At 30.3% G+C, this 72,089-nt stretch overlaps 1 protein-coding gene across 1 annotated transcript; it reads left to right on the plus strand.

Annotated features, from left to right (window-relative positions):
* Window positions 1–10,676: 10,676 nt before the first annotated feature.
* On the plus strand, window positions 10,677–52,099 carry LOC143242687 (uncharacterized). Its single transcript, XM_076486158.1, has 2 exons — window positions 10,677–11,444; window positions 48,149–52,099. The coding sequence occupies exons 1-2, from the start codon at window positions 11,087–11,089 to the stop codon at window positions 49,603–49,605; spliced, it is 1,815 nt and encodes a 604-aa protein (XP_076342273.1). The 5' UTR covers window positions 10,677–11,086; the 3' UTR covers window positions 49,606–52,099.
* The last annotated feature ends 19,990 nt before the right edge of the window (window positions 52,100–72,089 follow it).

Here is a 72,089-nt window from a genome sequence, read left to right on the forward strand (position 1 = left end):
GACCACAATTACTGGTATTAACCAATAGTGTAGTGTGTCTGTTAGTGGTACTGGGACGACAATTACTGGTATTAACCAATAGTGTAGTGTGTCTGTTAGTGGTACTGGGACCACAATTACTGGTATTAACCAATAGTGTAGTGTGTATGTTAGTGGTACTGGGACGACAATTACTGGTATTAACCAATAGTGTAGTGTGTCTGTTAGTGGTACTGGGACCACAATTACTGGTATTAACCAATAGTGTAGTGTGTCTGTTAGTGGTACTGGGACGACAATTACTGGTATTAACCAATAGTGTAGTGTGTCTGTTAGTGGTACTGGGACGACAATTACTGGTATTAACCAATAGCGTAGTGTGTCTGTTAGTGGTACTGGGACCACAATTACTGGTATTAACCAATAGTGTAGTGTGTCTGTTAGTGGTACTGGGACGACAATTACTGGTATTAACCAATAGTGTAGTGTGTCTGTTAGTGGTACTGGGACCACAATTACTGGTATTAACCAATAGTGTAGTGTGTCTGTTAATGGTACTGGGACGACAATTACTGGTATTAACCAATAGTGTAGTGTGTCTGTTAGTGGTACTGGGACGACATTTACTGGTATTAACCAATAGTGTAGTGTGTCTGTTAGTGGTACTGGGACCACAATTACTGGTATTAACCAATAGTGTAGTGTGTCTGTTAGTGGTACTGGGACGACAATTACTGGTATTAACCAATAGTGTAGTGTGTCTGTTAGTGGTACTGGGACCACAATTACTGGTATTAACCAACAGTGTAGTGTGTCTGTTAATGGTACTGGGACGACAATTACTGGTATTAACCAATAGTGTAGTGTGTCTGTTAGAGGTACTGGGACCACAATTACTGGTATTAACCAATAGTGTAGTGTGTCTGTTAGTGGTACTGGGACGACAATTACTGGTATTAACCAATAGTGTAGTGTGTCTGTTAGTGGTACTGGGACCACAATTACTGGTATTAACCAATAGTGTAGTGTGTCTGTTAGTGGTACTGGGACGACAATTACTGGTATTAACCAATAGTGTAGTGTGTCTGTTAGTGGTACTGGGACCACAATTACTGGTATTAACCAATAGTGTAGTGTGTCTGTTAATGGTACTGGGACCACAATTACTGGTATTAACCAATAGTGTAGTGTGTCTGTTAGTGGTACTGGGACGACAATTACTGGTATTAACCAATAGTGTAGTGTGTCTGTTAGTGGTACTGGGACCACAATTACTGGTATTAACCAATAGTGTAGTGTGTCTGTTAATGGTACTGGGACGACAATTACTGGTATTAACCAATAGTGTAGTGTGTCTGTTAGTGGTACTGGGATGACAACATGTACTCAAGTTTATGAAACAAGCGGGAATCTTATTGATTCTACGTGTGGTCTATTTAACGAGTTAACAAGATAGGTAATTGTCTTGTAACACTTCGCTAATTTTTTTTCTACGTGTGGCCTATTTAACGAGTTAACAAGATAGGTAATTGTCTTGTAACACTTCGCTAAGTGTTGATTCTACGTGTGGTCTATTTAACGAGTTAACAAAATAGGTAATTGTCTTATAACACTTCGCTAAGTGTTGATTCTACGTGTGGCCTATTTAACGAGTTAACAAGATAGGTAATTGTCTTGTAACACTTCGCTAATTGTTGATTCTACGTGTGGCCTATTTAATGAGTTAACAAGATAGGTAATTGTCTTGTAACACTTCGCTAAGTGTTGATTCTACGTGTGACCTATTTAACGAGTTAACAAGATAGGTAATTGTCTTGTAACACTTCGCTAATTGTTGATTCTACGTGTGGCCTATTTAACGAGTTAACAAGATAGGTAATTGTCTTGTAACACTTCGCTAATTGTTGATTCTACGTGTGGCCTATTTAACGAGTTAACAAGATAGGTAATTGTCTTGTAACACTTCGCTAAGTGTTGATTCTACGTGTGGCCTATTTAACAAGTGAACAAGATAGGTAATTGGGCTGCTCTTTTACCAATAGAAAGTAGGATTGGCCTACACGTTATAACGCTCCCACGGTTAAAAGGGCGATAATATTTGGTGTGACGGAGATTCAAATCCGAGACTCTCAAATTACGAGTCGAGTGCCTTAACTACCCGGCCATGACGGATTCCTCAAAATAGGTAGGACCGTAGTCAATGTCTGAACGAATACTTGTCGTAAGCTCTTCCAACAGTTTTACATTGAAGTTATTAGAAATAAGTTAATTGGTAGGAACAAGACAGGAGAGAAAACTTCTTTCGTGTGTTTGATTGAAAAAGATTCTAACATTTTATGTTTTTTTTTAGATGTGAAGGAACTGAGAGACATCTTTACCCTAACTTCTCAACAGTTTGTTTGTTTTTGTTTTTTTGAAATTTCGCACAAAGCTACTCGAGGGCTATCTGTGCTAGCCGTCCCTAATTTAGCAGTGTAAGATTATAGGGAAGGCAGCTAGTCATCACCACCCACCGCCAACTCTTGGGCTACTCTTTTACCAACGAATAGTTGGATTAACCGCACCTAATACCGCCCCCACGGCTGAAAGGGCGAGCATGTTTGGCGCGACTCGGGCGCGAACCCGCGACCCTCAGATTACGAAGCGCACGCCTCAACGCGCTAGGCCATGCCAGGCCCACAACAGTTTCTACATCACATGCTTAGCCTAATGATAAACAATTAAATTAAGGTATTACACAGCTATAAAAACTCTGATACAACATTAAAATGTGATCTAATATGACAATCTTTACTCATCTTACGGCGGAAATGTGTCTTCTTTAAAAAACGTTCATAAGACAGTTCGACCTGTTCATGAAGTGGTGTGCGTTACAATACTGCGTACTCTACATATCTGTTATAATACCACACTGTATGTGTGTTATAAAACCACATTCTGTGTATCTCTTATAATATCATACTCTACATATCTGTTATAATACCACACTGTATATGTGTTATAAAACCACATTCTGTGTATCTCTTATAATATCATACTCTACATATCTGTTATAATACCACACTGTATATGTGTTATAAAACCACATTGTGTGTATCTCTTATAATATCATACTCTACATATCTGTTATAATACCACACTGTATATGTGTTATAAAACCACATTCTGTGTATCTCTTATAATATCATACTTTACATATCTGTTATAATACCACACTGTATATGTGTTATAAAACCACTTTCTGTGTATCTCTTATAATATCATACTCTACATATCTGTTATAATACCACACTGTATATGTGTTATAAACCCACATTCTGTGTATCTCTTATAATATCATACTCTACATATCTGTTATAATACCACACTGTATATGTGTTGTAAAACCACATTCTTTGTATCTCTCATAATATCATACTCTACATATCTGTTATAATACCACACTGTATATGTGTTATAAAACCACATTCTGTGTATCTCTTATAATATCACACTCTACATATCTGTTATAATACCACACTGTATATGTGTTATAAAACCACATTCTGTGTATCTCTTATAATATCATACTCTACATATCTGTTATAATACCACACTGTATATGTGTTATAAAACCACATTCTGTATGGTATTATATACTCTACATATCTGTTATAATACCACACTGTATAAGTGTTATAAAACCACATTCTGTGTATCTCTTATAATATCACACTCTACATATCTGTTATAATACCACACTGTATATGTGTTATAATACCACATTATGTGTATCTCTTATAATATAATACTTTACATATCTGTTATAATATCATACTTTACATATCTGTTATAATATCATACTGTATATGTGTTATAAAACCACATTCTGTGTATCTCTTATAATATCACACTCTACATATCTGTTATAATACCACACTGGAAATGTGTTATAAAACCACATTCTGTGTATCTCTTATAATATCATACTCTACACATCTGTTATAATACCACACTGTATATGTGTTATAAAACCACATTCTGTGTATCTCTTATAATATCATACTCTACATATCTGTTATAATACCACACTGTATATGTGTTATAAAACCACATTCTGTGTATCTCTTATAATATCATACTCTACATATCTGTTATAATACCACACTGGAAATGTGTTATAAAACCACATTCTGTGTATCTCTTATAATATCATACTCTACATATCTGTTATAATACCACACTGGAAATGTGTTATAAAACCACATTCTGTGTATCTCTTATAATATCATACTCTACATATCTGTTATAATACCACACTGTATATGTGTTATAAAACCACATTGTGTGTATCTCTTATAATATCATACTCTACATATCTGTTATAATACCACACTGGAAATGTGTTATAAAACCATATTCTGTGTATCTGTTATAATATCACACTCTACATATCTGTTATAATACCACACTGTATATGTGTTATAAAACCACTTTCTGTGTATCTCTTATAATATCATACTCTACATATCTGTTATAATACCACACTGTATATGTGTTATAAAACCACATTCTGTGTATCTCTTATAATATCATACTCTACATATCTGTTATAATACCACACTGTATATGTGTTGTAAAACCACATTCTTTGTATCTCTCATAATATCATACTCTACATATCTGTTATAATACCACACTGTATATGTGTTATAAAACCACATTCTGTGTATCTCTTATAATATCACACTCTACATATCTGTTATAATACCCCACTGTATATGTGTTATAAAACCACATTCTGTGTATCTCTTATAATATCATACTCTACATATCTGTTATAATACCACACTGTATATGTGTTATAAAACCACATTCTGTGTATCTCTTATAATATCATACTCTACATATCTTTATAATACCACACTGTATATGTGTTATAAAACCACATTCTGTGTATCTCTTATAATATCATACTCTACATATCTGTTATAATACCACACTATATATGTGTTATAAAACCACATTCTGTGTATCTCTTATAATATCATACTCTACATATCTGTTATAATACCACACTGTATATGTGTTATAAAACCACATTGTGTGTATCTCTTATAATATCATACTCTACATATCTGTTATAATACCACACTGTATATGTGTTATAAAACCACATTCTGTGTATCTCTTATAATATCATACTTTACATATCTGTTATAATACCACACTGTATATGTGTTATAAAACCACTTTCTGTGTATCTCTTATAATATCATACTCTACATATCTGTTATAATACCACACTGTATATGTGTTATAAAACCACATTCTGTGTATCTCTTATAATATCATACTCTACATATCTGTTATAATACCACACTGTATATGTGTTGTAAAACCACATTCTTTGTATCTCTCATAATATCATACTCTACATATCTGTTATAATACCACACTGTATATGTGTTATAAAACCACATTCTGTGTATCTCTTATAATATCACACTCTACATATCTGTTATAATACCACACTGTATATGTGTTATAAAACCACATTCTGTATGGTATTATTTACTCTACATATCTGTTATAATACCACACTGTATATGTGTTATAAAACCACATTCTGTGTATCTCTTATAATATGACACTCTACATATCTGTTATAATACCACACTGTATATGTGTTATAATACCACATTATGTGTATCTCTTATAATATCATACTTTACATATCTGTTATAATATCATACTTTACATATCTGTTATAATATCATACTGTATATGTGTTATAAAACCACATTCTGTGTATCTCTTATAATATCATACTCTACATATCTGTTATAATACCACACTGGAAATGTGTTATAAAACCACATTCTGTGTATCTCTTATAATATCATACTCTACATATCTGTTACAATACCACACTGTATATGTGTTATAAAACCACATTCTGTGTATCTCTTATAATATCATACTCTACACATCTGTTATAATACCACACTGTATATGTGTTATAAAACCACATTCTGTGTATCTCTTATAATATCATACTCTACATATCTGTTATAATACCACACTGTATATGTGTTATAAAACCACATTCTGTGTATCTCTTATAATATCATACTCTACATATCTGTTATAATACCACACTGTATATGTGTTATAAAACCACATTCTGTGTATCTCTTATAATATCTTACTCTACATATATGTTATAATACCACACTGTATATGTGTTATAAAACCACATTCTGTGTATCTCTTATAATATCATACTCTACATATCTGTTATAATACCACACTGTATATGTGTTATAAAACCACATTCTGTGTATCTCTTATAATATCATACTCTACATATCTGTTATAATACCACACTGTATATGTGTTATAAAACCACATTCTGTGTATCTCTTATAATATCATACTTTACATATCTGTTATAATACCACACTGTATATGTGTTATAAAACCACATTCTGTGTATCTCTTATAATATCACACTCTACATATCTGTTATAATACCACACTGTATATGTGTTATAAAACCACATTCTGTGTATCTCTTATAATATCATACTCTACATATCTGTTATAATACCACACTGGAAATGTGTTATAAAACCATATTCTGTGTATCTGTTATAATATCACACTCTACATATCTGTTATAATACCACACTGTATATGTGTTATAAAACCACATTCTGTGTATCTCTTATAATATCATACTCTACATATCTGTTATAATACCACACTGGAAATGTGTTATAAAACCACATTCTGTGTATCTCTTATAATATCATACTCTACATATCTGTTATAATACCACACTGTATATGTGTTATAAAACCACATTCTGTGTATCTCTTATAATATCATACTCTACATACGTATTACGATATCATACTCTACATACCTGTTATAATATTACACTCTATGTTTCAGTATAGATATAAATCACCATGTGGTTACCACGGTATGTTTCAGTATAGATATAAATCACCACGTGGTTACCACTGTATATTCCAGTATAAATCACCACAGTTTTCTCTATAGACTGATAATAATACTCTGAAGGTCACCTCCTCATATAACTTAATATCAGTTTTTGAATAAAAGCAAATGTCTCCGTGGTATACATGTGAAACTATGAACCTAAATGTGTGGAACTGGTAAAATATTATAGGAAGAAAGTCTAAGTGTTAATATACGAATGAAACGTTTAATAATGGGTTGAGTACAAATGGTTTCTGCTTCTTTAGATCTAAACTACGATAAAAAGTTCAGAAAATGACCCCAAGTGACATAATGAAAAATTCACATTTCATAAAGTTATAGGAGGAAGAAATTAACCTGAAAAATGAAGACAGCTAGCTACGAAGTAGTGAATAGAGAAAGTTTGATTACAAAAGAAAGCCTTTATCAAATAGATACATTAGACAATACAAGAAATATAAACCTGACACAGAGATACTGCACTAATAATAAACATGTTTTATTTAGAGGATGAACACAGTAAAACAAACATGTTTTATTTACAGGATCAACACAGTAACAAACATGTTTAATTTACAGGATTAACACAGTAACAAACATGTTTACTTTACAGGATTAACACAGTAACAAACATGTTTTATTTACAGGATCAACACAGTAACAAACATGTTTAATTTAAAGGATGAACACAGTAACACAAAACATGTTTTATTTACAGGATGAACACAGTAAAACATAACATTTTTTATTTACAGGATGAACACAGTAAAACAAAACATGTTTTATTTACAGGATCAACACAGTAAAACAAAACATGTTTAATTTACAGGATCAACACAGTAAAACAAAACATGTTTTATTTGCAGGATGAACACAGTAAAACAAAACATGTTTAATTTACAGAATGAACCCAGTAAAACAAAACATGTTTTATTTGCAGGATGAACACAGTAAAATAAAACATGTTTTATTTACAGGATGAACACAGTAAAACATAACATGTTTTATTTACAGGATTAACACAGTAAAACATAACATGTTTTATTTACAGGATCAACACAGTAAAACAAAACATGTTTTATTTACAGGATGAACACAGTAAAACAAGACAAGTTTAATTTACAGGATCAATATAGTAACAAACATGTTTAATTTACAGGATGAACACAGTAAAACAAGACATGTTTAATTTACAGGATGAACACAGTAAAACAAGACAAGTTTAATTTACAGGATCAATATAGTAACAAACATGTTTAATTTACAGGATGAACACAGTAAAACAAGACATGTTTTATTTACAGGATGAACACAGTAACACAAAACATGTTTTATTTACAGGATCAATATAGTAAAACAAAACATGTTTTATTTACAGAATGAACACAGTAAAACAAAACATGTTTAATTTACAGGATCAACACAGTAAAACATAACATGTTTTATTTACAGGATGAACACAGTAAAACAAAACATGTTTTATTTACAGGATGAACACAGTAAAACAAGACATGTTTTATTTGCAGGATGAACACAGTAAAACATAACATGTTTAATTTACAGGATGAACACAGTAAAACAAGACATGTTTTATTTACAGGATCAACACAGTAAAACAAAACATGTTTAATTTACAGGATCAACATAGTAAAACACAACATGTTTTATTTACAGGATGAACACAGTAAAACAAGACATGTTTTATTTACAGGATCAACACAGTAAAACAAAACATGTTTAATTTACAGGATGAACACAGTAAAACAAGACATGTTTAATTTACAGGATCAACTTAGTAAAACATTAAATGTTTTATTTACAGGATGAACACAGTAAAACAAAACATATTTTATTTACAGGATGAACACAGTAAAACAAAACATGTTTTATTTACAGGATGAACACAGTAAAACAAGACATGTTTTATTTGCAGGATGAACACAGTAAAACATAACATGTTTTATTTACAGGATGAACACAGTAAAACAAGACATGTTTTATTTACAGGATCAACACAGTAAAACAAAACATGTTTAATTTACAGGATGAACACAGTAAAACAAAACATGTTTAATTTACAGGATGAACACAGTAAAATAAAACATGTCTTATTTACAGGATGAACACAGTAAAACAAAACATGTTTTATTTACAGGATGAACACAGTAAACCAAAACATGTTTAATTTACAGGATGAACACAGTAAAACAAAACATGTTTAATTTACAGGATGAACACAGTAAAACAAAACATGTTTTATTTACAGGATGAACACAGTAAAACAAAACATGTTTTATTTACAGGATGAACACAGTAAAACTAAACATATTTAGTTTATACGATTTTAAGTTTAATAAATGCATGGTTAAAAGAAACAAGAGTAGGTAAAATGTTGCTGTTCAGCGAGCACATTTATTTTCGGAGTTGGGGTCTTTTCCTAAGGTTATAATGCGATCAGAAATGGAAAGATAACCCACAACCTCTACACACGCACACGACTCCCACATTAAGTTTCCATGATGAACCTGAACAGTTTTGCCCGTAATGAACGTACCAAGTAGCTGACTTGAAGGAAAGCCGAAATAATATAAGGCAATGGTTTACGTTTGCATCTACTTGGTTTAATCTCTAAGATAATTAGAAATAGTCGATACGACACCTATGGACATGGAGGCCATTGTCTTCACATTTTCCGTAAATATTTCTTGTTAGTATGTCTCTGGTAAAGAAGCAGTTTTCAACCGTTTTAGTACCACAGGCTTGGAAACAGACAAACGTCTGTGCCAGCTGTGCCTTACTCTGAAGTACACGCCCTGGTGGTGTTTGGTTTGAGTTAGAAAACACCATGTGATGACCCAGCGATGTGGATGTTATATAGAAGTCGCAAAACCCGATTTAGAGTTAATTCCTAAAATAAACCCAGGCCATATATATGGCCTCTGTTTACTTATGTCTCAGTCAATTTTGTGGTTCCTTGTGTTACGTCTCAGTGTAAAACACGCGCTCACCTGAAACGCGTAATCAGTGACTACACACGAGTGTCGCCCAAGCCATGGCATAGTTAAAAGTGTTGCCCAAGATATGACACAGTCAGTGGCCGGCATGGCCAAGCGTGTTAAGGCGTGCGACTCGTAATCTGAGGGTCGCGGGTTCGCATCCCCGTCTCACTAAACATGCTCGCCCTTTGAGCCGTGGGAGCGTTATTATGTGACGGCCAATTCCACTATTCGTTTGTAAAAGAGTAGCCCAAGAGTTGGCGGTGGGCGGTGGTGACTAGCTGCCTTCCATCTAGTCTTACACTGCTAAATTAGGAACGGCTAGCACAGATAGCCCTCGAGTAGCTTTGTGCGAAATTCAAAAAACAAACAAACAAACAGTACATCCAGGTGTGGATACAAGAAGTTGTAATACACCAGGGTAATACTGTTGCAAGAGTTTCTAGAGGTTAAATAAACAGTGTAATCCAATTTAAAATTAACACTAACTCTTGTGTTTTTCCACAGGAGTTTGTGAGCTCTTCAAGTGGATACAGACTTACCAGAAAAAACAACAGCTCTTTTTCAGTAAGGAAATTTTAGTTTCGAACCCTACCGAACAGCTCTCTATATGTTGGTCACACTTCCTGGAAATCATGTGACACCAGATTTATTGTTCTATTGGTTTGTTGAAAGAGCAACTTCCACCTGGAAACGTTCTTCAACTGGTAGGTTAGCGACACCTGGTCGAAAAGGAATGTATTAGTAAGAGGAATACCTACAAGATGGTGCGTCAAGTGGTTGGGCCGACTGTAAGCATGTTTACGAACGCGTCACTGACAGATATCAGAGTACAACATCAAAACATTCATTTAACAAGTTCAAACCAAAGATCACTTTAAAAAGTCATAATTTGTACATTTCTCACAAACATGAAGACAAGTTGACGTTTTGAACTTTTCAGTTCTCTTTACGAACGGGAGGAGCCACCCGTGGGTCGAGCACGCGCATGACGGAAGGATCAAAGTCACGGTAAGCGTCTCTTTTATTCAAGAAGCTGGTGACGTTTGCCATTGGTTCAAATTTTCACGTGATGCAGCAGAAATGGAGAGATTACAGAAATGCGACTCAATGCTGGCTGAATGCAACTGGTGCGAGGGCGCGCGCGGCGGAGATTGACAAAGGAAAGTTTAATTCCGAATGCGGGACTTTCAGCGAGAATTTTGATGGAGAGCGGATTTATCAACAGCCAGCCGTCCATGGCAGAATTTATGACGGCGTCGCCACACAGAGGATCGTCGATGAACAACACGGTCGTGCCACCTCTCTGCCACATGGAGAATGCGAATCAGCCAAACCTCGTTCCTGCCGTGTATTCAGCGATGTCCCAGTCTCCATCGCCGCCAACCAAACAACCCAGCCAGGGAGACGGTCTCAACGTTTCGGTACCGGAATACCCTTGGATGAAAGAAAAGAAAGTCGTGCGAAAACAGCGTCAAGGTAAGACTTAGGCCTCCTTATTTTACCCTGAATGATTTATTGTCTTTATAAGGAAGAGGGGTGGGGGTCAGTTAATCTGTTGTCAATACTGAACTTTACTCACAGAGGGGATAATTAATTAGGTGTTCTGTAGTTAGGATAGCATATAATATCATGATACCACATGATATTAGGGCTACATATAAAATCATGATACTATATGATATTAGGACACTATATAATATCATGATACCACATGATATTAGGGCTACATATAAAATCATCATACTATATGATATTAGGACACTATATAATATCATGATACCACATGATATTAGGGCTACATATAAAATCATGATACTATATGATATTAGGACACTATATAATATCATGATACCACATGATATTAGGGCTACATATAAAATCATGATACTATATGATATTAGGATACTACATGATATCATGATACTACATGAAATTAGGATACTACATAATATTAAGAGACTGTATAATATCATGATACTACATGATATCAGGATACTATATAATATCTGGATACTACTACATCGTATTAGTATAGTATATATTATCTGGATACTACTTAATGATATTAGGACATTATATAACATCATTATATTAGGCCACTATATAATATGATAATCCATGATATTAGGACACTATAATATCATAATACTACATGATATTAGGACACTATATAATATCATGATAATACATGATATTAGGATACTACATAATATCATGATACTACATGATATCAGGCCACTATATAATATGATAATCCATGATATTAGGACACTATAATATCATAATACTACATGATATTAGGACACTATATAATATCATGATAATACATGATATTAGGATACTACATAATATCATGATACTACATGATATTAGGCCACTATATAATATGATAATCCATGATATTAGAACACTATAATATCATGATACTATATGATATTAGGACACTATAACATCATGATACTATATGATATTAGGACACTATAACATCATGATACTACATGATATTAGGATACTACATAATATCATGATACTACATGATATTAGGACACTTTATGATATCAGGACACTTTATAATATCAGAATACAACATCATATTAGGATAGTATATATTATCTGGATATTACTATATGACATTTGGACACTATATAACATCATGATATTAATAAATATATAATATCATGATACTACGTAATATTAAGACACTATAATATCATGATAATACTTGATATTAGGACGCTATAATATCATATAGTATATAATATCCCTTTATATCTATCTGCAGTATATAGGTCGTTTGTTTTTTTAACTTTTATCAAAATGTGTAAATCCCTCCAATATGCACTACAATTGTTCAAATACATAAAAATTTGTAGATTACGTTAAATACCGACTTCGTTCTGTTTACAAGTATATCTGTTTAAAAGTGCCGACAACTCATACAGTATTAATAATTAGTCTCTGTAATAGCTGTTAAACCATCCAAGCAGATTTAGTTGAAAAGTAAGGTGAGGTCGCTTTAGTCCTGCCTCGATTTTTTTACTCAAGTTCTTATCCCACATATTCAGTTGTGTACTTTTGTTCTGTTTGATTACAAAAGTTGTTAAACAAAAATGAAATTCACTCGAATATTCCAGGATGTACAACATTTTACTTCTCAGTAAAAACGGAACAACAATATAATATTACATGTACAGCTAACGACGAGCATAACCATATACATTGTGGTAAATATCGGTAAAAGCGAAACTGTTTGTGTTACGAGGGACAATTTGTAGTTCTATATAAATTAATATATAGGTGTATTACCATAAACATCCGAAGTATACTTCATTGTAAAACAATACAACATTTATCAAGCTGAGAAATTCGTTAGAATTTCAAGTTTAATTATTATGAGATAACCATTTTATTTGACTGTTTTATTATGGAATAACCATGTTATTTGACAGTTTTATTATGGGACAACCATGTTATTTGACAGTTTTATTATGATATAACTATGTTATTTGACTGTCTTATTATGGTATAACCATGTTATTTGACACTCTTGTTTTGGTATAATCATGTTATTTGACTTTTTTTTATGATATAACCATGTTATTTGACAGTTTTGTTATGGGATATCCATGTTATTTGACTTTTTTATTATGATATAACCATGTTATTTGACAGTTTTGTTATGGGATATCCATGTTATTTGACTTTTTTATTATGATATAACCATGTTATTTGACAGTTTTGTTATGGGATATCCATGTTATTTGACTGTCTTATTATGGGATAACCATGTCAGACAGCTAATAATTCTGTGTCTACGTGATAACATGAATATTTGTGTTTTTTAGCACAATAATTGGCCTAAAATTGTTTGGTGTATAATCCGATTTGTAATTAAAAAGACAGAAGTAACTTACATTTCATGATCTATTGAACCAACTATTCCAACATAGGTCGTTCATTTATCAGAGTCTTATCCAATTATTCCAAATGTGTAGGCAAATTAATTTAAAAGTAGGCTCAACAAATAAGTTAATAAGTTATTGGTTTGTATTTTGTTTATTTTTCTATTGGATATATAATATATACTATCACCTTGTTCTTCCACTGATAAAGTTTGTAGTGTTTTACATGAATACAACGCTATCACCAGATATTTCATGTTATCTTATCTGTAGAAAACTTAACTATGTTTGTATATAGTATATAATAACACAGAACACACGTTAGAAAGACATGCTGAATTATGTGATGGCACAAATAAAAACGAACTCTGATATTCTTACTGCATTGGGTATTTTAACCTTTGACCAGGAGCTCACAAACAATTAGTAGCGACGGCTCACACCGATAGAGATCGGTGAAGACTTGTGTGCTTGATTACGTCTCAGGTTTATTTACAATTGTACGGTGTTTGGTGTCATACGTCTGCACACAACTCTCTTAATTGTTATTTGAATACTATATGAATACTATTTATTTGTTATTTTTAAATTATCTGCTAAATAACAGAGAACTTCAATAAATAATCAAGAGAATCTTGATCGATTTGAGACCCAATCTTCATAGTTAAAAATGACCATGTGCACATGATAAAAACACGTATCAAGATGACGTGTTCTCAAAAAAGCAAGTTTAAATAGAGCATGAGTGGAACAGTTAAATAAACTTATTTTAAACGGTTTTCACTGTAACTTGTACTGGATTAGTCATAGTAACATCTTTTACACGAGGTAGCACTATACAGGATGTTGAGATTCACTTACTAAAGAAATTTATATAGTTAAGTAGAAAGCATTAGACAGTTCAAAGTTAAGTAGAAAGCATTAGACAGTTCAAAGTTAAGTAGAAAGCTTTAGACAGTTTAAAGTTAAGTAGAGAGCTTTACACAGTTTAAAGTTAAGTAGAGAGCTTTAGACAGTTTAAAGTTAAATAAAGAGCTTCAGACAGTTTACAGTTAAGTAGAGAGCTTTAGATAGTTTAAAGTTAAATAAAGAGCTTCAGACAGTTTACAGTTAAGTAGAGAGGATTAGAGAGTTTAAAGTTAAGTAGAGAGCTTCAGACAGTTTACAGTTAAGTAGAGAGCTTTAGATAGTTTAAAGTTAAATAAAGAGCTTCAGACAGTTTACAGTTAAGTAGAGAGCTTTAGACAGTTTAAAGTTAAGTAAAGAGCTTCAGACATTTTACAGTTAACAAGAGAGCTTTAGACAGCTTAAAGTTAAGTAAAGAGCTTCAGACAGTTTACAGTTAAGTAGAGAGGTTTAGATAGTAGAAAGTTAAATAAAGAGCTTCAGACAGTTTACAGTTAAATAGAGAGCTTTAGACAGTTTAAAGTTAAGTAAAGAGCTTCAGACATTTTACAGTTAACTAGAGAGCTTTAGACAGTTTAAAGTTAAGTAAAGAGCTTCAGACAGTTTACACTTAAGTAGAGAGCTTTAGATAGTTTAAAGTTAAATAAAGAGCTTCAGACAGTTTACAGTTAAGTAGAGAGCTTTAGACAGTTTAAAGTTAAGTAGAGAGCTTCAGACAGTTTACAGTTAAGTAGAGAGCTTTAGATAGTTTAAAGTTAAATAAAGAGCTTCAGGCAGTTTACAGTTAAGTAGAGAGCTTTAGACAGTTTAAAGTTAAATAAAGAGCTTCAGACAGTTTACAATTAAGTAGAGAGCTTTAGATAGTTTAAAGTTAAGTAAAGAGGTTTCCATTGTACAAATTTAAGTAGAGAGCTTTAGATAGTTTAAAGTTAAGTAAAGAGGTTTAGATTATACAAATTTAAGTAGAGAGCTTTAGATAGTTTCGGTTAGTTAGATAATCATTTTAATCACACTTTATGATAATAATACTTTATATTCCAATTAGGAGTAGTCTCGTTACTACAACAACTTTCTTGTTAATTGATGATCATTTCACGGTACTGGTTAAATGGTTGAGAAACATTTTAATTATAGGTAATGGGATATTCATTCTTACTTTAATTACACGTATTGTTTAGGACGATTAAAGACGTAGTTTTAACACTTTCAATTTGTTTTATTTTTGAGTTGTTACTTTCCACTGTTATCCTAATATTTTACTCTAACTCTCACAATGTGGACAAATCTCGTGAAATATTATTAGGTTTACGGTCGAAAATGTCGATAACTGTGCTGGAACCCCACTGAGGAAACAATGTAAAAAAAACAATATTTAGCTGGCTATACTCCTTTCTGGATGGACTTTTAGTTGTGTTTTTAGTAGGTAACTAGATCTGATTGTAATGTTATTATTCATGGACAACACGGTGGACCAGTCCTGTTCTTCAGAGACGATGTTTATCAGCTCGACTTGTAGATTCATACTTGAAACATTTACAAAGTTTCAGAATGATGCCCGAAGACAAAAGGACTTTTTGTACCAAATATATCGTTACTTCAAACGTTTCGTTTATACACGTAAAAGTATTAGCTTCAGTCAACTCTACCAATTTCTAAGGAGTACAATAAGGTGTTATACAAGTATTCAGAAGTTAACAGATAAAAACATGAGTTTCTTACACTACGCACATTATTCTGCACATTCTAATAAAAACATGTTTATCTATCAAAACATACAGCTTTGTTCATTATTTCATATCAGTAAAACAAAACCAAAACAAAACTAGATATTGTTCAACAAAACTAGATATTGTTGAACAAAACTAGATATTGTTCATCGTGTCTTCATTCGTCTTTCTAACCTTTAAAACACCTTTTCTTCTTTGGGTGAGATCTAAAATTATTAATTTCATGTGTCTGGTTATTAAAGTTAGAAAATTAAAGTAACACAAAACTTGTTATTTTCTTACCTTATTTCTAAACACAGTAACAATTAAAGTTAAAATTTACTGAGACTGTTGTTTAACAGATCATAACGACTTTGTTACCACTTCTAAACACAGTAATGATTAAAGTTAAAATTTACTGAGATTGTTGTTTAACAGATCATAACGACTTTGTTACCACTTCTAAACACAGTAATGATTAAAGTTAAAATTTACTGAGATTGTTGTTTAACAGATCATTACAACTTTGTTACCACTTCTAAACACAGTAATAATTAAAGTTAAAATTTACTGAGACTGTTGTTTAACAGATCATTACAACTTTGTTACCACTTCTAAACACAGTAATAATTAAAGTTAAAATTTACTGAGACTGTTGTTTAACAGATCATAACGACTTTGTTACCACTTCTAAACACAGTAATGATTAAAGTTAAAATTTACTAAGACTGTTGTTTAACAGATCATAACGACTTTGTTACCACTTCTAAACACAGTAATAATAAAAGTTAAAATTTACTGAGATTGTTGTTTAACAGATCATAACGACTTTGTTTCCACTTCTAAACACAGTAATGAGTAAAGTTAAAATTTACTGAGATTGTTGTTTAACAGATCATAACGACTTTGTTTCCACTTCTAAACACAGTAATGATTAAAGTTAAAATTTACTGAGATTGTTGTTTAACAGATCATAACAACTTTGTTACCACTTCTAAACACAGTAATAATTAAAGTTAAAATTTAATGACATTGTTGTTTAACAGATCATTACAACTTTGTTAGCACTTCTAAACACAGTAATGATTCAAGTTAAAATTGACTAAGATTGTTGTTTAACAGATCATCACAACTTTGTTAGCACTTCTAAACACAGTAATGATTCAAGTTAAAATTGACTAAGATTGTTGTTTAACAGATCATCACAATTTTGTTACCACTTCTAAACACAGTAATAATTAAAGTTAAAATTTACTGAGATTGTTGTTTAACAGATCATAACGACTTTGTTTCCGCTTCTAAACACCGTAATAATTAAAGTTAAAATTTACTGAGATTGTTGTTTAACAGATCATCACAACTTTGTTACCACTTCTAAACACCGTAATAATTAAAGTTAAAATTTACTGAGATTGTTGTTTAACAGATCATAACAACTTTGTTACCACTTCTAAACACAGTAATAATTAAAGTTAAAATTTACTGAGATTGTTGTTTAACAGATCATAACGACTTTGTTTCCGCTTCTAAACACAGTAATGAGTAAAGTTAAAATTTACTGAGACTGTTGTTTAACAGATCATCACAACTTTGTTACCACTTCTAAACACAGTAATGATTAAAGTTAAAATTTACTGAGATTGTTGTTTAACAGATCATAACAACTTTGTTACCACTTCTAAACACAGTAATGATTAAAGTTAAAATTTACTGAGACTGTTGTTTAACAGATGATAACGACTTTGTTACCACTTCTAAACACAGTAATGATTAAAGTTAAAATTTACTGAGATTGTTGTTTAACAGATCATAACAACTTTGTTACCACTTCTAAACACAGTAATAATTAAAGTTAAAATTTACTGAGATTGTTGTTTAACAGATCATAACAACTTTGTTACCACTTCTAAACACAGTAATAATTAAAGTTAAAATTTATTGAGATTGTTGTTTAACAGATCATAACGACTTTTTTCCGCTTCTAAACACCGTAATAATTAAAGTTAAAATTTACTGAGATTGTTGTTTAACAGATCATAACGACTTTGTTACCACTTCTAAACACAGTAATGATTAAAGTGAAAATTTAATGAGATTGTTGTTTAACAGATCATTACAACTTTGTTAGCACTTCTAAACACAGTAATGATTCAAGTTAAAATTGACTAAGATTGTTGTTTAACAGATCATCACAACTTTGTTACCACTTCTAAACACAGTAATAATTAAAGTTAAAATTTACTGAGATTGTTGTTTAACAGATCATAACAACTTTGTTACCACTTCTAAACACAGTAATAATTAAAGTTAAAATTTACTGAGATTGTTGTTTAACAGATCATAACGACTTTGTTACCACTTCTAAACACAGTAATAATTAAAGTTAAAATTTACTGAGATTGTTGTTTAACAGATCATAACGACTTTGTTACCACTTCTAAACACAGTAATAATTAAAGTTAAAATTTACTGAGATTGTTGTTTAACAGATCATAACGACTTTGTTACCACTTCTAAACACAGTAATAATTAAAGTTAAAATTTACTGAGATTGTTGTTTAACAGATCATAACAACTTTGTTACCACTTCTAAACACAGTAATAATTAAAGTTAAAATTTACTGAGATTGTTGTTTAACAGATCATAACGACTTTGTTACCACTTCTAAACACAGTAATAATTAAAGTTAAAATTTACTGAGATTGTTGTTTAACAGATCATAACAACTTTGTTACCACTTCTAAACACAGTAATAATTAAAGTTAAAATTTACTGAGATTGTTGTTTAACAGATCATAACGACTTTGTTACCACTTCTAAACACAGTAATAATTAAAGTTAAAATTTACTGAGATTGTTGTTTAACAGATCATAACAACTTTGTTACCACTTCTAAACACAGTAATAATTAAAGTTAAAATTTACTGAGATTGTTGTTTAACAGATCATAACGACTTTGTTACCACTTCTAAACACAGTAATGATTAAAGTTAAAATTTACTGAGATTGTTGTTTAACAGATCATAACAACTTTGTTACCACTTCTAAACACAGTAATAATTAAAGTTAAAATTTACTGAGATTGTTGTTTAACAGATCATAACAACTTTGTTATCACTTCTAAACACCGTAATAATTAAAGTTAAAATTTACTGAGATTGTTGTTTAACAGATCATAACAACTTTGTTACCACTTCTAAACACAGTAATAATTAAAGTTAAAATTTACTGAGATTGTTGTTTAACAGATCATAACAACTTTGTTACCACTTCTAAACACAGTAATAATTAAAGTTAAAATTTACTGAGATTGTTGTTTAACAGATCATAACGACTTTGTTACCACTTCTAAACACAGTAATAATTAAAGTTAAAATTTACTGAGATTGTTGTTTAACAGATCATAACGACTTTGTTACCACTTCTAAACACAGTAATAATCAAAGTTAAAATTTACTGAGATTGTTGTTTAACAGATCATAACAACTTTGTTACCACTTCTAAACACAGTAATAATTAAAGTTAAAATTTACTGAGATTGTTGTTTAACAGATCATAACGACTTTGTTACCACTTCTAAACACAGTAATAATTAAAGTTAAAATTTACTGAGATTGTTGTTTAACAGATCATAACAACTTTGTTACCACTTCTAAACACAGTAATAATTAAAGTTAAAATTTACTGAGATTGTTGTTTAACAGATCATAACAACTTTGTTTCCGCTTCTAAACACAGTAATAATTAAAGTTAAAATTTACTGAGATTGTTGTTTAACAGATCATAACGACTTTGTTACCACTTCTAAACACAGTAATAATTAAAGTTAAAATTTACTGAGATTGTTGTTTAACAGATCATAACGACTTTGTTACCACTTCTAAACACAGTAATAATTAAAGTTAAAATTTACTGAGATTGTTGTTTAACAGATCATAACAACTTTGTTACCACTTCTAAACACAGTAATAATTAAAGTTAAAATTTACTGAGATTGTTGTTTAACAGATCATAACGACTTTGTTTCCGCTTCTAAACACCGTAATAATTAAAGTTAAAATTTACTGAGATTGTTGTTTAACAGATCATCACAACTTTGTTACCACTTCTAAACACCGTAATAATTAAAGTTAAAATTTACTGAGATTGTTGTTTAACAGATCATAACAACTTTGTTACCACTTCTAAACACAGTAATAATTAAAGTTAAAATTTACTGAGATTGTTGTTTAACAGATCATAACGACTTTGTTTCCGCTTCTAAACACAGTAATGAGTAAAGTTAAAATTTACTGAGACTGTTGTTTAACAGATCATCACAACTTTGTTACCACTTCTAAACACAGTAATGATTAAAGTTAAAATTTACTGAGATTGTTGTTTAACAGATCATAACAACTTTGTTACCACTTCTAAACACAGTAATGATTAAAGTTAAAATTTACTGAGACTGTTGTTTAACAGATGATAACGACTTTGTTACCACTTCTAAACACAATAATAATTAAAGTTAAAATTTACTGAGACTGTTGTTTAACAGATCATAACAACTTTGTTATCACTTCTAAACACCGTAATAATTAAAGTTAAAATTTACTGAGATTGTTGTTTAACAGATCATAACAACTTTGTTACCACTTCTAAACACAGTAATGATTAAAGTTAAAATTTACTGAGATTGTTGTTTAACAGATCATAACAACTTTGTTACCACTTCTAAACACAGTAATAATTAAAGTTAAAATTTACTGAGATTGTTGTTTAACAGATCATAACGACTTTGTTACCACTTCTAAACACAGTAATAATTAAAGTTAAAATTTACTGAGATTGTTGTTTAACAGATCATAACAACTTTGTTACCACTTCTAAACACAGTAATAATTAAAGTTAAAATTTACTGAGACTGTTGTTTAACAGATCATCACAACTTTGTTACCACTTCTAAACACAGTAATAATTAAAGTTAAAATTTACTGAGATTGTTGTTTAACAGATCATCACAACTTTGTTACCACTTCTAAACACAGTAATGATTAAAGTTAAAATTTACTGAGATTGTTGTTTAACATATCATAACAACTTTGTTACCACTTCTAAACACAGTAATAATTAAAGTTAAAATTTACTGAGATTGTTGTTTAACAGATCATAACGACTTTGTTACCACTTCTAAACACAGTAATAATTAAAGTTAAAATTTACTGAGATTGTTGTTTAACAGATCATAACGACTTTGTTACCACTTCTAAACACACTAATAATTAAAGTTAAAATTTACTGAGATTGTTGTTTAACAGATCATAACAACTTTGTTACCACTTCTAAACACAGTAATAATTAAAGTTAAAATTTACTGAGACTGTTGTTTAACAGATCATAACAACTTTGTTACCACTTCTAAACACAGTAATAATTAAAGTTAAAATTTACTGAGACTGTTGTTTAACAGATCATCACAACTTTGTTACCACTTCTAAACACAGTAATGATTAAAGTTAAAATTTACTGAGATTGTTGTTTAACAGATCATAACAACTTTGTTACCACTTCTAAACACAGTAATAATTAAAGTTAAAATTTACTGAGATTGTTGTTTAACAGATCATAACGACTTTGTTTCCGCTTCTAAACACAGTAATAATTAAAGTTAAAATTTACTGAGATTGTTGTTTAACAGATCATAACGACTTTGTTACCACTTCTAAACACAGTAATGATTAAAGTTAAAATTTACTGAGATTGTTGTTTAACAGATCATAAAAACTTTGTTACCACTTCTAAACACAGTAATGATTAAAGTTAAAATTTATTGAGATTGTTGTTTAACAGATCATAACGACTTTGTTACCACTTCTAAACACAGTAATAATTAAAGTTAAAATTTACTGAGATTGTTGTTTAACAGATCATCACAACTTTGTTACCACTTCTAAACACAGTAATGAATAAAGTTAAAATTTACTGAGATTGTTGTTTAACAGATCATAACGACTTTGTTTCCGCTTCTAAACACAGTAATAATGTAATGTAAAATCTAATAACATTTGGTATAACAGAAATTCGAACCCCCGACTCTCATATCACGAGTCCTGTGCCCTCTTTGCTGGGATCCTTTCAGTAAACCCGAACGTTCTTCTAGTTTTTATTCTATACCCGTCAGGGTACAGAGGTAAACTTTATGACGCTAAATACCGGGTTTCGACACCCGTGGAAGGTAGAACACTAATATCATATTGTGTAGATCTGTGACGCTAGAAAGCAGGTTTCGATACCTGTGATAGGCACATCACTAATATTATATTGTGTAGATCTATGACGCTAGAGAGCAGGTTTCGATACCAATATTATGTAGTTTTATGACGCTAGAGAGCTAGTTTCAATACCTGTGATAGGCACATCACTAATATTATATTGCGTAGATCTATGACGCTAGAGAGCAGGTTTCGATACCAATATTATGTAGTTTTATGACGCTAGAGAGCTAGTTTCAATACCTGTGATAGGCACATCACTAATATTATATTGTGTAGATCTATGACGCTAGAGAGCAGGTTTTGATACCAATATTATGTAGTTTTATGACGCTAGAGAGCTAGTTTCAATACCTGTGATAGGCAATCACTAATATTGTGTAGTTTTATGATGCCATAAAGCGGATTTCGATACCCGTGGTAATATTGTGTAGTTTTATGATACTAGAGAGCAGCTCATAAGTTACAAAACTCAAAAATTAAACAATATCCTTGTTCGATGGAATGGTTCGCTTATTTATCATATGTTTATCCTTTGGTTTGTGCTCATTAATCAAAATTTTCAACAGAAAACGTCTTGGAACTGACGGAAACGAACTGTTATAGAAAGACGTTTCGAAAGATCCTGTCTTCTGGTCTGTCGTTTCACAAACTTCATAAGACTTCTTTCTGCTGTGAACATAATTCTGGAATATCGAGGTCATTCACTTGAGGTTTGTCGGTGTTAACTTCCAGTAACATGTTCATTATTTCACATTGTTAAGGACAGGATATTTAACACTGTTCACACGTAACATGTATCATCGACATGAATCCGCTGTCTGTTAGAATAAAAAGAAGGCAGCTATTCAATAACACCCGCCGCCAGCACTTGCATTTGACCGTCACTCTTAACGCACGAGTCTTGCACATAAACGTCAGGTTTCACAGGTCAAGTAACTTATAACCTTTAAGTCACCCTCCATTTAGGAGAGTAATACTTGGTTTGACTTTGTTAAACAAATCTTTAATCAAGTACATTCTTACATATTTTTATTCGTATATTTAATGTTTTTACGTCCTAAAGTTTGAACACTATCATAAGTAGAGTTTTAACATTATGAAGACCTAAAAACACTGTTCTTAAGACATCACTGACCTTATATGGCAGAGTTCTAGTGGACTTGTAGAGCCCTGAAACTCTTATCACCAGAGCATGATCGGAGCTTTGTCGGGGTTAGGTGGTTTCACCAAGGAATAAAGAGCGCTCTGTTTGTATCCAACCATCCAGATTATAGTGAAACTGTTTAGAAGTTACAGGATTCGTTCTTTCATTTATCTTGATGTTTCTTCATTATTTCTATGAAATCTCTTTGAATATCCTTAACCGTTAAAGTTGCGAGAGCAAACAGACAAGAAATATTTCATGTCTAATACAAGATGTCAACCTCAAGTATACACTCGATAAAAATAAGCGAAGAGAATATGAGTCTATTGGGAATATCTGTATGTTTCTTTAAATCACTAATCTGTTGGGAATATCTGTATTTTTCTTTAAGTCACTAATCTGTTAAGAATATCTGTATGTTTGTTTAAATCACTAATCTATTGGGAATATCCGTATGTTTGTTTGAATCATTAATCTGTTAGGAATATCTGTATGTTTGTTTAAATCACTAATCTGTTGGGAATATCTGAATGTTTGTTTAAATCACTAATCTGTTGGGAATATCTGTATGTTTGATTAGAGCACTAATCTGTTGGGAATATCTGTATGTTTGTTTAAATCACTAATCTGTTGGGAATATCTGTATATTTGTTTAAATCACTAATCTGTTGGAAATATCTGTATGTTTGATTAAATCTCTAATTTGTTATAAATATCTGTATGTTTGTTTAGAGCACTAATCTGTTGGGAATATCTAAATGTTTGTTTAAATAACTAATCTGTTAGGAATATCTGTATGTTTCTTTAAATCACTATACTGTTGGGAATATCTGTATGTTTGTATAAATCACTAATCTGTAAGGAATATCTGTATGTTTGTTTAAATCACCAATCTGTTAGGAATATCTGTATGTTTGTTTAAATCACTGATCTGTTGGGAATATCTGTATGTTTGTTTAAATGACTAATCTGTTAGGAATATCTGTATGTTTGTTTAAATCACTAATCTGTTAGGAATATCTGTATGTTTGCTTAAATCACTAATCTGTTGGAATTACTGTGTGTTTGTTTAAATCACTAATCTGTTAGGAATATCTGTATATTTGTTTAAATCACTAATCTGTTAGAAATATCTGTAATGTTGTTTAAATCACTAATTTGTTAGGAATATCTCTATGTTTGTTTAAATCAGTAATCTGTTGGGAATATCTGTATGTTTGTTTAAATCACTAATTTGTTGGGAATATCTGTATGTTTGTTTAAATCACTAATCTGTTAGAAATATCTGTATGTTTGTTTAAATCACTGATTTGTTAGGAATATCTGTATGTTTGTTTAAATCAGTAATCTATTAGGAATATTTGTATGATTGTTTAAATCACTAATCTGTTGGGAATATCTGTATTTTTGTTTAAATCACTAATCTGTTAGGAATATTTCTTTGTTTAAGTCACTAATCTGTTGGGAATATCTGTATGTTTGTTTAAATCACTAATTTGTTCGGAATATATCTATGTTTGTTTAAATCAGTAATCTATTAGGAATATTTGTATGATTGTTTAAGTCACTAATCTGTTGGGAATATCTGTATGTTTCTTTAAATCACTAATCTGTTGGGAATATCTGTATGTTTCTTTAAATCAGTAATCTGTTGGGAATATCCGTATGTTTGTTTAAATCATTAATCTGTTAGGAATATCTGTATCTTTGTTTAAAACACTAATCTGTTAGTAAGATCTGTATGTTTGTTTAATCACTAATCTGTTGGGAATATCTGTATGTTTGTTTAAATCACTAATTTGTTAGGAATATCTCTATCTTTTTTTAAATCACTAATCTATTCGGAATATCTGTATGTTTCTTTAAATCACTAATCTGTTGGGAATATCTGTATGTTTGTTTAAATCGCTAATCTGTTAGGAATATCTGTATGTTTGTTTAAAGCACTAATCTGTTGGGAATATCTGTATGTTTCTTTAAATGACTAAAGTGTTAGAAATATCTGTATGTTTGTTTAAATCACTAATATGTTAAGAATATCTGTATGTTTGTTTAAATCACTAATCTGTTAGAGATATCTTTATGTTTGTTTAAATCACTAATCTATTCGGAATATCAGTATGTTTCTTTAAATCACTAATCTGTTAGGAATATCTGTATGTTTGTGTAAAATCACTATTCTGTTAGGAATATCTGTATGTTTGTTTAAATCGCTAATCTGTAAGGAATATCTGTATGTTTACTTAAATCACTAATCTGTTAGAAATATCTGTATGTTTGTTTAAATCACTAATTTGTTAGGAATATCTGTATGTTTGTTTAAATCACTAATCTGTTGGGAATATCTATATGTTTGTTTAAATCACTAATATGTTAAGAATATCTGTATGTTTGTTTAAATCACTAATCTTTGGGAAATATCTCTATGTTTGATTAAATCTCTAATTTGTTATGAATATCTGTATGTTTGTTTAAGTCACTAATCTCTTAGGAATATCTGTATGTTTGTCTAAATCACTAATCTGTTGGAAATTACTGCATGTTTCTTTAAATCACTAATCTGTTGGGAATATCTGTATGTTTGTTTAAATCACTAATCTGTTAGGAATATCTGTATGTTTGTTTAAATCAGTAATCTGTTGGGAATATCCGTATGTATCTTTAAATCAGTAATCTCTTGGGAATATCTGTATGTTTGTTTAAATCACTAATCTGTTAAGAATATCTGTATGTTTGTTTAAATCACTAATTTGTTGGGAATATCTGTATGTTTGTTTAAATCACAAATCTGTTGGGAATATCTGTATGTTTCTTTAAATCACTAATCTGTTGGGAATATCTGTATGTTTGTTTAAATCACTAATCTGTTAGGAATATCTGCATGTTTGTTTAAATCAGTAATCTGTTGGGAATATCCGTATGTTTCTTTAAATCATTAATCTGTTAGGAATATCTGTATGTTTGTTTAAATCACTAATCTATTCGGAATATCTGTATATTTGTTTAAATCGCTAATCTGTTAGGAATATCTCTATGTTTGTTTAAATCACTAATCTGTTGGGAATATCTGTATGTTTGTTTAAATGACTAATGTGTTAGAAATATCTTTATGTTTGTTTAAATCACTAATCTGTTGGAAATATCTGTATGCTTGTTTAAGTCACTAATCTGTTGAGAATACCTGTATGTTTGTTTAAATCACTAATCTGTTAGGAATATCTGTATATTTCTTTTAAATCACTAATTTCTTAAAAATATCTCTATGTTTCTTTAAATCACTAATCTATTCGGAATATTTGTATGTTTGTTTAAATCACTAATTTCTTGGGAATATCTGTATGTTTATTTAAATCACTAACGTGTTAAGAATATCTTTATGTTTGTTTAAATCACTAATCTGTTGGAAATATCACTATGTTTGTTTAAGTCTCTAATTTGTTATGAATATCTCTGTTTGTTTAGAGCACTAATCTGTTGGGAATATCTGTATGTTTGTTTAAATCACAAATCTGTTGGTAATATCTGTATGTTTCTTTAAATCACTAATCTGTTGGGAATATCTGTATGATTGTTTAAATCACTGATCTGTTGGGAATATCTGTATGTTTGTTTAAATCACTAATCTGTTAGGAATATCTGTATGTTTGCTCAAATCACTAATCTGTTAGGAATATCTGTATGTTTGTTTAAATCAGTAATCTGTTGGGAATATCTGTATATTTGTTTTAATCACTAATCTGTTAAGAATATCTGTATTTTTGTTTAAATCGCTAATCTGTTAGGAATATCTGTATGTTTGTTTAAATCACTAATCTGTTGGAAATTACTGCATGTTTCTTTAAATCACTAATCTGTTAGGAATATCTGTATGTTTGTTTAAATCACTAATCTGTTAAGAATATCTGTATGTTTGTTTAAATCACTAATTTGTTGGGAATATCTGTATGTTTGTTTAAATCACAAATCTGTTGGGAATATCTGTATGTTTCTTTAAATCACTAATCTGTTGGGAATATCTGTATGTTTGTTTAAATCACTAATCTGTTAGGAATATCTGTATGTTTGTTTAAAACACTAATCTGTTAGGAATATCTGTATGTTTGTTTAAATCACTAATCTATTAGACACTTCTGTATGTTTGTTTAAATAATTAATTTGTTAGGAATATCTGTAAGTTTGTTTAAATCAGTAATCTGTTGGGAATATCTGTATGATTGTTTAAATCACTGATCTGTTGGGAATATCCGTATGTTTGTTTAAATCACTAATCTGTTAGGAATATCTGTATATTTGCTTAAATCACTAATCTGTTAGGAATATCTGTATGTTTGTTTAAATCACTAATCTGTTAGGAATATCTGTATGTTTGTTTAAATCAGTAATCTGTTGGGAATATCTGTATGTTTGTTTAAATCACAAAACTGTTGGGAATATCTGTATGTTTCTTTAAATCACTCTGTTAGGAATATCTGTATGTTTGTTTAAATCACTAATCTGTTAAGAATATCTGTATGTTTGTTTAAATCACTAATCTGTTGGGAATATCTGTATGTTTGCTTAAATCACTAATCTGTTAAGAAAATCTGTATGTTTGTTTAAATCACTAATCTGTTGGAAATATCTGTATGTTTGATTAGACCACTAATCTGTTGGGAATATCTGTATGTTTGTATAAATCACTAGTCTGTTGGGAATATCTGTATGTTTGTATAAATCACTAATCTGTTAAGAATATCTGTATGTTTGTTTAAATCACTAATCTGTTGAAAATAACTGTATGTTTTTTAAATCACTAATCTGTTAGGAATATCTGTATATTTGTTTAAATCACTAATCTCTCAGGAATATGTGTATGTTTCTTTAAATAACTAATCTGATAGGAATATCTGTGTTTGTTTAAATCACTAATCTGTTGAAAATAACTGTATGTTTTTTAAATCACTAATCTGTTAGAGATATCTTTATGTTTGTTTAAATCACTAATCTATTCGGAATATCAGTATGTTTCTTTAAATCACTAATCTGTTAGGAATATCTGTATGTTTGTTTAAATCACTAATCTGTTAGGAATATCTGTATGTTTGTTTAAATCGCTAATCTGTAAGGAATATCTGTATGTTTACTTAAATCACTAATCTGTTAGAAATATCTGTATGTTTGTTTAAATCACTAATTTGTTAGGAATATCTGTATGTTTGTTTAAATCACTAATCTGTTGGGAATATCTGTATGTTGGTTTAAATCACTAATATGTTAAGAATATCTGTATGTTTGTTTAAATCACTAATCTTTGGGAAATATCTCTATGTTTGATTAAATCTCTAATTTGTTATGAATATCTGTATGTTTGTTTAAATCACTAATCTTTGGGAAATATCTCTATGTTTGATTAAATCTCTAATTTGTTATGAATATCTGTATGTTTGTTTAAGTCACTAATCTCTTAGGAATATCTGTATGTTTGTCTAAATCACTAATCTGTTGGAAATTACTGCATGTTTCTTTAAATCACTAATCTGTTGGGAATATCTGTATGTTTGTTTAAATCACTAATCTGTTAGGAATATCTGTATGTTTGTTTAAATCAGTAATCTGTTGGGAATATCCGTATGTATCTTTAAATCAGTAATCTGTTGGGAATATCTGTATGTTTGTTTAAATCACTAATCTGTTAAGAATATCTGTATGTTTGTTTAAATCACTAATTTGTTGGGAATATCTGTATGTTTGTTTAAATCACAAATCTGTTGGGAATATCTGTATGTTTCTTTAAATCACTAATCTGTTGGGAATATCTGTATGTTTGTTTAAATCACTAATCTGTTAGGAATATCTGTATGTTTGTTTAAATCAGTAATCTGTTGGGAATATCCGTATGTTTCTTTAAATCATTAATCTGTTAGGAATATCTGTATGTTTGTTTAAATCACTAATCTATTCGGAATATCTGTATATTTGTTTAAATCGCTAATCTGTTAGGAATATCTCTATGTTTGTTTAAATCACTAATCTGTTGGGAATATCTGTATGTTTGTTTAAATGACTAATGTGTTAGAAATATCTTTATGTTTGTTTAAATCACTAATCTGTTGGAAATATCTGTATGCTTGTTTAAGTCACTAATCTGTTGAGAATACCTGTATGTTTGTTTAAATCACTAATCTGTTAGGAATATCTGTATATTTCTTTAAATCACTAATTTCTTAAAAATATCTCTATGTTTCTTTAAATCACTAATCTATTCGGAATATTTGTATGTTTGTTTAAATCACTAATTTCTTGGGAATATCTGTATGTTTATTTAAATCACAAACGTGTTAAGAATATCTTTATGTTTGTTTAAATCACTAATCTGTTGGAAATATCACTATGTTTGTTTAAGTCTCTAATTTGTTATGAATATCTCTGTTTGTTTAGAGCACTAATCTGTTGGGAATATCTGTATGTTTGTTTAAATCACAAATCTGTTGGTAATATCTGTATGTTTCTTTAAATCACTAATCTGTTGGGAATATCTGTATGATTGTTTAAATCACTGATCTGTTGGGAATATCTGTATGTTTGTTTAAATCACTAATCTGTTAGGAATATCTGTATGTTTGCTCAAATCACTAATCTGTTAGAATATCTGTATGTTTGTTTAAATCAGTAATCTGTTGGGAATATCTGTATATTTGTTTTAATCACTAATCTGTTAAGAATATCTGTATTTTTGTTTAAATCGCTAATCTCTTAGGAATATCTGTATGTTTGTTTAAATCACTAATCTGTTGGAAATTACTGCATGTTTCTTTAAATCACTAATCTGTTAGGAATATCTGTATGTTTGTTTAAATCACTAATCTGTTAAGAATATCTGTATATTTGTTTAAATCACTAATTTGTTGGGAATATCTGTATGTTTGTTTAAATCACAAATCTGTTGGGAATATCTGTATGTTTCTTTAAATCACTAATCTGTTGGGAATATCTGTATGTTTGTTTAAATCACTAATCTGTTAGGAATATCTGTATGTTTGTTTAAAACACTAATCTGTTAGGAATATCTGTATGTTTGTTTAAATCACTAATCTATTAGACACTTCTGTATGTTTGTTTAAATAATTAATTTGTTAGGAATATCTGTAAGTTTGTTTAAATCAGTAATCTGTTGGGAATATCTGTATGATTGTTTAAATCACTGATCTGTTGGGAATATCCGTATGTTTGTTTAAATCACTAATCTGTTAGGAATATCTGTATGTTTGCTTAAATCACTAATCTGTTAGGAATATCTGTATGTTTGTTTAAATCACTAATCTGTTAGGAATATCTGTATGTTTGTTTAAATCAGTAATCTGTTGGGAATATCTGTATGTTTGTTTAAATCACAAAACTGTTGGGAATATCTGTATGTTTCTTTAAATCACTCTGTTAGGAATATCTGTATGTTTGTTTAAATCACTAATCTGTTAAGAATATCTGTATGTTTGTTTAAATCACTAATCTGTTGGGAATATCTGTATGTTTGCTTAAATCACTAATCTGTTAAGAATATCTGTATGTTTGTTTAAATCACTAATCTGTTGGAAATATCTGTATGTTTGATTAGACCACTAATCTGTTGGGAATATCTGTATGTTTGTATAAATCACTAATCTGTTGGGAATATCTGTATGTTTGTATAAATCACTAATCTGTTAAGAATATCTGTATGTTTGTTTAAATCACTAATCTGTTGAAAATAACTGTATGTTTTTTAAATCACTAATCTGTTAGGAATATCTGTATGTTTGTTTAAATCACTAATCTCTCAGGAATATGTGTATGTTTCTTTAAATAACTAATCTGATAGGAATATCTGTGTTTGTTTAAATCACTAATCTGTTAGGAATATCTATATGTTTGTTTATATAACTAATCTGTTAGGAATATCTGTATGTTTGTTTAAATCTCTAATTTGTGAAGAATATCTCTATGTTTGTTAAAATCAGTAATCTGTTAGGAATATTTGTATGTTTGTTTAAGTCACTAATCTCTTGGGAATATCTGTATGTTTGTTAAAATCTATAATTTGTTATCAATATCTGTATGTTTCTTTAGAGCACTAATCTGCTGGGAATATCTGTATGTTTCTTTAAATCAGTAATCTGTTGGGAATATCTGTATGTTTGTTTAAATCACTAATCTGTTAGGAATATCTGTATATTTCTTTAAATCACTAATTTCTTAAAAATATCTCTATGTTTCTTTAAATCACTAATCTATTCGGAATATTTGTATGTTTGTTTAAATCACTAATTTCTTGGGAATATCTGTATGTTTATTTAAATCACTAACGTGTTAAGAATATCTTTATGTTTGTTTAAATCACTAATCTGTTGGAAATATCACTATGTTTGTTTAAGTCTCTAATTTGTTATGAATATCTCTGTTTGTTTAGAGCACTAATCTGTTGGGAATATCTGTATGTTTGTTTAAATCACAAATCTGTTGGTAATATCTGTATGTTTCTTTAAATCACTAATCTGTTGGGAATATCTGTATGATTGTTTAAATCACTGATCTGTTGGGAATATCTGTATGTTTGTTTAAATCACTAATCTGTTAGGAATATCTGTATGTTTGCTCAAATCACTAATCTGTTAGGAATATCTGTATGTTTGTTTAAATCAGTAATCTGTTGGGAATATCTGTATATTTGTTTTAATCACTAATCTGTTAAGAATATCTGTATTTTTGTTTAAATCGCTAATCTGTTAGGAATATCTGTATGTTTGTTTAAATCACTAATCTGTTGGAAATTACTGCATGTTTCTTTAAATCACTAATCTGTTAGGAATATCTGTATGTTTGTTTAAATCACTAATCTGTTAAGAATATCTGTATGTTTGTTTAAATCACTAATTTGTTGGGAATATCTGTATGTTTGTTTAAATCACAAATCTGTTGGGAATATCTGTATGTTTCTTTAAATCACTAATCTGTTGGGAATATCTGTATGTTTGTTTAAATCACTAATCTGTTAGGAATATCTGTATGTTTGTTTAAAACACTAATCTGTTAGGAATATCTGTATGTTTGTTTAAATCACTAATCTATTAGACACTTCTGTATGTTTGTTTAAATAATTAATTTGTTAGGAATATCTGTAAGTTTGTTTAAATCAGTAATCTGTTAAGAATATCTGTATGATTGTTTAAATCACTGATCTGTTGGGAATATCCGTATGTTTGTTCAAATCACTAATCTGTTAGGAATATCTGTATGTTTGCTTAAATCACTAATCTGTTAGGAATATCTGTATGTTTGTTTAAATCACTAATCTGTTAGGAATATCTGTATGTTTGTTTAAATCAGTAATCTGTTGGGAATATCTGTATGTTTGTTTAAATCACAAAACTGTTGGGAATATCTGTATGTTTCTTTAAATCACTCTGTTAGGAATATCTGTATGTTTGTTTAAATCACTAATCTGTTAAGAATATCTGTATGTTTGTTTAAATCACTAATCTGTTGGGAATATCTGTATGTTTGCTTAAATCACTAATCTGTTAAGAATATCTGTATGTTTGTTTAAATCACTAATCTGTTGGAAATATCTGTATGTTTGATTAGACCACTAATCTGTTGGGAATATCTGTATGTTTGTATAAATCACTAGTCTGTTGGGAATATCTGTATGTTTGTATAAATCACTAATCTGTTAAGAATATCTGTATGTTTGTTTAAATCACTAATCTGTTGAAAATAACTGTATGTTTTTTAAATCACTAATCTGTTAGGAATATCTGTATGTTTGTTTAAATCACTAATCTCTCAGGAATATGTGTATGTTTCTTTAAATAACTAATCTGATAGGAATATCTGTGTTTGTTTAAATCACTAATCTGTTGAAAATAACTGTATGTTTTTTAAATCACTAATCTGTTAGAGATATCTTTATGTTTGTTTAAATCACTAATCTATTCGGAATATCAGTATGTTTCTTTAAATCACTAATCTGTTAGGAATATCTGTATGTTTGTTTAAATCACTAATCTGTTAGGAATATCTGTATGTTTGTTTAAATCGCTAATCTGTAAGGAATATCTCTATGTTTACTTAAATCACTAATCTGTTAGAAATATCTGTATGTTTGTTTAAATCACTAATTTGTTAGGAATATCTGTATGTTTGTTTAAATCACTAATCTGTTGGGAATATCTGTATGTTTGTTTAAATCACTAATATGTTAAGAATATCTGTATGTTTGTTTAAATCACTAATCTTTGGGAAATATCTCTATGTTTGATTAAATCTCTAATTTGTTATGAATATCTGTATGTTTGTTTAAGTCACTAATCTCTTAGGAATATCTGTATGTTTGTCTAAATCACTAATCTGTTGGAAATTACTGCATGTTTCTTTAAATCACTAATCTGTTGGGAATATCTGTATGTTTGTTTAAATCACTAATCTGTTAGGAATATCTGTATGTTTGTTTAAATCAGTAATCTGTTGGGAATATCCGTATGTATCTTTAAATCAGTAATCTGTTGGGAATATCTGTATGTTTGTTTAAATCACTAATCTGTTAAGAATATCTGTATGTTTGTTTAAATCACTAATTTGTTGGGAATATCTGTATGTTTCTTTAAATCACAAATCTGTTGGGAATATCTGTATGTTTCTTTAAATCACTAATCTGTTGGGAATATCTGTATGTTTGTTTAAATCACTAATCTGTTAGGAATATCTGTATGTTTGTTTAAATCAGTAATCTGTTGGGAATATCCGTATGTTTCTTTAAATCATTAATCTGTTAGGAATATCTGTATGTTTGTTTAAATCACTAATCTATTCGGAATATCTGTATATTTGTTTAAATCGCTAATCTGTTAGGAATATCTCTATGTTTGTTTAAATCACTAATCTGTTGGGAATATCTGTATGTTTGTTTAAATGACTAATGTGTTAGAAATATCTTTATGTTTGTTTAAATCACTAATCTGTTGGAAATATCTGTATGCTTGTTTAAGTCACTAATCTGTTGAGAATACCTGTATGTTTGTTTAAATCACTAATCTGTTAGGAATATCTGTATATTTTTTTAAATCACTAATTTCTTAAAAATATCTCTATGTTTCTTTAAATCACTAATCTATTCGGAATATTTGTATGTTTGTTTAAATCACTAATTTCTTAAAAATATCTCTATGTTTCTTTAAATCACTAATCTATTCGGAATATTTGTATGTTTATTTAAATCACTAACGTGTTAAGAATATCTTTATGTTTGTTTAAATCACTAATCTGTTGGAAATATCACTATGTTTGTTTAAGTCTCTAATTTGTTATGAATATCTCTGTTTGTTTAGAGCACTAATCTGTTGGGAATATCTGTATGTTTGTTTAAATCACAAATCTGTTGGTAATATCTGTATGTTTCTTTAAATCACTAATCTGTTGGGAATATCTGTATGATTGTTTAAATCACTGATCTGTTGGGAATATCTGTATGTTTGTTTAAATCACTAATCTGTTAGGAATATCTGTATGTTTGCTCAAATCACTAATCTGTTAGGAATATCTGTATGTTTGTTTAAATCAGTAATCTGTTGGGAATATCTGTATATTTGTTTTAATCACTAATCTGTTAAGAATATCTGTATTTTTGTTTAAATCGCTAATCTCTTAGGAATATCTGTATGTTTGTTTAAATCACTAATCTGTTGGAAATTACTGCATGTTTCTTTAAATCACTAATCTGTTAGGAATATCTGTATGTTTGTTTAAATCACTAATCTGTTAAGAATATCTGTATGTTTGTTTAAATCACTAATTTGTTGGGAATATCTGTATGTTTGTTTAAATCACAAATCTGTTGGGAATATCTGTATGTTTCTTTAAATCACTAATCTGTTGGGAATATCTGTATGTTTGTTTAAATCACTAATCTGTTAGGAATATCTGTATGTTTGTTTAAAACACTAATCTGTTAGGAATATCTGTATGTTTGTTTAAAACACTAATCTGTTAGGAATATCTGTATGTTTGTTTAAATCACTAATCTATTAGACACTTCTGTATGTTTGTTTAAATAATTAATTTGTTAGGAATATCTGTAAGTTTGTTTAAATCAGTAATCTGTTGGGAATATCTGTATGATTGTTTAAATCACTTATCTGTTGGGAATATCCGTATGTTTGTTTAAATCACTAATCTGTTAGGAATATCTGTATGTTTGTTTAAATCACTAATCTGTTAGGAATATCTGTATGTTTGTTTAAATCAGTAATCTGTTGGGAATATCTGTATGTTTGTTTAAATCACAAAACTGTTGGGAATATCTGTATGTTTCTTTAAATCACTCTGTTAGGAATATCTGTATGTTTGTTTAAATCACTAATCTGTTAAGAATATCTGTATGTTTGTTTAAATCACTAATCTGTTGGGAATATCTGTATGTTTGCTTAAATCACTAATCTGTTAAGAATATCTGTATGTTTGTTTAAATCACTAATCTGTTGGAAATATCTGTATGTTTGATTAGACCACTAATCTGTTGGGAATATCTGTATGTTTGTATAAATCACTAATCTGTTGGGAATATCTGTATGTTTGTATAAATCACTAATCTGTTAAGAATATCTGTATGTTTCTTTAAATAACTAATCTGATAGGAATATCTGTGTTTGTTTAAATCACTAATCTGTTAGGAATATCTGTATGTTTGTTTAAATCTCTAATTTGTGAAGAATATCTCTATGTTTGTTAAAATCAGTAATCTGTTAGGAATATTTGTATGTTTGTTTAAGTCACTAATCTCTTGGGAATATCTGTATGTTTGTTAAAATCTATAATTTGTTATCAATATCTGTATGTTTCTTTAGAGCACTAATCTGCTGGGAATATCTGTATGTTTCTTTAAATCAGTAATCTGTTGGGAATATCCGTATGTTTGTTTAAATCATTAATCTGTTAGGAATATCTGTATGTTTGTTTAAATCACTAATCTATTGGGAATATCTGTATGTTTGTTTAAATCACTAATCTGTTGGAAATATATGTATGTTTGTTTAAGTCACTAATTTGTTAGGAATATCTCTATCTTTTTTTAAATCACTAATCTATTCGGAATATCTGTATGTTTCTTTAAATCACTAATCTGTTGGGAATATCTGTATGTTTCTTTAAATCGCTAATCTGTTAGAAATATCTGTATGTTTGTTTAAATCGCTAATCTGTTGGGAATATCTGTATGTTTGTTTAAATCACTAATCTGTTAGGAAGATCTGTATGTTTGTTTAAATCACTAATCTGTTAAGAATATCTGTATGTTTCTTTAAATAACTAATCTGATAGGAATATCTGTGTTTGTTTAAATCACTAATCTGTTAGGAATATCTGTATGTTTGTTTAAATCTCTAATTTGTGAAGAATATCTCTATGTTTGTTAAAATCAGTAATCTGTTAGGAATATTTGTATGTTTGTTTAAGTCACTAATCTCTTGGGAATATCTGTATGTTTGTTAAAATCTATAATTTGTTATCAATATCTGTATGTTTCTTTAGAGCACTAATCTGCTGGGAATATCTGTATGTTTCTTTAAATCAGTAATCTGTTGGGAATATCCGTATGTTTGTTTAAATCATTAATCTGTTAGGAATATCTGTATGTTTGTTTAAATCACTAATCTATTGGGAATATCTGTATGTTTGTTTAAATCACTAATCTGTTGGAAATATATGTATGTTTGTTTAAGTCACTAATTTGTTAGGAATATCTCTATCTTTTTTTAAATCACTAATCTATTCGGAATATCTGTATGTTTCTTTAAATCACTAATCTGTTGGGAATATCTGTATGTTTCTTTAAATCGCTAATCTGTTAGAAATATCTGTATGTTTGTTTAAATCGCTAATCTGTTGGGAATATCTGTATGTTTGTTTAAATCACTAATCTGTTAGGAAGATCTGTATGTTTGTTTAAATCACTAATTTGTTAAGAATATCTGTATGTTTCTTTAAATCACTAATCTGTTAGAAATATCTGTATGTTTCTTTAAATCGCTAATCTGTTAGGAATATCTGTATGTTTGTTTAAATCTCTAATTTGTGAAGAATATCTCTATGTTTGTTAAAATCAGTAATCTGTTAGGAATATTTGTATGTTTGTTTAAGTCACTAATCTCTTGGGAATATCTGTATGTTTGTTAAAATCTATAATTTGTTATCAATATCTGTATGTTTCTTTAGAGCACTAATCTGCTGGGAATATCTGTATGTTTCTTTAAATCAGTAATCTGTTGGGAATATCCGTATGTTTGTTTAAATCATTAATCTGTTAGGAATATCTGTATGTTTGTTTAAATCACTAATCTGTTGGGAATATCTGTATGTTTGTTTAAATCGCTAATCTGTTAGAAATATCTGTATGTTTGTTTAAATAGCTAATATGTTAAGAATATCTGTATGTTTGTTTAAATCACTAATCTGTTGGGAATATCTGTATGTTTGTTTAAATCACTAATCTGTTAGGAAGATCTGTATGTTTGTTTAAATCACTAATTTGTTAGGAATATCTGTATGTTTCTTTAAATCACTAATCTGTTAGCAATATCTGTATGTTTCTTTAAATCGCTAATCTGTTAGGAATATCTGTATGTTTGTTTAAATCACTAAAATCTTGGGAATATCTGTATGTTTATTTAAATCACTAATCTGTTAGAAATATCTGTATGTTTGTTTAAATCACTCTGTTAGGAATATCTGTATGTTTGTTTAAATCACTAATCTGTTAAGAATATCTGTATGTTTGTTTAAATCACTAATCTGTTGGGAATATCTGTATGATTGTTTAAATCACTGATCTGTTGGGAATATCCGTATGTTTGTTTAAATCACTAATCTGTTAGGAATATCTGTATGTTTGCTTAAATCACTAATCTGTTAGGAATATCTGTATGTTTCTTTAAATCACTAATCTGTTAGGAATATCTGTATGTTTGTTTAAATCAGTAATCTGTTGGGAATATCTGTATGTTTGTTTAAATCACAAAACTGTTGGGAATATCTGTATGTTTCTTTAAATCACTCTGTTAGGAATATCTGTATGTTTGTTTAAATCACTAATCTGTTAAGAATATCTGTATGTTTGTTTAAATCACTAATCTGTTGGGAATATCTGTATGTTTGCTTAAATCACTAATCTGTTAAGAATATCTGTATGTTTGTTTAAATCACTAATCTGTTGGAAATATCTGTATGTTTGATTAGACCACTAATCTGTTGGGAATATCTGTATGTTTGTATAAATCACTAATCTGTTGGGAATATCTGTATGTTTGTATAAATCACTAATCTGTTAAGAATATCTGTATGTTTGTTTAAATCACTAATCTGTTAGGAATATCTGTATGTTTGTTTAAATCACTAATCTCTTAGGAATATGTGTATGTTTCTTTAAATAACTAATCTGATAGGAATATCTGTGTTTGTTTAAATCACTAATCTGTTAGGAATATCTATATGTTTGTATATATAACTAATCTATTAGGAATATCTGTATGTTTGTTTAAGTCTCTAATTTGTGAAGAATATCTCTATGTTTGTTAAAATCAGTAATCTGTTAGGAATATTTGTATGTTTGTTTAAGTCACTAATCTCTTGGGAATATCTGTATGTTTGTTAAAATCTATAATTTGTTATCAATATCTGTATGTTTCTTTAGAGCACTAATCTGCTGGGAATATCTGTATGTTTCTTTGAATCAGTAATCTGTTGGGAATATCCGTATGTTTGTTTAAATCATTAATCTGTTAGGAATATCTGTATGTTTGTTTAAATCACTAATCTATTGGGAATATCTGTATGTTTGTTTAAATCACTAATCTGTTGGAAATATATGTATGTTTGTTTAAGTCACTAATTTGTTAGGAATATCTCTATCTTTTTTTAAATCACTAATCTATTCGGAATATCTGTATGTTTCTTTAAATCACTAATCTGTTGGGAATATCTGTATGTTTCTTTAAATGGCTAATCTGTTAGAAATATCTGTATGTTTGTTTAAATCGCTAATCTGTTAAGAATATCTGTATGTTTGTTTAAATCACTAATCTGTTGGGAATATCTGTATGTTTGTTTAAATCACTAATTTGTTAGGAATATCTGTATGTTTCTTTAAATCACTAATCTGTTAGCAATATTTGTATGTTTCTTTAAATCGCTAATCTGTTAGGAATATCTGTATGTTTGTTTAAATCACCAATTTCTTGGGAATATCTGTATGTTTATTTAAATCACTAATCTGTTAGAAATATCTGTATGTTTGTTTAAATCACTAATTTGTTAGGAATATCTGTATGTTTGTTTAAATCACTAATCTGTTGGGAATATCTGTATGTTTGTTTAAATCACTAATATGTTAAGAATATCTGTATGTTTGTTTAAATCACTAATCTGTGGGAAATATCTCTATGTTTGATTAAATCTCTAATTTGTTATGAATATCTGTATGTTTGTTTAGAGCACTAATTTGTTGGGAATATCTCTATGTTTGATTAAATCTCTAATTTGTTATGAATATCTGTATGTTTGTTTAAATCATTAATCTGTTAAGAATATCTGTATGTTTGTTTAAATCACTAATTTGTTGGGAATATCTGTATGTTTGTTTAAATCACTAATCTGTTAGGAATATCTGTATGTTTATTTGAATCAGTAATCTGTTGGGAATATCCGTATGTTTGTTTAAATCATTAATCTGTTAGGAATATCTGTATGTTTGTTCAAATCACTAATCTATTCGGAATATCTGTATGTTTGTTTAAATCGCTAATCTGTTAGGAATATCTCTATGTTTGTTTAAATCACTAATCTATTGAGAATATCTGTATGTTTGTTTAAATGACTAATGTGTTAGAAATATCTTTATGTTTGTTTAAATCACTAATCTGTTGGAAATATCTGTATGCTTGTTTAAGTCACTAATCTGTTGAGAATACCTGTATGTTTGTTTAAATCACTAATCTGTTAGGAATATCTGTATATTTCTTTAAATCACTAATTTGTTAAAAATATCTCTATGTTTCTTTAAATCACTAATCTATTCGGAATATTTGTATGTTTGTATAAAACACTAATATGTTGGGAATATCTGTATGTTTTTTTAAATCACTAATCTGTTTTGAATATCTGTATGTTTGTTTAAATCACTAATCTGTTTTGAATATCTGTATATTTGTTTAAATCACTAAACTATTTGGAATATCTGTGTACCTTTTTAAATAACTAATCTGTTAAAAATATCTGTAGGTTTGTTTAAATTACTAATCTGTTGGAAAAATCTTTATGTTTGTTTAAATCACTAATTTCTTGGGAATTCACTAACGTGTTAAGAATATCTTTATGTTTGTTTAAATCACTAATCTGTTGGAAATATCTCTATGTTTGTTTAAATCACTAATCTGTTGGGAATATCTGTATGTTTGTTTAAATCACCAATCTGTTAGGAATATCTGTATGTTTGTTTAAAACACTAATCTGTTAGGAATATCTGTATGTTTGTTTAAATCACTAATCTATTAGACACTTCTGTATGTTTGTTTAAATAACTAATTTGTTAGGAATATCTGTAAGTTTGTTTAAATCAGTAATCTGTTGGGAATATCTGTATGATTGTTTTAATCACTGATCTGTTAGGAATATCTGTATATTTGTTTAAATCAGTAATATGTTGGGAATATCTGTATCTTTGTTTAAATCACTAACGTGTTAAGAATATCTGTATGTTTGTTTAAATCACTAATCTGTTGGAAATATCTCTATGTTTGTTTAAATCTCTAATTTCTTATGAATATCTGTATGTTTGTTTATAGCACTAATCTGTTGGGAATATCTGTATGTTTGTTTAAATCACAAATCTGTTGGGAATATTTGTATGTTTGTTTAAATCACTAATCTGTTAGGAATATCTGTATGTTTTTTTAAATCACTAATCTGTTAGGAATATCTGTATGTTTTTTTAAATCACTAATCTGTTGGGAATATCTGTATGTTTGCTTAAATCACTAATCTGTTAAGAATATCTGTATGTTTGTTTAAATCACTAATCTGTTTGGAATATCTGTATGTTTGTTTAAATCACTAATCTGTTGGAAATATCTGTATGTTTGTTTAAAACACTAATCTGTTAGGAATATCTGTATGTTTGTTTAAATCACTAATCTGTTAGAAATATCTGTATGTTTGTTTAAATCACTAATCTGTTAGGAATATCTGTATGTTTGTTGAAATCACTAATTCGTTAGGAATATCTCTATGTTTCTTTAAATCACTAATCTGTTGGGAATATCTGTAAGTTTGTTTAAAACACTAATCTGTTAGGAATATCTGTATGTTTGTTTAAATCACTAATCTGGTAGAAATATCTGTGTTTGTTTAAATCACTAATTTGTTAGGAATATCTGTATGTTTGTTTAAATCACTAATTTGTTAGGAATATCTGTATGTTTGTTTAAATCACTAATTTGTTAGGAATATCTGTATGTTTGTTTAAATCACTAATTTGTTAGGAATATCTGTCTGTTTGTTTAAATCACTAATCTGTTAGAAATATCTCTATGTTTGTTTAAATGAGTAATCTGTTGGGAATATCTGTATGTTTGTTTAAATCACTAATCTGTTAGGAATATCTGTATGTTTGTTTAAATCACTAATCTGTTGGGAATATCTGTATGTTTGTTTAAATCACTAATCTGTTAGGAATATCTGTATGTTTGTTTAAATCACTAATTTGTTAGGAATATCTGTATGTTTGTTTAAATCACTAATCTGGTAGAAATATCTGTATGTTTGTTTAAATCTCTAATTTGTTAGGAATATCTGTATGTTTGTTTAAATCACTAATTTGTTAGGAATATCTGTATGTTTGTTGAAATCACTAATTTGTTAGGAATATCTGTCTGTTTGTTGAAATCACTAATCTGTTAGGAATATCTGTATTAGGACAGTAATATTTGTCACCAACTAAATACATTAGGACAGTAATATTTATCATCAACTAGATACATTAGAAGAGTAATATTTGTCACCAACTAATTACTTAGGACAGTAATATTTGTCATCAACTAGATACATTAGGACAGTAATATTTGTCATCAACTAGATACATTAGGACAGTAATATTTGTCATCAACTAGATACATTAGAACAGTAATATTTGTCATCAACTAGATACATTAGGACAGTAATATTTGTCATCAACTAGATACATTAGGACAGTAATATTTGTCATCAACTAGATACATTAGGACAGTAATATTTGTCATCAACTAGATACATTAGGACAGTAATATTTGTCATCAAGTAGATACATTAGGACAGTAATATTTGTCACCAACTAAATACATTAGGACAGTAATATTTGTCATCAACTAAATACATTAGAACAGCAATATTTGTCACCAACTAAATACATTAGGACTGTAATATTTGTCATCAACTAAATACATTAGAACAGCAATATTTGTCACCAACTAAATACTTAGGACTGTAATATTTGTCACCAACTAAATACATTAGGACAGTAATATTTGTCATCAAGTAGATACATTAGGACAGTAATATTTGTCACCAACTAAATACATTAGGACAGTGATATTTGTCATCAACTAGATACATTAGAAGAGTAATATTTGTCACCAACTAAATACATTAGGACAGTAATATTTGTCATCAACTAGATACATTAGGACAGTAATATTTGTCACCAACTAAATACATTAGGACAGTAATATTTGTCATCAACTAAATACATTAGAACAGCAATATTTGTCACCAACTAAATACATTAGGACAGTAATATTTGTCACCAACTAAATACATTAGGACAGTGATATTTGTCAACAACTAGATACATTAGAAGAGTAATATTTGTCACCAACTAAATACATTAGAACAGTAATATTTGTCACCAACTAAATACATTAGGACAGTGATATTTGTCAACAACTAGATACATTAGAAGAGTAATATTTGTCACCAACTAAATACATTAGAACAGTAATATTTGTCACCAACTAAATACATTAGGACAGTAATATTTGTCATCAACTAGATACATTAGGACAGTGATATTTGTCACCAACTAAATACATTAGGACTGTAATATTTGTCATCAACTAAATACATTAGAACAGCAATATTTGTCACCAACTAAATACATTAGGACAATGATATTTGTCACCACCTATATACATTAGAACAGTGACATTTGTCACCAATTAAATACATTAGGACAGTAATATTTGTCACCAACTGAATACATTAGGACAGTGATATTTGTCACCAACTAAATACATTAGGACTGTAATATTTGTCATCAACTAAATACATTAGAACAGCAATATTTGTCACCAACTAAATACATTAGGACAGTAATATTTGTCATCAACTAGATACATTAGGACAGTAATATTTGTCACCAACTAAATACATTAGGACAGTGATATTTGTCATCAACTAGATACATTAGAAGAGTAATATTTGTCACCAACTAAATACATTAGGACAGTAATATTTGTCACCAACTAAATACATTAGGACAGTGATATTTGTCATCAACTAGATACATTAGGACAGTGATATTTGTCACCAACTAAATACATTAGGACAGTGATATTTGTCATCAACTAGATACATTAGGACAGTGATATTTGTCACCAACTAAATACATTAGGGCAGTAATATTTGTGTCACTAACTAAATACATTAAGACAGTGATATTTGTCACCAACTAAATACATTAGGACAGTAATGTGTGTCACTAACTAAATACATTAGGATAGTAATATTTGTGTCACTAACTAAATACATTAAGACAGTAATATGTGTGTCACTACTTAAATACATAGGATAGTAATATTTGTGTCACTAACTAAATACATTAAAACAGTAATATTTGTCACCAACTAAATACATTAGTACAATAATATTTGTGTCACTAACTAAATACATAAGTACAATAATATTTTGTCACTAACTAAATACATTAGGATAGTAATATTTGTGTCACTAATTATATACATTAAGACAGTAATATTTGTGTCACCAACTAAATACATTAGGACAGTAATATTTGTGTCACTAACTAAATACATTAAGACAGTAATATTTGTGTCACCAACTAAATACATTAGGACAGTAATATTTGTGTCACTAACTAAATACATTAAGACAGTGATATTTGTGTCATTAACTAAATACATTAGGACAGTGATATTTGTCACCAATTAAATGCATTAGGACAATAATATTTGTCACCAACTAAATACATTAGGACAGTAATATTTGTGTCACTAACTAAATATATTAGGACAGTAATATTTGTGTCACCAATTAAATACATTAGGAGAGTAATATTTGTGTCACCAATTAAATACGTTAGGACAGTAATATTTGTGTCACCAATTAAATACATTAGAACAGTAATATTTGTGTCACCAATTAAATACATTAGGACAGTAATATTTGTGTCACTAAAATGACGAATTGTTTATGACGCGCTACAGATTGTATCTAGTTTTTGTTTTAAATAAGAAAAGCAGAAAACATTGACCTCGTACTCGTATCTTATGAGAATTCAGGCGTAATTTGATACAGACTTATTTTTTTTCCTACAACCATTAAGAGCATGTAAAGAGATCGTATAGCTAGCTTTTTTTTTATTATTCTTACGCCAAACTTATAAACGTTCTTGAGTAACACAGTGTTGAAACAGTTACTATCTCTCGTCAATCTATTTAAAAAACGAATCTGATGGATCCAGTTCAAAGAAATCAAGTTACGTTTATAAATAATCTCCTTATTACTTACTAATTTATCATGATTAATATTGTATGACATTCGTATATGCTCAGTCCGGTACAGAGGCTAATTTGTAAAGGAAATGAAAACCACAAAGGTTGATTATTGCAGTTTCTTCAAGCGTATAAACAGCTTGAGCTCTTGGCTTATCTCATACTGTCGTTCCCAGAAGAGGTTTAGAACATTCTAGTATCTAATAAGTGTCTTCAAACAAATTGTATTATAACTATATGCGTGTGGAAAACGTGTCTTATTTGATCTCGTTTTTTTTTAGTTTTCCATTTCTCCGTGAGATAGCGCTTCGAAGGAACAAGTTTTGTTTTATTAGTAGTCGTGAACCAGAAGTGAATTTTGTGTTAATAGCAGTTTGTGTTGACAACAAGGAATGTTTAAATAACTTCCTCTTTAGCCGAAATTTATTGAATCGATTGAATTTTGTTGTTCATGAACGAATGTATTAAAAACATTTTTCATAATACGAGCATTGGTTTACACCTCAGATCCAACAAACCAACATTATTTGAATCGATAAAGATATCTGCTTCTGTATAATCAAATTCTGTTTTTACCATCTCTTCATAAACGTTATCTTAACATATTTTATCCATTTCCTTCTTTAAGGAATTATTACAATAGAAATAATTTGGTCGATTCCAGAACAACACCACTGGAACACACCAGAACACTATAATAATATTTTGTCTTGTTCCACTTCAGCGTAAAACTACATTACACTCTATTCCATTCGCAAGGATCGAACCTCGAATTTTAATATTGATATTCCTGAAATTTACCATTAAGTTGTGGTGATACACAATAAGTTGATCGTAATAAATATAATGATTTTTTTACAATGAGCTCTGTATCGTTTATTAGTAATTTAACAGAGAAATTATAAAACAGAATTACTAATACACAAAGAATTTAAATTAATCATTTATAAACAGAAAGTATAAAATAGAATTATTAATACACAAAGAATTTAAATTAATTATTTATAAACAGAAAGTATAAAATAGAATTATTAATACACAAAGAATTTAAATTAATCATTTATAAACAGAAAGTATAAAATAGAATTATTAATACACAAAGAATTTAAATTAATCATTTATAAACAGAAAGTATAAAATAGAATTATTAATACACAAAGAATTTAAATTAATCATTTATAAACAGAAAGTATAAAATAGAATTATTAATATACAGAAAATACAAAATAAAATTGTTCATACACAAAAAGTAAAACAGTTATTCATAGGCAGGAATTATAAAACACAGTTTATCCACAGCAGACATCTGAATATGTTTAACTTTCCATACCAGTGACACGATCGTTTTGAAAGAAACCGGTTAATAATAAAATCGATCTGTACAAACACGTTCCAACAAAACTATCAGCCACAGAGAAAGTTTCGTGATATATCCTGAGTAAACGTAATTAATTTTACGTTTACGCGAATGTCCCCCGCTTGGACAGCGCAAAGTCTTCGGAATTACAACGCTAAAATTAGGGGTTCGATTCCTTTCGGTGGGCATAGCAGATAGCCCGATGTGGCTTTGGTATCAGATAAACTTTCACTCAAACTCTTAGTATATATTAGATCAAATTTTTTTACACACTTATTTCAACAGTGATCACATTTCTTAACACACTTGTTTCAATAGTGATCACATTTCTTTACAGTTGTTTCAATAGTGATCACATTTCTTTACATTTGTTTCAATAGTGATCACATTTCTTTACACTTGTTTCAATAGTGATCACATTTCTTTACACTTGTTTCAATAGTGATCACATTTCTTTACACAATTATTTCAATTGTGATCACATTTCTTTACACAATTATTTTAGTTGTGATCACATTTCTTTACACACTTGTTTAAATAGTAATCACATTTCTTTACACTTGTTTCAATAGTGATCACATTTCTTTACACAATTATTTCAATTGTGATCACATTTCTTTACACACTTATTTCAATAGTGATCACATTTCTTTACACACTTGTTTAAATAGTAATCACATTTCTTTACACTTGTTTCAATAGTGATCACATTTCTTTACACAATTATTTCAATTGTGATCACATTTCTTTACACACTTATTTCAATAGTGATCACATTTCTTTACAGTTGTTTCAATAGTGATCACATTTCTTTACACACTTATTTCAATAGTGATCACATTTCTTTACAGTTGTTTCAATAGTGATCACATTTCTTTACATTTGTTTCAATAGTGATCACATTTCTTTACACAATTATTTCAATTGTGATCACATTTCTTTACACTTATTTCAATAGTGATCACATTTCTTTACACACTTGTTTCAATAGTGATCACATTTCTTTACACACGTATTTCAATAGTGATCACATTTCTTTACACACTTGATTTCTAACGTTATCGTGATCTTTTCTCCACATAGAGGGCGGAGACAACGGGTTGCCAAGGAGGCTGCGAACAGCTTACACCACCACGCAGCTGTTGGAACTAGAAAAAGAGTTCCACTTTAACAAGTATTTGTGCAGACCACGTCGTATTGAGATCGCCGCGTCCCTCGACTTGAGCGAAAGGCAGGTCAAGGTGTGGTTCCAGAATCGCCGCATGAAACACAAAAGACAAAACAAAGATGGTTCTTCTTACCAAGGTGACAGTGGTAGTGAGAGTTTTGACAAGGAGAATTCCCTGGACAAGGAAGAAGGGTTGATTTCAAACCCTCCTGCACAAAATAACCACATCGAATGTACTGAATCGGAGATTGACCGTGGCCGGAATACCACGCGTTCAGTAGAACCAGAGTCTCGTGAGGACCAAGACCTTTCAATTTCCCAAGCGTCAACAGATCGGGTTTTTCAAGGAAACAAGCTACCAACTAATGAGGTGATGTCTCCAGAAGGTCCTCCTGTTATTCACCCAACTAATGAGGTGATCTCCCCAGAAGGTTCCCCTGTTATTCAACCAGTGGTGGCTGGAGTCGACTTCGTTCACCCCGCCAACTCGGACAAGTACAAAACGACTCCTAGTCTCCGCTTGTTGAGTGGTTCTACACGCCACAGATCGCCTCCTTCAACCTATCTGTCTCCAAGTTCCAGCCCTGGAGAGAGCCCGAAAACCTCTCCACAGTGCCAGCAACCACGGATTTACCCTAGTCTTTACTCGAAAGACAGAATGTCAAGTTATACTTCCAGCGGTCAGCGAGAATACACACCGCCCTTTGTGGCCTGTAACTATTACAAGACACCTCCGCCCACGCACAATCAATCACAACAAAGAGACAATTCGGAGACATCCTACCACGTGACGGATAAACAGGAAGTTTATTCTACGGCCTGCTCCATGATCTACCCTCCACTGGGACATGATCACGTTCCACAATCTTCTCCAGTGGGGTGCGTCCAACCTCGTGGAGCTCTAATGAATTTTAGCATCTCAGACCAACGTATGGCAACACTCTACCCTCATGAGAATGTCGGTCAAATCGACCAACACCCCTCACCGAACCCACCTTCTTACATTCAGGAAGACTACGGCCGATATGATAATTATAGAATGACAACTTTTAATTCGTGCCGAGCAGGTGACGACGCAAGAAACTTCGTGCCGCCTAACGGTCAAAGTATATTTTGTGATCTTTCTAGCAACAACGAGAACCACATACCACGATGTGGCGTCACAACTCCTAAGCAACATATCTCTTCAACCATCTCGTTGCATGATCCCACAGGTTCTGTTGGAAACACTTCTGTTTATAATCCATCTTCAGACCTGTACAACGGTCAGTGTTGGACGAACAGTGAACTTAGTTTTAACTACAGTGGCTATTATGACTCTATAAATTACGTAGAGAGCCCCCTGTGGGACAACACAATTCTTCATCAATAAATACACAGCCCCCAGAATATTACCAACTTAGTTCACTTTGAATCAAATCAGCTGTTGTCACGACAACGCTCCTCATTTTGCAACAGCACAAAAATATTTTTTTAAAATTATTCGGAGACACCTCTTTCTATCCAACAATACTTAAAATTTATTTAGCATTGTTACTTCGCATTGTAACGAGTTCCTATTGTTAAACCTATAACTCGTCATTTTTCAGTTCATAATATTTGAAACTGTACTGTATTTCAAAATAGTAGGTAGAATCATTCTAATAAAAACTAAGTTATTACTTATGAAAATTTTAAATATTAAATAAAAAAGAATCTGCTATAAATATGAATCAATTCAGTCAAGACTAAATATTAATAGACCAATTTATCTAATGCTAGAATATCAACAAGTACATCTTCTGTATATTAATTTAGGTAATAGATGGCGCTTTAGTCGTTCTGTTTAAAAATAACCTTGTTCGTATATAATTATTCTATTATGGATTACATAAACTTGGTGTGGTACTGTCTTTTCTCTCTAATGTGCATTTTTCAGCGGTGTCGATTATTGTCGTTCATACATTGTATGTTTTATATTAAGTTCAACTTAATAACCTAGCTGAGCGGTATTTATTAGAAAGGTCAATCTATTTCTTATCTTTCATCTTTAACTATTCGTAATAGCTTAAAAAGTTATTTATATTTATGAATATTTAATCATATTTCTCCAATATCTTGACCTCTCATCAATCAATCACATGATCTTCAAAACTAGACATGTTGTGGTTTCCTTCTTTAAAGGAAGGTAGAGTTCCCCACCCGTCTTGTTAAACAAATGTACTGCAGAAACAAACTGTGCCGATTATACCAGAAAACCCGGCCATGCTAGGTACAACATCACAAGCTATGCAAAAGTGTAGTGCTCGCGTGTTTTATATATAACGTAATAATGTGTCGTGTGTAAGCTTCTGAACAACGCTTGTACACACACGCGCAATGTACGTAAATATTGTGTGATCTGTATCTGAGACAACTGCTTATATTAAAGCCTCGATTAGATCGCTATACTACAAACGTTGCAATATGCAACAGGTATTATTTATTATAAGTAGACTTGTACTAGGCCAGACAGTTTATGTTAGATTGTTTTCAGTTCGTTGTAACAGTAAACATAATGTGTTAACAGTGTAGTTATTGGTTTAAACATGACGTCAACACACATCTGTGGCTTTCTCTCTTTTTAAGATTTTTGTGCTATAGCGGCCTTGCGTGTTTCGTTGTTGTCACGTTATGTTCACTGTCCCCACAAGTGCCTGACGTAACGTTCACTTACCCACAAGTGCCTGAAAAAAAATCAAATTGATTTTTTTATCTCTTTGGTGGTGATGATGGGGTTATTTATTTTTATGTGGCTTATACATTTGAGTTTGTTTTATTCTTTTCGTCTAAGTGGCTTATACATTTGAGTTTGATTCTTTACTTCGATGTGACTTGGACATTTGAGTTTGTTTGATTCCTTTCGTATATGTGACTTAGACATTTGAGTTTGATTCTTTTCGTGTATGTGGCTTAGACATTTGAGTTTGTTTGATTCTTTTCTTCGATGTGGCTTATACATTTGAGTTTGTTTGATTCTTTTCGTCTAAGTGGCTTAGACATTTGAGATTGTTTGATTCTTTACTTCGATGTGGCTTAGACATTTGAGATTGTTTGATTCTTTACTTCGATGTGGCTTAGACATTTGAGATTGTTTGATTCTTTACTTCGATGTGGCTTAGACATTTGAGTTTGTTTGGTTCTTTTCTTCGATGTGGCTTAGACATTTGAGTGTGTTTGATTCTTTACTTCGATGTGGCTTAGACATTTGAGTTTGTTTGATTCTTTTCGTCTAAGTGGCTTAGACATTTGAGTTTGTTTGATTCTTTTCGTCTAAGTGGCTTAGACATTTGAGTTTGTTTGATTCTTTTCTTCGATGTGGCTTAGACATTTGAGTTTGTTTGATTCCTTTCGTCTATGTGGCTTAGACATTTGAGTTTGATTCTTTTCGTGTATGTGGCTTAGACATTTGAGTTTGTTTGATTCTTTTCGTCTATGTGGCTTAGACATTTGAGTTTCTTAATTGTAATTTTCAGTAATTCAGTACTGACGTATGTGTGAGGTTATTTAGAGAGAAATCCAGAGTGTAACCAAAAAAAGAGTTGTTGTCTTTATTTGATAAATGTACTTGAGGTTAATGCTTAAACAACTTCAGTTATTTGTAATGTCTCTTCAGAAATGTAATATAATAATTATTCTAAAAAAACCAAGTACTTGAAGTGCATATAGACTGGTAGTCCGTGTAAATGTTTACATGCATATTGTGAATTTGTGATGTTCAGAGTTTCATGGTCTACCAAACACGTTATATTTGGTGCCCCATTCAGTGTGTTGCTTTTGAAATTCTACTAAAATATATTAAAACAAATATATTTAAACACAGAAGAAGAGAACGGATGTTTTATAACGAGGTGTAAATATTCTACACAGATATAATTAAATGTATATTTATAATTGGATGTTTTTATCTTTTCAAAGATTCATCTACCGTTAAGGAGATCTGTACTTACCAACTGTTAGTGTGTACACTGTGGTAAGTAGAGATGTACTTACCAACTGTTAGTGTGTACACTGGGGTAAGGAGAGCTGTTCTTACCAACTGTGTGTGTGTACACTAGGGAAAGGAGAGCTGTACTTACCAACTGTTAGTGTGTACACTGGGATAAGGAGAGCTGTACTTACCAACTGTTAGTGTGTACACTGGGGTAAGGAGAGCTGTACTTACCAACTGTTAGTGTGTACACTGGGGTAAGGAGAGCTGTACTTACCAACTGTTAGTGTGTACACTGGGGTAAGGAGAGCTGTACTTACCAACTGTTAGTGTGTACACTGGGGTAAGGAGAGTTGTACTTACCAACTGTTAGTGTGTACACTGGGGTAAGGAGAGCTGTACTTACCAACTGTTAGTGTGTACACTGGGGTAAGAAGAGCTGTACTTACCAACTGTTGATGTATACACTGTGTAGGGAGAGCTGTACTTACCAACTGTTAGTGTGTACACTGTGGTAAGGAGAGCTGTACTTACCAACTGTTAGTGTATACACTGGAGTACGGAGAGCTGTACTTACCAACTGTTACTGTGTACACTGGGGTAAGGAGAGCTGTACTTACCAACGGTTGATGTATACACTGGGTAAGTAGAGATGTACTTAACAATTGTTAGTGTGTACACTGGGGTAAGGAGAGCTGTATTTACCAACTGTTGATGTATACACTGGGGTAAGGAGAGCTGTACTTACCAACTGTTAGTGTGTACACTGGGGTAAGGAGAGCTGTACTTACCAACTGTGTGTGTGTACACTATGGAAAGGACAGCTGTACTTACCAACTGTTGATGTATAGACTGGGGTAAGGAGAACTGTACTAACCAACTGTTAGGGTGTACACTGGGTAAGAAGATCTATACTTACCAACTGTTGATGTATACACTGGGGTAAGGAGAGCTGTACTTACCAACTGTTAGTGTGTACACTGGGGTAAGGACAGCTGTACTTACCAAATGTTGATGTATACACTGGGTAAGGAGAGCTGTACTTACCAACTGTTGATGTATACACTGGGTAAGGAGAGCTGTACTTACCAACTGTTGATGTATAGACTGGGGTAAGGAGAGCTGTACTTACCAACTGTTAGTGTGTACACTGGGTAAGGAGATCTATACTTACCAACTGTTGATGTATACACTGGGGTAATGAGAGCTGTACTTACCAACTGTTAGTGTGTACACTGGGGTAAGGACAGCTGTACTTACCAACTGTTGATGTATACACTGGGTAAGGAGAGCTGTACTTACCAACTGTTAGTGTGTACACTGTGGTAAGGAGAGCTGTACTTACCAACTGTTAGTGTATACACTGTGGTAAGGAGAGCTGTACTTACCAACTGTGTGTGTGTACACTAGGGAAAGGAGAGCTGTACTTACCAACTGTTGATGTATACACTGGGGTAAGAACAGCTGTACTTACCAACTGTTAATGTGTACACTGGGGTAAGGAGACCTGTACTTACCAACTGTTAGTGTGTACACTGGGGTAAGGAGAGCTGTACTTACCAACTGTTAGTGTGTACACTGGGGTAAGGGAGAGCTGTACCTTACCAACTGTTAGTGTGTACACTGGGGTAAGGAGAGCTGTACTTACCAACTGTTAGTGTGTACACTGGGGTAAGGAGAGTTGTACTTACCAACTGTTAGTGTGTACACTGGGGTAAGGAGAGCTGTACTTACCAACTGTTAGTGTGTACACTGGGGTAAGGAGAGCTGTACTTACCAACTGTTAGTGTGTACACTGAAGTAAGGAGAGCTGTACTTACCAAATGTTAGTGTGTACAATATGGTAAGGAGAGCTGTACTTACCAACTGTTAGAGTGTACAATGTGGTAAGGAGATCTGTACTTAACAATTGTTAATGTGTACACTGGAGTACGGAGAGCTGTACTTAACAACTGTTAGTGTGTACACTGGAGTACGGAGAGCTGTACTTACCAACTATTGATGTATACACTGGAGTACGGAGAGATGTACTTACCAACTGTTAATGTGTACACTGGGGTAAAGAGAGCTGTACTTACCAACTGTTAATGTGTACACTGGGGTAAGGAGAGCTGTACTTACCAACTGTTGATGTATACACTGTGTAAGGAGAGCTGTACTTACCAACTGTTAGTGTGTACACTGTGGTAAAAAGAGCTGTACTTACCAACTGTTAGTGTATACACTGGAGTACGGAGAGCTGTACTTACCAACTGTTAGTGTGTACACTGGGGTAAGGAGAGCTGTACTTACCAACGGTTGATGTATACACTGGGTAAGTAGAGATGTACTTACCAACTGTTGATGTACACTGGGTAAGGAGATCTGTACTTACCAACTGTTGATGTACACACTGGGGTAAGGAGAGCTGTACTTACCAACTGTTAGTGTGTACACTGGGGTAAAGAGAGCTGTACTTACCAACTGTTGATGTATACACTGGGGTAAGGAGAGCTGTACTTACCAACGGTTAGTGTGTACACGGTGGTAAGGAAAGCTGTACTTACCAACTGTTAGTGTATACACTGTGGTAAGGAGAGCTGTACTTACCAACTGTTAATGTGTACACTAGGGCAAGGGAAGGAACGAAGTATCAAGCCCAGTTCTGGAAGAATCCCAAATACCCCATTTGTCATGGTAACATTATTCTATTGTTATAAACACAGGAAAAAATGTGTTAAGTAGTAACACCAACATATTGGTTACTATTAATTGTAAAATATGCAGCGTATAGAGACAATAATAGTGAACACTACTACATCTTACATTAAAAATAATATTGAACACTACTACATCTTACATTAACAATAATATTGAACACTACATCTTACAGTAGCAATAACAGTTTACACTACCACATATTACAGTAACAATGACGGTGAACACTATTACACCTTACAGTAACAATGACAGTGTACACTACCACATATTACAGTAACAATGACAGTGAACACTACTACATCTTACAGTAACAATGACAGTGAACACTACTACATCTTACAGTAACAATAATAGTCAACACAACTACATCTTACAGTAACAATAATAGTCAACACTACTACATCTTACAGTAGCAATAACAGTGTACACTACTACATCTTACAGTAACAATAATACTGAACACTACCACATATTACAGTAACAATGATGGTGAACACTACTACATCTTACAGTAACAATAACAGTGAACACTACTACATCTTACAGTAACAATAACAGTGAACACTACTACATCTTACAGTAACAATAATATTAAACACTACCACATATTACAGTAACAATAATAGTGCACACTACATATTACAGTAACAATAATAGTGAACACAACTACATATTACAGTAACAATAACAGTGTACACTACCACATCTTACAGTAACAATAATAATAAACACAACTACATCTTACAGTAACAATAATAATAAACACAACTACATCTTACAGTAACAATAATATCGAACACTACCACATATTACAGTAACAATAATAGTGAAAACAACTACATCTTACAGTAACAATAATATTGAACACTACATCTTGCAGTAACAATAATAGTGAACACTACTACATCTTACAGTAACAATAACAGTGAACACTACTACACCTTACAGTAACAATAATAGTGAATACTACCACATATTACAGTAACAATAATATTGAACACTACATCTTCCAGTAACAATAATAGTGAACACTACTACACCTTACAGTAACAATAACAGTGTACATTACTACATCTTACAGTAACAATAATATTGAACACTACCACATATTACAGTAACAATAATAGTGCACACTACATATTACAGTAACAATAATAGTGAACACAACTACATATTACAGTAACAATAACAGTGTACACTACCACATCTTACAGTAACAATAATAGTAAACACAACTACATCTTACAGTAACAATAATATTGAACACTACATCTTACAGTAACAATAATAGTGAATACAACTACATCTTACAGTAACAATAATATCGAACACTAACACATATTACAGTAACAATAATAGTGAACACTACATCTTGCAGTAACAATAATAGTGAACACTACTACATCTTACAGTAACAATAACAGTGAACACTACTACACCTTACAGTAACAATAATATTGAATACTACCACATATTACAGTAACAATAGTATTGAACACTACATCTTCCAGTAACAATAATAGTGAACACTACTACATCTTACAGTAACAATAACAGTGAACACTACTACATCTTACAGTAACAATGACAGTGTACACTACCACATATTACAGTAACAATGACAGTGAACACTACTACATCTTACAGTAACAATGACAGTGTACACTACCACATATTACAGTAACAATGACAGTGTCCACCACCACATCTTACAGTAACAATAATAGTAAACACAACTAACTCTTACAGTAACAATAATATTGAACACTACCACATATTACAGTAACAGTAATAGTGAACACAACTACATGTTACAGTGACAATAATATTGAACACTACATCTTGCAATAACAATAATAGTGAACACAACTACATTTTACAGTAACAATAATATTGAACACTACCACATATTACAGTAACAATAATAGTGAACACAACTACATATTACAGTAACAATAATATTGAACACTACCACATATTACAGTAACAATAATATTGAACACTACATGTTGCAGTAACAATAATAGTGAACACTACTACATCTTACAGTAACAATAACAGTGAACACTACTACACCTTACAGTAACAATAACAGTGTGCACTACTACGTCTTACAGTAACAATAATATAGAACACTACATCTTGCAGTAAGAATAATAGTGAACACTACTACATCCTACAGTAACAATAACAGTATACACTACTACATCTTACAGTAACAATAACAGTGTACACTACTACGTCTTACAGTAACAATAATATTGAACACTACCACATATTACAGCAACAATAATAGTGAACACAACTACATCTTACAATAACAATAATATTGAACACTACCACATATTACAGTAACAATAACAGTGTACATTACTACATCTTACAGTAACAATAATAGTGAACACAACTACATCTTACACTAACACTAATATAAAACACTACATCTTACAGTAACAATATTATTGAACACTACCACATATTACACTAACAATAATTTTGAATACTACCACATATTACAGTAACAATAATAGTGAACACAACTACATGTTACAGTAACAATAATATTGAACACTGCATCATGCAGTAACAATAATAGTGAACACTACTACATCTTACAGTAACAATAATATTGAACACTACATCTTGCAGTAACAATAACAGTGAACACTATACACCTTACAGTAACAATAACAGTGTACACTACTACGTCTTACAGTAACAACAATATTGAACACTACCACATATTACAGTAACAATAATATTGAACACTACCACATATTACAGTAACAATAATAGTGAACACAACTACATCTTACAATAACAATAATATTGAACACTACCACATATTACAGTAACAATTACAGTGTACATTACTACATCTTACAGTAACAATAATATTGAACACTACCACATTATACAGTAACAATAATAGTGAACACTACATCTTCCAGTAACAATAATAGTGAACACTACTACACCTTACAGTAACAATAACAGTGTACATTACTACATCTTACAGTAACAATAATATTGAACACTACCACATATTACAGTAACAATAATAGTGCACACTACATATTACAGTAACAATAATAGTGAACACAACTACATATTACAGTAACAATAACAGTGTACACTACCACATCTTACAGTAACAATAATAGTAAACACAACTACATCTTACAGTAACAATAATATTGAACACTACATCTTACAGTAACAATAATAGTGAATACAACTACATCTTACAGTAACAATAATATCGAACACTACCACATATTACAGTAACAATAATAGTGAACACTACATCTTGCAGTAACAATAATAGTGAACACTACTACATCTTACAGTAACAATAACAGTGAACACTACTACACCTTACAGTAACAATAATATTGAATACTACCACATATTACAGTAACAATAGTATTGAACACTACATCTTCCAGTAACAATAATAGTGAACACTACTACATCTTACAGTAACAATAACAGTGAACACTACTACATCTTACAGTAACAATGACAGTGTACACTACCACATATTACAGTAACAATGACAGTGAACACTACTACATCTTACAGTAACAATGACAGTGTACACTACCACATATTACAGTAACAATGACAGTGTCCACCACCACATCTTACAGTAACAATAATAGTAAACACAACTACATCTTACAGTAACAATAATATTGAACACTACCACATATTACAGTAACAGTAATAGTGAACACAACTACATGTTACAGTGACAATAATATTGAACACTACATCTTGCAATAACAATAATAGTGAACACAACTACATTTTACAGTAACAATAATATTGAACACTACCACATATTACAGTAACAATAATAGTGAACACAACTACATATTACAGCAACAATAATATTGAACACTACCACATATTACAGTAACAATAATAGTGAACAGAACTACATCTTACAATAACAATAATATTGAACACTACCACATATTACAGTAACAATAACAGTGCACACTACTACATCTTACAGTAACAATGATATTGAACACTACCACATATTACAGTAACAATGACAGTGAACGCTACATCTTACAGTAACACTAACAGTGTACACTACCACATATTACAGTAACATTGACAGTGAACACTACTACATCTTACAGTAACAATGACAGTGTACACTACTACATCTTACAGTAACAATGACAGTGTACACTACCACATATTACAGTAACAATGACAGTGAACACTACTACATCTTACAGTAACAATGACAGTGTACACTGCCACATATTACAGTAACAATGACAGTGAACACTACTACATCTTACAGTAACAATAACAGTGTACACTACCACATATTACAGTAACAATAATAGTGAACACAACTACATATTACAGTAACAATAACAGTGTACACTACCACATCTTACAGTTACAATAATAGTAAACACAACTACATCTTACAGTAACAATAATAGTGAACACTACCACATATTACAGTAACAATAACAGTGAACACAACTACATGTTACAGTAACAATAATATTAAACACTACATGTTGCAGTAACAATAATAGTGAACACTACTACATCTTACAGTAACAATAACAGTGAACACTACTACACCTTACAGTAACAATAACAGTGTACACTACTACGTCTTACAGTAACAATAATATAGAACACTACATCTTGCAGTAAGAATAATAGTGAACACTACTACATCCTACAGTAACAATAACAGTATACACTACTACATCTTACAGTAACAATAACAGTGTACACTACTACGTCTTACAGTAACAATAATATTGAACACTACCACATATTACAGCAACAATAATAGTGAACACAACTACATCTTACAATAACAATAATATTGAACACTACCACATATTACAGTAACAATAACAGTGTACATTACTACATCTTACAGTAACAATAATAGTGAACACAACTACATCTTACACTAACACTAATATAAAACACTACATCTTACAGTAACAATATTATTGAACACTACCACATATTACAGTAACAATAATTTTGAATACTACCACATATTACAGTAACAATAATAGTGAACACAACTACATGTTACAGTAACAATAATATTGAACACTGCATCATGCAGTAACAATAATAGTGAACACTACTACATCTTACAGTAACAATAATATTGAACACTACATCTTGCAGTAACAATAACAGTGAACACTATACACCTTACAGTAACAATAACAGTGTACACTACTACGTCTTACAGTAACAACAATATTGAACACTACCACATATTACAGTAACAATAATATTGAACACTACCACATATTACAGTAACAATAATAGTGAACACAACTACATCTTACAATAACAATAATATTGAACACTACCACATATTACAGTAACAATTACAGTGTACATTACTACATCTTACAGTAACAATAATATTGAACACTACCACATTATACAGTAACAATAATAGTGAACACAACTACATCTTACAGTAGCACTAATACAGAACACTACATCTTACAGTAACAATAATATTGAACACTACCACATATTACAGTAACAATAATTTAGAATGCTACCTCATATTGCAGTAACAAAAATAGTGAACACAACTACATGTTACAGTAACAATGATATTGAACACTACATCTTGCAGTAACACTAACAGTGTACACTACCACATATTACAGTAACAATGACAGTGAACACTACTACATCTTAAAGTAACAATGAAAGTGTACACTACCACATATTACAGTAACAATGACAGTGAAAACAACTACATCTTATAGTAACAATAATATTGAACACTACATCTTGCAGTAACAATAATAGTGAACACAACTACATCTTACAGTAACAATATTATTGAACACTACCACATCTTACAGTAACAATAATAGTAAACACAAATACATCTTACAGTAACAATAATATTGAACACTACATCTTGCAGTAACAATAATAGTGAACACACCTACATCTTACAGTAACAATAATATTGAACACTACCACATATTACAGTAACAATAATAGTGAACACAACTACATATTACAGTAACAATAACAATGTACACTACCACATCTTACAGTAACAATAATAGTAAACACAACTACATCTTACAGTAACAATAATATTGAACACTACATCTTACAGTAACAATAATAGTGAACAAAACTACATCTTACAGTAACAATAATATTGAACACTACCACATATTACAGTAACAATAACAGTGAAAACAACTACATGTTACAGTAACAATAATAGTGAACACTACATCTTGCAGTAACAATAATAGTGAACACAACTACATCTTACAGTAACAATAATAGTGAACACTACATCTTACAGTAAAAAAAGAGTGAACACAACTACATCTTACAGTAACAATAATATTGAACACTACCACATATTACAGTAACAAAAACAGTGAACACAACTACATGTTACAGTAACAATAATATTGAACACTACATCTTACAGTAACAATAACAGTGAACACTACCACACCTTACAGTAACAATAACAGTGTACACTATTACGTCTTACAGTAACAATAATATAGAACACTACATCTTGCAGTAACAATAATAGTGAACACTGCTACATCTTGCAGTAAGAATAATAGTGTACATTACTACGTCTTACAGTAACAATAATATTGAACACTACCACATATTACAGTAACAACAATAGTGAACACAACTACATCTTACAATAACAATAATATTAAACACTACCACATATTACAGTAACAATAACAGTGTACATTACTACATCTTACAGTAACAATAATATTGAACACAACCACATTATACAGTAACAATAATAGTGAACACAACTACATGTTACAGTAACACTAATATAAAACACTACATCTTACAGTAACAATAATATTGAACACTACCACATATTACAGTAACAATAATTTTGAATACTACAACATATTACAGTAACAGTAATATTGAACACTGCATCATGCAGTAACAATAATAGTGAACACTACTACATCTTACAGTAACAATAATATTGAACACTACATCTTGCGGTAACAATAATAGTGAACACTACTACATCTTACAGTAACAATAATTTTGAATACTACCACATATTACAGTAACAATAATAGTGAACACAACTACATGTTACAGTAACAATAATATTGAACACAGCATCATTCATTAACAATAATAGTGAACACTACTAGATCTTACAGTAACAATAAAAGTGAACACTACCACATATTACAGTAACAATAATAGTGAACACAACTACAACTTACAATAACAATAACAGTGAACACTACTACACCTTACAGTAACAATAACAAAGTACACTACCACATCTTACAGTAACAATAACAGTGCACACTACTACATCCTACAGTAACAATAACAGTGTACACTACTACATCCTACAGTAACAATAATATTGAACACTACCACATATTACAGTAACAATAATAGTGAACACAGCTACATCTTACAGTAACAATAATATTGGACACTACATCTTGCAGTAACAATAATAGTAAACACTACTACATCTTACAGTAACAATAACAGTGTACACTACCACATATTACAGTAACAATGACAATGAACACCACATCTTACAGTAACAATAACAGTGTACACTACCACATATTACAGCAACAATGACAGTGAACACTACTACATCTTACAGTAACAATGACAGTGTACACTACCACATATTACAGTAACAATGACAGTGAACACTACTACATCTTACAGTAACAATGACAGTGAACACTACTACATCTTACAGTAACAATGACAGTGAACACTACTACATCTTACACTAACAATGACAGTGTACACTACCACATATTACAGTAACAATGACAGTGAACACTACTACATCTTCAGTAACAATGACAGTGTACACTACCACATATTACAGTAACAATGACAGTATACACTACCACATATTACAGTAACAATGACAGTGTCCACCACCACATCTTACAGTAACAATAATAGTAAACACAACTACTTCTTACAGTAACAATAATATTGAACACTACATCTTGCAGTAACAATAATAGTGAACACTACTACATCTTACAGTAACAATAATATCGAACACTACCACATATTACAGTAACAATAATAGTAGTCACATTGCTACATACTACACTAGCAATAATAGTTAAACCACTACATACTACAAGAACAACAATAGTCACACTACTACATATACTACATAACAGCAATAATAGTTATACCACTACATACCACAATAACAATAATAGTAGTCACACTACTATATACTACAGTAACAATAATAGTTATACCATTACATACTACAATACCAATAACAGTCACACTACTATATACAACACTAACAATAATAGTTATACCACTACATACCACAATAACAATAATAATAGTCACACTACTACATACAACACTAACAATAATAGTTATACCACTACATACCACAATAACAATAATAGTAGTCACATTACTACATACTACACTAGCAATCATAGTTAAACCACTACATACTACTAGAAAAATAATAGTCACACTACAATATACTACACTAACAATAATAGTTATAACACTACATACTACAAGAACAATAATAGTTGTCACACTACTATATACAACACTAGCAATAATAGTTAAACCACTACACACTACAAGAGAAATAATAGTAGTCACACTGCTACATACAACACTAACAATAATAGTTGAACCACTACATACTACAAGAAAAATAATAGTCACACTACTACATACAACACTAGCAATAATAGTTATACCACTACATACTACAAGAACAATAATAATAGTCACACTACTATATACAACACTAGCAATAATAGTTAAACCACTACATACTACAAGAACAATAATAGTAGTCACATTACTACATACTACACTTGCAATAATAGTTAAACCACTACATACTACAAGAAAAATAATAGTCACACTACTACATACTACACTAACAGTAATAGTTATACCACTACATACCATTAATAACAATAATAGTAGTCATTCACTATATACAACACTAACAATAATAGTTAAACCACTACATACCTACAAGAACAATAATAGTAGTCACATTACTACATACTACACTAGCAATAATAGTTAAACCATTACATACTACAAGAACAATAATAGTGGTCCCACTACTATATACTACAGTAACAATAATAGTCATACCACTACATACTACAAGAACAATAATAGTCACACTACTATATACTACACCAGCAATAATAGTTAAACCACTACATACTACAAGAACAATAATAGTAGTCACATTACTACATACTACACTAGCTATAATAGTTAAACCACTACATACTACAAGAACAATAATAGTCACACTACTACATACTACAGTAACAATAATAGTTATACCACTACAAACTACAAAAAAAATAATAGTCACACTACTACATACAACACTAACAATAATAGTTATACCCACTACATACCACAAGAACAATAATACTCACACTACTACATACTACACTAGCAATAATAGTTAGTTATACCACTACATACCTACAAGAAAAAATAATAGTCACACTACTACATACAACACTAACAATAATAGTTATACCACTACATACCACAACAAGAACAATAAAAGTCACACTACTATATACCACTTACACTAATTACACAATAATAGTTATACCCACTACATACTACAAGAACAGTAATAGTCACACTACTACATACAACACTAGCAATAATAGTTATACCACTACATACTACAAGAACAATAATAATAGTCACACTACTATATACAACACTAGCAATAATAGTTAAACCACTACATACTACAAGAACAATAATAGTAGTCACATTACTACATACTACACTAGCAATAATAGTTAAACCACTACATACTACAAGAACAATAATAATAGTCACACTACTATATACAACACTAGCAATAATAGTTAAACCACTACATACTACAAGAACAATAATAATAGTCACACTACTATATACAACACTAGCAATAATAATTAAACCACAACATACTACAAGAACAATAATAGTAGTCATCTTTCTACATACTCAACTAGCAATAATAGTTAAACCACTACATACTACAAGAACAATAATAGTAGTCACACTACTATATACTACAGTAACAATAATTGTTATACCACTACATACCACAATAACAATAATAGTAGTCACACTACTATATACACCACTAACAATAATAGTTAAACCACTACATACTACAACAACAATAATAGTAGACACATTACTACATACTCATTACACTAGCAATAATAGTTAAACCACTACATACTACAAGAACAATAATAATAGTCACACTACTATATACTACAGTAACAATAATAGTTATACCAACTACATACTCAGTTAAGAACAATAATAGTAGTCACACTACTATATACTACAAGAACAAAAATAGTAGTCACACTACTATATACTACAGTAACAATAATAGTTATACCACTATATACCACAATGACAATAATAGTAGTCACACTACTATATACAACACTAACAATAATAGTTATACCACTACATACCACAATAACAATAATAATAGTCACACTACTACATACAACACTAACAATAATAGTTAAACCACTACATACTACAAGAACAATAATAGTAGTCACATTGCTACATACTACACTAAGCAATAATAGTTAAACCACTACATACCACAAGAACAATAATAGTCACACTACTACTACATACTACACCAGCAATAATAGTTATACCACTACATACCACAATGGTAACAATAATAGTAGTCACACTACTATATACTACAGTAACAATAATAGTTATACCATTACATACTACAATACCAATAATAGTCACACTACTATATACAACACTAACAATAATAGTTATACCACTACATACCACAATAACAATAATAATAGTCACACTACTACATACAACACTAGCAATAATAGTTATACCACTACATACCACAATAACAATAATAGTAGTCACATTACTACATACTACACTAGCAATCATAGTTAAACCACTACATACTACTACAAAAATAATAGTCACACTACAATATACTACACTAACAATAATAGTTATACCACTACATACTACAAGAACAATAATAGTTGTCACACTACTATATACAACACTAGCAATAATAGTTAAACCACTACACACTACAAGAGAAATAATAGTAGTCACACTGCTACATACAACACTAACAATAATAGTTAAACCACTACATACTACAAGAAAAATAATAGTCACACTACTACATACAACACTAGCAATAATAGTTATACCCACTACATACCTACAAGAACAATAATAATAGTCACACTGCTATATACAACACTAGCAATAATAGTTAAACCACTACATACTACAAGAACAATAATAGTAGTCACATTACTACATACTACACTAGCAATAATAGTTAAACCACTACATACTACAAGAAAAATAATAGTCACACTACTACATACTACACTAACAGTAATAGTTATACCACTACATACCACAATAACAATAATAGTAGTCACACTACTATACACAACACTAACAATAATAGTTAAACCACTACATACTACAAGAACAATAATAGTAGTCACATTACTACATACTACACTAGCAATAATAGTTAAACCATTACATACTACAAGAACAATAATAGTGGTCACACTACTATATACTACAGTAACAATAATAGTTATACCACTACATACTACAAGAACAATAATACTAGTCACACTACTATATACAACACTAACAATAATAGTTATACCACTACATACTACAAGAACAATAATAATAGTCACACTACTATATACAACACTAGCAATAATAGTTAAACCACTACATACTACAAGAACAATAATAGTAGTCACATTACTACATACTACACTAGCAATAATAGTTAAACCACTACATACTACAAGAAAAATAATAGTCACACTACTACATACTACACTAACAGTAATAGTTATATCACTACATACTACAAGAACAATAATAGTAGTTACATTACTACATACTACACCAGCAATAATAGTTAAACCATTACATACTAGAAGAACAATAATAGTGGTCACACTACTATATACTACAGTAACAATAATAGTTATACCACTATATACTACAAGAACAATAATAGTAGTCACACTACTATATACTACAGTAACAATAATAGTTATACCACTACATACCACAATAACAAAAATAGTAGTCACACTACTATATACAACACTAACAATAATAGTTAAACCACTACATACTACAAGAACAATAATAGTAGTCACATTACTATATACTACACTAGCAATAATAGTTAAACCACTACATACTACAAGAAGAATAATAGTCACACTACTACATACTACACCAGCAATAATAGTTAAACCACTACATACTACAAGAACAATAATAGTAGTCACATTACTACATACTACACTAGCTATAATAGTTAAACCACTACATACTACAAGAACAATTATAGTCACACTACTACATACTACAGTAACAATAATAGTTATACCACTACAAACTACAAAAAAAATAATAGTCACACTACTACATACAACACTAACAATAATAGTTATACCACTACATACCACAAGAACAATAATAACTACTACACTACTACATACTACACTAGCAATAATAGTTATACCACTACATACTACAAGAAAAATAATAGTCACACTACTACATACAACAGTAACAATAATAGTTATACCACTACATACTACAAGAACAATAATAGTAGTCACATTACTACATACTACACTTGCAATAATAGTTAAACCACTACATACTACAAGAACAATAATAGTCACACTACTACATACTACACCAGCAATAATAGTTATACCACTACATACCACAATAACAATAATAGTAGTCACACTACTATATACTACAGTAACAATAATAGTTATACCATTACATACTACAATACCAATAACAGTCACACTACTATATACAACACTAACAATAATAGTTATACCACTACATACCACAATAACAATAATAATAGTCACACTACTACATACAACACTAACAATAATAGTTATACCACTACATACCACAATAACAATAATAGTAGTCACATTACTACATACTACACTAGCAATCATATTTAAACCACTACATACTACTAGAAAAATAATAGTCACACTACAATATACTACACTAACAATAATAGTTATAACACTACATACTACAACAACAATAATAGTTGTCACACTACTATATACAACACTAGCAATAATAGTTAAACCACTACACACTACAAGAGAAATAATAGTAGTCACACTGCTACATACAACACTAACAATAATAGTTGAACCACTACATACTACAAGAAAAATAATAGTCACACTACTACATACAACACTAGCAATAATAGTTATACCACTACATACTACAAGAACAATAATAATAGTCACACTACTATATACAACACTAGCAATAATAGTTAAACCACTACATACTACAAGAACAATAATAGTAGTCACATTACAACATACTACACTTGCAATAATAGTTAAACCACTACATAGTACAAGAAAAATAATAGTCACACTACTACATACTACACTAACAGTAATAGTTATACCACTACATACCACAATAACAATAATAGTAGTCACACTACTATATACAACACTAACAATAATAGTTAAACCACTACATACTACAAGAACAATAATAGTAGTCACATTACTACATACTACACTAGCAATAATAGTTAAACCATTACATACTACAAGAACAATAATAGTGGTCACACTACTATATACTACAGTAACAATAATAGTCATACCACTACATACTACAAGAACAATAATAGTCACACTACTATATACTATACCAGCAATAATAGTTAAACCACTACATACTACAAGAACAATAATAGTAGTCACATTACTACATACTACACTAGCTATAATAGTTAAACCACTACATACTACAAGAACAATAATAGTCACACTACTACATACTACAGTAACAATAATAGTTATTCCACTACAAACTACAAAAAAAATAATAGTCACACTACTACATATAACACTAACAATAATAGTTATACCACTACATACTACAAGAACAATAATACTCACACTACTACATACTACACTAGCAATAATAGTTATACCACTACATACTACAAGAAAAATAATAGTCACACTACTACATACAACACTAACAATAATAGTTATACCACTACATACTACAAGAACAATAAAAGTCACACTACTATATACTACACTAATAATAATAGTTATACCACTACATACTACAAGAACAGTAATAGTCACACTACTACATACAACACTAGCAATAATAGTTATACCACTACATACTACAAGAACAATAATAATAGTCACACTACTATATACAACACTAGCAATAATAGTTAAACCACTACATACTACAAGAACAATAATAATAGTCACACTACTATATACAACACTAGCAATAATAATTAAACCACAACATACTACAAGAACAATAATAGTAGTCATCTTTCTACATACTCAACTAGCAATAATAGTTAAACCACTACATACTACAAGAACAATAATAGTAGTCACACTACTATATACTACAGTAACAATAATTGTTATACCACTACATACCACAATAACAATAATAGTAGTCACACTACTATATACAACACTAACAATAATAGTTAAACCACTACATACTACAACAACAATAATAGTAGACACATTACTACATACTACACTAGCAATAATAGTTAAACCACTACATACTACAAGAACAATAATAATAGTCACACTACTATATACTACAGTAACAATAATAGTTATACCACTACATACTACAAGAACAATAATAGTAGTCACACTACTATATACTACAAGAACGAAAATAGTAGTCACACTACTATATACTACAGTAACAATAATAGTTATACCACTATATACCACAATGACAATAATAGTAGTCACACTACTATATACAACACTAACAATAATAGTTAAACCACTACATACTACAAGAACAATAATAGTAGTCACATTGCTACATACTACACTAGCAATAATAGTTAAACCACTACATACTACAAGAACAATAATAGTCACACTACTACATACTACACCAGCAATAATAGTTATACCACTACATACCACAATAACAATAATAGTAGTCACACTACTATATACTACAGTAACAATAATAGTTATACCATTACATACTACAATACCAATAATAGTCACACTACTATATACAACACTAACAATAGTAGTTATACCACTACACACCACAATAACAATAATAATAGTCACACTACTACATACAACACTAGCAATAATAGTTATACCACTACATACCACAATAACAATAATAGTAGTCACATTACTACATACTACACTAGCAATCACAGTTAAACCACTACATACTACTAGAAAAATAATAGTCAAACTACAATATACTACACTAACAATAATAGTTAAACCACTACACACTACAAGAGAAATAATAGTAGTCACACTGCTACATACAACACTAACAATAATAGTTAAACCACTACATACTACAAGAAAAATAATAGTCACACTACTACATACAACACTAGCAATAATAGTTATACCACTACATACTACAAGAACAATAATAATAGTCACACTACTATATACAACACTAGCAATAATAGTTAAACCACTACATACTACAAGAACAATAATAGTAGTCACATTACTACATACTACACTAGCAATAATAGTTAAACCACTACATACTACAAGAAAAATAATAGTCACACTACTACATACTACACTAACAGTAATAGTTATACCACTACATACCACAATAACAATAATAGTAGTCACACTACTATATACAACACTAACAATAATAGTTAAACCACTACATACTACAAGAACAATATAAGTAGTCACATTACTACATACTACACTAGCAATAATAGTTAAACCATTACATACTACAAGAACAATAATAGTGGTCACACTACTATATACTACAGTAACAATAATAGTTATACCACTACATACTACAAGAAAAATAATAGTCACACTACTACATACTACAGTTACAATAATAGTTAAACCACTACATACTACAAGAACAATAATAGTAGTCACATTACTACATACTACACTAGCAATAATAGTTAAACCACTACATACTACAAGAACAATAATAGTAGTCACATTACTACATACTACACTAGCAATAATAGTTAAACCACTACATACTACAAGAACAATAATAGTCACACTACTACATACTACACCAGCAATAATAGTTAAACCACTACATACTACAAGAACAATAATAGTAGTCACATTACTACATACTACACTAGCTATAATAGTTAAACCACTACATACTACAAGAACAATAATAGTCACACTACTACATACTACAGTAACAATAATAGTTATACCACTACAAACTACAAAAAAAATAATATTCACACTACTACATACAACACTAACAATAATAGTTATACCACTACATACTACAAGAACAATAATACTCACACTACTACATACTACACTAGCAATAATAGTTATACCACTACATACTACAAGAAAAATAATAGTCACACTACTACATACAACACTAACAATAATAGTTATACCACTACATACTACAAGAACAATAAAAGTCACACTACTATATACTACACTAATAATAATAGTTATACCACTACATACTACAAGAACAGTAATAGTCACACTACTACATACAACACTAGCAATAATAGTTATACCACTACATACTACAAGAACAATAATAATAGTCACACTACTATATACAACACTAGCAATAATAGTTAAACCACTACATACTACAAGAACAATAATAGTAGTCACATTACTACATACTACACTAGCAATAATAGTTAAACCACTACATACTACAAGAACAATAATAATAGTCACACTACTATATACAAGACTAGCAATAATAGTTAAACCACTACATACTACAAGAACAATAATAATAGTCACACTACTATATACAACACTAGCAATAATAATTAAACCACAACATACTACAAGAACAATAATAGTGGTCATCTTTCTACATACTCAACTAGCAATAATAGTTAAACCACTACACACTACAAGAACAATAATAGTAGTCACACTACTATATACTACAGTAACAATAATTGTTATACCACT

The sequence above is a fragment of the Tachypleus tridentatus genome, unplaced genomic scaffold (assembly GCF_004210375.1).
Source record: "Tachypleus tridentatus isolate NWPU-2018 unplaced genomic scaffold, ASM421037v1 Hic_cluster_2, whole genome shotgun sequence".
In the NCBI taxonomy this organism is placed as follows: Eukaryota; Metazoa; Arthropoda; class Merostomata; order Xiphosura; family Limulidae; genus Tachypleus; species Tachypleus tridentatus.

What these genes read in the sequence shown, in the direction of transcription:
- LOC143242687 (XM_076486158.1), top strand. Translation starts at nt 11,087, where the DNA reads ATGCAACTGGTGCGAGGGCGCGCGCGGCGGAGATTGACAAAGGAAAGT. An exon ending in CGTGCGAAAACAGCGTCAAG is followed by an intron (nt 11,445 to 48,148) that starts GTAAGACTTAGG and finishes TTCTCCACATAG; the next exon opens with AGGGCGGAGACAACGGGTTG.